The sequence below is a fragment of the Papio anubis genome, chromosome 9 (assembly GCF_008728515.1).
Source record: "Papio anubis isolate 15944 chromosome 9, Panubis1.0, whole genome shotgun sequence".
Classification (NCBI taxonomy): Eukaryota; Metazoa; Chordata; class Mammalia; order Primates; family Cercopithecidae; genus Papio; species Papio anubis.
Genome location: NC_044984.1, coordinates 29,972,993 through 30,044,595, shown reverse-complemented (window position 1 = coordinate 30,044,595; position 71,603 = coordinate 29,972,993). Strand labels below are relative to the sequence as shown.

Below are 71,603 nucleotides of genomic sequence, written 5' to 3'. Positions count from 1 at the left end.
TTGTAAAAGTGGCTCAAGAGAGCTAGCTAGTTCCTTCTACTATGTGAGGGCACAGCAAGAAGTCTGAAGTCCACAATCCAGAAGAGAGCATTCACCAGAACCCAACAAAGCTGGCTCTCTGATCTTGGACTTCCCAGCCTCCAAAACTGTGAGCCATACATTTCGGTTTATAAGCCACCCAGAATTATATGGTATTATGTTATAGGAGCCCGAACAGACTAAGACACGATTGCATGTGGTTTTCCTGAGGACCTTGCTTTCTCAGTCATACTCTCTTTATCTCTGATTTCTTCCTCTCAACCCTTTCCATTTTTTCTTTTTCTTATTCTTATTTATTTTATTTTTTTTTTTTTGAGACAAGGTCTCACTTTGTCACCCAGGCTGGAGTGCAGTGGCGTGATCTCGGCTCACCACAACCTCTGCCTCCCGAGTTCAAGCGATTCTCCTGCCTCAGCCTCCCGAGTAGCTGGGATTACAGGTGTGTGCCACTACCGCCTGACTAATTTTTGTATTTTTAGTAGAGATGGGGTTTCATTATGTTGGCCAGGCTGGTCTTGAACTCCTGACCTCAAATGATCTACCTGTATCGGCCTCCCAATCTTTTCATTTTTTCAAAAAATATTTACTGAGTTCCTACCATGCAGAATAGAATACAACCCTATGTCCAAGCCTATGAACATGCTCAAGTTATTCACACAGTAAAACATAACAAACACACAAACAAAAAACTTTCCTTGATCTTTCATTCCTCTTTAGCTTCTCTTCTTTCTCATTCCCTCCCCCAGATCAGATCTGATCATCTTCCTCCCTAAACCTGTTCATTTCCTAGCTTCTCAAACTTAGTTCATGTGACCACCATCAATATTAGAAACATGGGAAATGGGAGGATCACTTGAAGCCAGGAGTTAGGGACAGGCCTGCGCAACATAGTGAGACTCCATCTCTACATAAAAAACATCAGCCTGAGGCCCGGTTGCGGTGGCTCATGCCTGTAATCCCAGCACTTTGGGAGGCCAAGGTGGGCGGATCACCTGAGGTCAGGAGTTCGAGACCAGCCTGACTAACATGGTGAAACCCTGTCTCTACTAAAAATATAAAAATTAGCCGGGCGTGGTGGTGCCTGCCTGTAATCCCAGCTACTCCGGAGGCTGAGGCAGGAGAATCGCTTGAACCTGGGAGGTGGAGGTTGCAGTGAACTGCAATCATGCCATTGCACTCCAGCCTGGGGGATAAGAGTGAGACTTTGTGTCAAAAAACAAAACAAAACAAAACAAACATTAGCCCGGAGCGACAGAGCAAGGCGCTGTCTAAAGACAAACAAACAAGCAAAAAACTTAGCCAACAAACAAACAAAAACCAAATTAGAACCATGGACATTGGATCTCTTGCCCTCCTTCATCTATGTTTAGTCGATAACCAAGTCCTTCTTTTCCTTCCTTAAAAATCTGAGGCCGGGCTCGGTGGCTCAAGCCTGTAATCCTAGTGCCTGGGGAGGCCGAGGCGGTGGATCACAGACCTGAGACTATCCTGGCTAACATGGTGAAACCCCGCCTCTACTAAAAACTAGCCGGTGGCTGGCGCCTGTAGTCTCAGCTACTCGGGAGGCCGAGGCGTGGCAGCTCAGGAACCCTCGGGAGGCGGAGCTTGCAGGAGGAGATCACGCCACTGCACTCCAGCCTGGGAGACAGCGAGACTGGCCCCAAAAAAAAAAAAAAATCTGCCTGAAGCCTCCTAGGGTCTGTCCTTATCCTTATGTAGCCACGGCCCCTCGGAGTAGTATTTTGACAAACTATAGGAACACCAAGTAACCTGCTTGCTCTACCATTTTTTGCCTGTCCTCAATACTGTATCTAGAATTACTTACACACATGAAACAACTCACGTCATTCTTCTGCTTAAATGCTTTTAACAGCTCCCTCTGCCTACAGCTTAAGTCCAAGTTCTTTAACATGGCTTACAGGCCCTGCATGACCTGACCAGACTCATCCCCCACAAATCCAATCATGCACTTGACACTGTAATAAATCTGCATGTGTCTTCAACATGGCATGCTTTTTAACATTTTTCCACTTATGGCCTTTTGCTTTTGTTGTTCCTGCAGCCTAGAAAACCCTGCCCATGTTTGTTCACCTGACAACTTCATTTTCATCCTTCCAGATCCACTCAAGCAGCACTTTCTCCAAACCTTCTCTGAATGCTAGCTGGCCCATGTATTCCAGCTCTGTGCTTCCTTAGTACCTTTTTTTTTTTCCTTTTTCTTTTCCTTTCTTTCTTTCTTTCTTTTTTTTTTTTTTTTTTGAGACAGAGTTTCACTCTTTTTGTTGCCCAGAATATACAATGGTCTTATCTTGCCTCACCCGCAGCCTCCACCTGGTTCAAGTGCCATTCTCGAGCCTCATCCTCCTGAGTAGCTGGGATTACAGGCATGTGCCACCACGCCCAACTAATTTTGTATTTTTAGTAGAGACAGAGTTTCACCATGTTGGCCAGGCTGGTCTCGAACTCCTGAACTCAGATGATCCACCCGCCTTGGCCTCCCAAAGTGCTAGGATTACAGGCATGAGCCACCGTGTCTTAGTATCTTAGTACCTTATGCATACTTTTTTTTTTTAATTGAGATGGACTCTTGCTCTGTTGCCCAGGCTAGAGTGCAATGGCACGATCTCGGCTCAGTGCAACTCTGCCTCCCAGGTTCAAGCAATTCTCCTGCCTCAGCCTCCCGAGTAGGTGGGATTACAGGCGGTCGCCACCACACCTGGTTAATTTTTGTATTTTTAGTAGAGATGGATTTCACCATGTTGGTCAGGCTGGTCTCGAACTCGTGACCTCATAATCTGCCTGCCTCAGCCTCCCAAAGTGCTGGGATTACAGGCATGAGCCACTGTGCTCAGCTGGTGTTTACTTTTTATGTAACTGTTATGTCTCCCTCTTGGGGCTGGAAGCCCATTAAGGATAGGAAGTATATTTTGCTCTATTATTTTTTAGACAGGTCTGGCTCTGTCACCCAGGCTGGAATGCAGTGGCACAATCACAGCTCACTACAACCTCTTCGTTGTGGGCTCAAGCGGAGGGTCCTCCCCACTCAGCCTCCTGAGTAGCTGGGACTAAAAGCCCGTGCCATCATGCCCTGATAATTTTTTAAAGTTTTTGTAGAGACACAGTCTCTCTGTGTTGCCCAGGCTGCTCTCGAACATGGCCTCCTGCCGTGGCCTCCAAAGTGCTGGGATTACAGGTGTGAGCCAACACACCCAGTCTAGGCAGCATATTTCATAACATTGTATGTCCTTATCATATAGCAGAGTATGTGCACAAATATATTAATTAATGATATTATGAAATAATATTATTAGGAAAAACAACTCAAGCATATACTTTACTAATTGTGGCTCAGCTCTGTAATCCTTATGTAATAAGAGCAGTCCATTTTGGATCAAATTTATGCAAAAATCTCCAGTGAGATTTCTTTTCTTTCATTTTTGTTTCTTTTTATTTATTTACATTTTTGTTTGTTTCAACCCTGTTAACTGATCTATTTATTTATTTATTTATTTATTCAGAGATGGAGTCTCGCTTGGTCACCCAGGCTGGAGTGCAATGGCACAGTCTCGGCTCACTGCAACTTCCACCTTCTGCGGAGGTTCAAGCGATTCCCCTGCCTCAGCCTCCTGAGTAGCTGGGATTACAGGTGCCCGCAACCACACCCTGCTAATTTTCGTATTTTTAGTAGAGACAAGGTTTCGACATGTTGGCCAGGCTGGTCTCAAACTCCTGACCTCAGGTGATCCACCTGCCTCGGCCTCCCAAAGTGCTGGGATTACCCGGCCTGATCCAATGAGATTTCTTATGATAATATGTAATATAAAAGATTGAGAAAAGTGAAGTATCAGCTAATCTTACACACACACAGATTTTTGTTCTTATCATAAGCGTATTTGGCTACTAGGCAGATATATCACCAAAAATGATTCCTTGAATAGGCAATTCCTCAGATTAGGAATATCAGCCTTTGTGGTGCATATGTAGTCCGCCCTGTTTGACCACATTCCAGCCGTGGTCCCCTTAAGTCTCCTTCCCCTTCACATATCAACTCATTCTTTCTCAAAGCACTGCCAGTAGGATCTAGTCCTGTTTCACTATCTTCAAGTTAGAGAGAATTTGAGTGAGCCAAGGCAAACTCTTTACCCTTTCGTATATCCTTACAATTTTTTTTTTTTTTTTTTTTTTGGAGCCCGGGTTTGGCTCTGTAAGCCCAGGCTGGAGTGCAGTGGCCAGATCTCAGCTCACACACGGCTCTGCCTCCCGGTTCCGCGCCATTCTCCTGCCTCAGCCTCCCAAGTAGCTGGGACTACAGGCATCCCATCCTGCCTTGCCGGCTAGTTTTTGTACTTTTTTAGTAGGGAGGCGGGGTTTCACCATGTGTAGCAGGATGGTCTCGATCTCCTGACCTCGTGATCCGCCCGTCTCGGCCTCCTAAAGTGCTGGGATTACAGGCTTGAGCCACAGCCCGACCATATCATACAATTTTTAAGCAGATGTAATCTGGATAAAATGAGGGTAACTTTGAAGGCCGTCTCAATGTTTATTAGAAACAACAACAAAAAAAGGATAAAGAAGAAAAAAAAAAGTAAGAAAATTAGGGTAACCTTCAAAAAAAGAGAAAGGCCAGGCTGGGTGTAGTGGCTCATGCCTGTAACTCCACTCCAGTCACTTTGGGAGACTAAAGTGGGCCGATTGCTTGAGCCCAGGAGTTTGAGACCAGTTTGGGCAATATAGGAAGACCCTGTCTGTACCAAAAAAATTACAAATTAGCTGAACATGGTGGTGCATGATGCTTATAGTCCCAGTTACTTGGGAGGCTAAGGTTGGAGGATCTCATGAGCCTGAGAGGTGGAGGTTGCAGTGAGCTGTGATTGTGCCACTGCACTCCAGCCTGAATGACAAGGCAGGACCCTGTCTCAAAAAACAGGAACAAAACAAAACCAAAAAACAGGAAAAGAAAGCACACAGCCATCTTGAAAGGGCAGCTACTAGCCTAAGGGATGACCTGATAAGCCTGGTCTCCTCATTTCTTTTTTTTTTTTTGAGCAGGAGTCTCCTCTGTTGCCCAGGCTGGAGTGCAGGTGGCTGTCAAACTCACTGCAACTCCCTGGAGTTCAAGCCATTCTCCTGCCTCAGCCTCCCGAGTGGCTGGAGTTCTGGCTCCCGCCACTACGCCCGGCTAATTTTTGTATTTAGTAGAGGCGGGGTTTCACTATGATGGCCAGGATCTCGATCTCGACCTCCTCCACCCGCCTCGGCCTTCCCAAAGAGTGCTGGGATTACTGGCGTGAGCCTCCGCCCAGCCGGTCTCTCCTCATTTCTTACGGCTGTTTCTGAGCACACCTTTGTGGCACCTTTTTTTTTTTTTGAGACGGAGTCTTGCTCTGTTACCCAGGCTGGAACGCAGTGGTGGATCTTGGCTCACTGCAACCTCTGCCTTCTGGGTTCAAGTGATTCTGTTGCTTCAGTCTCCCAAGTAGCTGGGACTACAGGCGCTCGCCACCACGCCTGGCTAATTTTTGTATTTTTAGTGGAGGTAGGGTTTCACCATATTGGCCAGGCTGGTCTTAAACTCCTGACCTCAGGTGATCCACCCGCCTCACCCTCCCAAAGTGCTGGGATTGCAGGCATGAGCCACAGTGCCCGGCTGGCACCTTTAATCCATATAGTTTACCCACTAGCCACCCCCCAGTTGCTTAAACTACCTGATCCTCATAGTGTCTCCATTACCCAAACACTTAGACTTTTCTTCCAGTAAAGGCAGCTCTGATTCCATATTTGGATTTACAAAAATAATTAATGATTATGGGTAATTCAACAAATACTTACAAGGTATCTGCTTTTTCTCTTTTCTTTTCTTTATTTTTTATTTTTTATTATTATTTTTTGAGACGGAGTCTTACTCTGTCGCCCAGACTGGAGTGCAGTGGCATGATCTTGGCTCACTGCAAGCTCCGCCTCCCGGGTTCAAGCGATTCTCCTGCCTCAGCCTCCCGAGTATCTGGGACTACAAGTGCACGCCACCACGCCCAGCTAATTTTGTTGTTGTTGTTGTTGTTGTTGTTGTAGAGATGGGGGTTTCACTGTGTTAGCCAGGATGGTCTTGATCTCCCGACCTTGTGATCCGCCCACATCAGCCTCCTGAAGTGCTGGAATTACAGGCGTGAGCCACCATGCCTGCTCTTTTTTATTTTTTTGAGACAGGGTATTGCTCTGGCACCCACGTTGGAGTGCAGTAATGCCATCACAGCTCATTGCAGTCTGGATCCCCTGGGCTCAAGCAATCCTTCTGCCTCAGCCCCCCAAGTAGCTGGGACTATAGGTGTGCACCACCATACCCGGCTAATTTTTGTACTTTTTGTAGAGATGAGGTTTCACCGTGTTGCCCAGGCTGGTCTGGAACTCCTGAGCTCAATGGATCCACCTGCCTCGGCCTCCCAAAGTGTTGGGATTACAGACGTGAACCACCGTGCCCCACCCGGCATTTGCTATTTGAAGGCACTATGGAAATTCAAAGATGAATCAAGCTTAGATGAAGCTAGCTGTCCTAAGCCCTTGGTGTGCATCAGCATCAACTACGCAGGTTTAAAAATATGCAGATAACCAGGTACCAAGCGTAGAAATTCTGATTCCTTCAGTCTGTGGCATAAATGTGTTTTAAACGTTCACAGGTGATTTTTATGCCATCTGTGGATTGAAATGATTAGAGTCAGCTCTTATTCTCATATAGAGATGTGAGGCTATACACAGATAAACGAAACATAAAGCAGAAACTAATATGTGCTTTAAGAGGCACTCACCAAATGTTAGAAGACTTGAAAGGAAGAAAGTATTGTTTCCTGTTTGAGAGATTAAGGCGAAGTCCATGGAGTAAAGCGGGATGAATTCAGAATGAACTGGGTCAGGAGGTGAGGTTTCTTAGCTCCATCACTAATTTATGACACATGTGACACTGAATAAGCTTCATAACTGTAAAGGCCCATTTTTTTCCTATGTAAATAGGAAAGACCAGCATCTATGTCAGGATTCTTGTGAAGATTATTGTGAAGGAGGAAAAACTATGTGGGCGTGCAGAGTAATACTGGATCCAGAGCTGGCAATCAATCCATGACCATTACTGACGTGAGCTGGCATTCGAGTCAGGCCTCGAAGGATGGGTGGGATTTAAACATTCAAAGATGAGGGGGAAGAGAGTTCTCGGTAGAGGAAAGAAGAGCTTTTATGGACTTCTTGGTTGCATATTTATTTATATAAGTAGGTACTATTTACATGAGAGGTAGTGTACAAAATACTGTGGAAGCTTTAAAGCCAAAACAGATGTGAATCCTGGGTTCAAGAAGCTAATGTTACCTCAGTAATTCATTTGTTAAACTAATACAAACACCCTTAAAAAAATACTGTTGCTTGTATTCCTAATGTGCTCTGTGTGTGTGTGTTTGAATTAATAGAGACAAGGTCTCACCATGTTCGCCAGGGTGGTCTTTGAACTTATGGCCTCAAGCAATCCTCCTGCCTCAGCCTCCTCAAGTGCAGAGATTACAGGCATGAGCCATCATGCCCAGCCTACATATTTTAATAGGGTTTTTTTCTACCTTAAAGTATTTTATATTACTGGCCAGGTGTGGTGGCTTACACCTGTAATCCCAGCACTTTGGGAGGCCGAGGTGGGCGGATCACCTGACGTCAGGAGTTTGAGACCAGCCTGGCCAACATGGCAAAACTCCGTCTCTACTGAAAAATTATCTGGGTGTGGTGGCAGGTGCCTGTAATTCTAGCTACTTGGGAGGCTGAGTCAGGTGAATCACTTGAACCCGGGAGGTGGAGGTTGCAGTGAGCCGAGCTCACGCCACTGCACTCTAGCCTGGGCAACAAGAGTGAAACTCCGTCTCAGAAAAGAAAAAAAAAATGTATATTACCAAAATGACCAAAGCTCATAAAATCCTGAAGAGGGGGCCAGCGGTGGTGGCTCATGCCTGTAATCCCAGCATTCTGGGAGACTGAGGTCAGGGATTTGAAACCAGCCTGGCCAACATGGAAACCCCATCTCTACTAAAAATATAAAAATTAGCTGGGTGTGATGGCGGGTGCCTGTAATCCTAGTTACTCGGGAGGCTGAGGCAGGAGAACCGCTTGAACCCGGGAGGTGGAGGTTGCAGGGAGCCGAGATGGCTGCCACTGCACTTCAGCCTGCGAGACAAGAACAAAACTCTGTCTCAAAACAAATAAACAAAAACCCGAAGTGGGTAAAATTATATGAAATAAAAGTAACTCCTTGCCTTCCCACTTTCTTTCTTACTTTTATCCTTAGAAGCAACTGTGATTAACACTGATATGTCTCCTCTCGGCAATCACTTTTTATGTGCAAACACATGACATATATGCATGTGTACATATATTACCTGTATGTATATGTTATATTACATATATTCCTTTTTGCCCCTTAAATGAAATCACACTTTACCTACTGTTCTGCAAATTGCTTTTTTGTTTTGTTTTGATTTTTTTGAGACAGGCTCTCATTTTGTCCCCCAGGCTGGAGTGCAATGGTGCAATCACGGCTCACTGCAACCTCCGCCTCCCAGGCTCAAGAGATCCTCCCACTACAGCCTCCCAAGCTATGGGCCTGCGACATCACTCCCAGCTAATTTTTTTTTTTTAATTATAGGGAAATGGGGTTTAGGCCGAGCATGATGGCTCAAGCCTGTAATCCCAGCACTTTGGAGGCTGAGGCAGGAGGCGGATCACCCAGTCAGGAGATGAGACCATCCTGAAAGCTAACACAGTGAAACCCGTCTCTACATCACAAAAACTTAACTGGTAGTGGGGCGAGCGCCCTGTAGTCAGCTACTCGGGAGGCTGAGGCAGAGAATGGCGTAAACCGGGGCCGGGCTTGCAGTGAGCTGAGATCGGCCACTGCACTCCAGCCCTGGGTGACAGAAGCTGAACTCCGTCTCAAAAAAAAAAAAAAAAAAAAAAAGAAATGGGGTTTCACCATGTTGCAGGCTGGTCTCGAACTCCTGGGCTCGAACAATTCACTCACCTCGGCCTTCCAAAGTGCTGGGATAACAGGCATGAGCCACCATGCCCAGCTTGCAAATTGCTTTTTTTTTTTTTTTTTTTAGACAGAGTTTTGCTTTTGTTGCCCAGGCTGGAGTGCAATGGTATGATCTCAGCTCACTGCAACCTCCGCCTCACGGGTTCAAGTGATTCTCCTGCCTCAGCCTCCTGAGTACCTGGGTACAGGCATGTGCCACTACGCCTGGCTAATTTTGTGTTTTTAGTAGAGACGGGGTTTCTCCATGTCGGTCAGGCTGGTCTTGAACTCCTGACCTCAGGTGACCTGCCCACCTCGGCCTCCCAAAGTGCTGGGATTACAGGCGTGAGCCACTGCGCCTGGCCTGCAAATTGCTTTTTATCCACTTACTATATTGGGACTATCTTTCTATGTCAGCATATATAAAGCAGACTTATTCTTTGTAACAGCAGTATAGAATTCCATTTTATAGGTGTTCCATCATTTAAAAAGTGGTCAATTCAATTTTCATTAAAATAATGCATTAAGAGGCCAGGCACAGTCGCTCACGCCTATAATCCCAGCACTTTGGGAGGCCGAGGTGGGTGGATCACGAGGTCAGGAGATTGAGACCATCCTGGCTAACATGGTGAAACCCGTCTCTACTAAACAAAATACAAAATTAGCCGGGCATGGTGGCGGGCACCTGTAGTCTCAGCTACTCGGGAGGCTGAGGCAGGAGAATGGCATGAACCTGGGAGGCAGAGCTTGCAGTGAGCTGAAATCGAGCCACTGCACTCTAGCCTAGAGAGAGCAAGACTCCGTCTCAAAAATAAATAAATAAAATAATAATAATAATAATAATGCATTAAGTTACAAAGTTTAGCAACAATTTTATTAATATAAAACTGTTATGAATAAAGTTCAGCATCTTTTTTTTTTTTGAGACACAGTCTTACTGTCTTCAGGCTGGAGTGCAGCGGTGCTATCTCGGCTCACTGCAACCTCTGCCTCCTGGGTTCAAGCCATTCTCCTGCCTCAGCCTCCCGAGTAGCTGGGACTACAGGTGCGTGCCACCACACTCAGCTAATTTTTGTATTTTTAGTAGAGACGCGGTTTTACCATGTTGGTCAGGATGGTCTTGATCTCTTGACCTCGTGATCCACCCATCTCAGCCTCCCAAAGTGCTGGGATTACAGGCATGAGCCACTGCGCCTGGCCAAAACTATTATGAATAAAGTCCAGCATCTTCTTACATGTTTATTTCCATTTATATTCGTTTGGGTAAACTAATTTCACTGATACTTTATCACTTATACTTTACTGATATTAAGAAATTATTGGGTCTGGTGTGGTGGCTCACGCCTGTAATCCCACCACTTTGGGAGGCCGAGGCAGGAGGATTGCTTGAGTCCCAGGATTTCAGGACCAGCCTCGTCAGCATGGGAAAACTTGTTTCTACAAAATATACAAAAATTAGCCTGGCACGGTGGGACACACCTATAGTCCCAGCTACTCCAGAGGTTGAGGTGGGAGGGTCACTTGAGGGGGGGAGGCAGAGGCTGCAGCAAGCTGAGATCATGCCACTGTACTCCAGCCTGGGCGACAGAGCAAGACTCTGTCTCAAACAACAACAGCAACAAAGAAATTATCCCTTTACCGTGCAGTGGTTTTTTTTTTGTTTTTTTTTTTATTGTTTGACTTTTTGGTCTTTAACTATATGGTATTTTCTCCTATTTTACAAATTTTATATATATATATATATATATATTTTTTGAGATCTGAGTCTCGCCTCTGTCAGCCCAGGTTGGAGTGTGTAGTGGCCGGATCTCGGCTCTCACTGCAAGCCTCACACCCGGCCCACGTTTATTCTCCTTGCCTCAGCTCTCTCGAAAGTAGCTGGACTACAGGTGCCCGCCACCACGCCTCGGCTAGTTTTTTAGGACCTTTAGTAGAGACGGGTTTCATCATGTTAGCCAGGGATGGTCTCGACTGCCTGAGTGCCAGTGATCCGCCTGCCTCGGCCTCCCAAAGTGCTGGATTACAGGCTTGAGCCATCACCGCCACAAATTTTATATTTTATGTAGTTAAATTTCTGTTGAATCTTTTAAGTTCTTTTTGAGTTCTCTATTCCATGCTAAAACATATTTGATATAAGAGCTTAATTTTTTGAGACAGGGTCTTGCCATATTGCCGAAGCTGCCTTGCACTTCTGTGGGCTCAAATCCATCTCTTTCCGCCAGTTCCTTATAGCTGGGACTACAGATATGTGCCACCACACCCAGATAATTTTTTTGATTTTTTTGTAGAGATGGCATTTTTTTCATGTTGCCCAGGCTGGTCTCCAACACCTGAACTCTAGTGATCTGTTTGCTCGCCTCCCAAAAGTGCTAGATTACAGGTGTGAGCCACCGGAGTTCGGCTGGGAAAGTTTTAAATTAACTGTCAGCAATATATTAAGTTCTCCTGGTCAGGCATGGTGGCTCATTAACTGTAATTATTGTAAGACTTTGGGAGGCTGAGGTGGAGGGTTGCTTGAGGCCAGGAGTTGAAAAAACAGCCTGGGCAACATAGCAAGATCCCATCTCTACAAAAAAAAAATGTAATAAAATTAGGGTGGGTGTGTGGTGGTGCATGCCTTTAGTCCCAGCTACTCTGGAGGCTAAGTCAGAAGGACCTCACGAACCCAGGAACTGGAGGCTGCAGTGAGCTGTGATTGTGCCACTGCAGTCTAGCCTGGGCAACAGGGGTGAGATGTTGTCACTAAAAAAAATTAAATAAGTAAATAACTATTCCAGATTCCTCAATATTTTATCACCAAAGCTTTAGAAATGGCAATGCAGCATTGTTTCTCTTTGACTATTAGGTGTCCATTAATTACTCACTTGTTCATCACCTGTTGATGATGTAGCATGTTTGCTTTTAGTAATGCCTTGAATAGTTAGAACACTCGCTTCCAGCGGAACTCTGTCTGCGGGATCAACTTCTTTTCTCCTTCCCCTTCCCTCTTCCCCTTCCCTCCTCCTTCTCCCTCCTTGTTCTCGCCCTCTTCTCCTCCTCCCCCTCCCTCCCTCCCCTCCCTCCCTCCCTCCTCTTGGCAGTCTTGTCACCCAGGGCTGGCGGGAAGACATAGCCACTGCAACCTCAAACCCCTGGCTCAAGCATCCTCCTTCCTCATTCCCAGTTGATTAGGGCCCGAGACACCGGCACCCGGCCAGGCAGTGGTGGCATCAACTTTTGAGACAGACCTTGTTCTTGTCGCCTCAGCTGGGTGCAGTGGCCGGATCTCAGCTCACTGCAAGCTCTGCCTCCCAGGTTTATGCCATTCCTCCTGCCTCGTCTTCTCTGTAGCTGGGACTACAGGTGCCTCAGCCCACTCAGCCTAGCAGTTAGTTTTGTATTTTTAGTAGAGACGGGTTTCACCATGTTGTAGCTGTTGTGATGGTCTCGATCTCCTTGACCTTGTGGATCCACCCGCCTTGGCCTCCCAAAGTGCTGGGATTACAGGCTTGAGCCACCACGCCCGGCCAGGGATCAACTTCTTATTGACATTTAGAAAACTAAATTTTGGTAGAAGAAACATACATTGATTAAACCATTTGTAACCTAATTATAGGGGTTCATCTCTGAGTTATGCTTTTGGCATGTAATTATGTCCAACTCCGATGTAACTTCCAAATTCATAGGGCTTAAATCTCTGTCTCCAACAGCTGACATCATCTTTTCCCTCAAACAGGACTCATATGCCATCTTTTATTCTGACTTTTATTTAGTCAAAGACACATTTTTTTCTCTTAGTCATATCTTTTTCTAACATGCATTGTTCTTGAGGTTGCCACCGGTTCAACACTCTTTCCCTCTCTCCCACTTCCCCATCGAATCCTACTAGTATCTCAATGTCACTTCCTCAAAGAAACCTTCTCTTACCTCCAGATTAGATCTGATCCCCTTGCCATACATGGTTAAGTCCCTGGTACTTACCTTTTTTTCTTTTATTTCTCACACTTTATTCTGTGGCCACAGTGATGTAAATACCTCATGACCTTGAGACATTATTGATGGTACCAGTAGTTTATTCCGTGCAATCAAAGATTCGTAAAATTCAACAGGAGTTTAGAGAGGTTAGCTAGCTTTATATTGTTAAGTAATACAATTCACTGAATGAATTTTTCAACGGATGATCTTGTTTTTATCTGTTTGTTTAGTGATGAGGAGTTGCCTTTGGAAGTATCCTGAACCATCCTTGGACTATTTGTATGTTCGGGATATTTTATCATGTTTAGCACCATTCTTTTGATTTTCAAGACTAATTTTGTTCCAAAGGATAAAACAACAACTCCATCCCTCTACTAAGGACAATCCTTCAGATAGTCAAATATCGCCCTCTTACTCAATCGTAACACAGCCTTCCTTCTATTATTGCTTTTATGCTGTGGTTTCCATCCTTCTTCATTGTCCTGATTTACTCTCCTGTGAACTCATTCTAGTTTTTCAATGTTCTTCTTAACGAAAAACTATTTTTTTTTGTTGTTGTTGTTGTTGAGACGGAGTCTCGCTCTGTCGCCCAGGCTAGAGTGCAGTGGCCGGATCTCAGCTCACAGCAAGCTCCGCCTCCCGGGTTTACGCCATTCTCCTGCCTCAGCCTCCCGAGTAGCTGGGATTACAGGCGCCTGCCACCTCACCCGGCTAGTTTTTTGTATTTTTTAGTAGAGACGGGGTTTCACCGGGTTAGCCAGGATGGTCTCGATCTCCCGACCTTGTGATCCACCCGTCTCGGCCTCCCAAAGTGCTGGGATTACAGGCTTGAGCCACCGCGCCCGGCGAAAAACTATTTTTGTTACTAGTAATTTTATTTTTTAAAAGCATGCTGGCCGGGTGTGGTGGCTCACGCCTGTAACCCAGCACTTTGGGAGGCCGAGGTGGGCGAATCACTGGAGGTCAGGAGTTGGAGACCAGCCTGGCCAACATGGTGAAACTCCGTCTCTACTAAAAATACAAAAATTAGCTGGGTGTGGTGGTGCACGCCTGTAGTCCCAGTTACTAGGGAGGCTGAGGCAGGAGAATGGTTTGAACCTGGGAGGCAGAGGTTGCAGTGAGCTGAGATCATGCCATTGCACTCCAGCCTGGGCAACAAGAGCAAAACTCTGTCTCAAAAAAAGTAATAATAATAAAATAAATAAAAAAGATAAAATCATGCTGTTCAAATGTCATAAGATACTATTATAAAACTTAAGATCTCTATAAGTTCAGGATACTCTAAGAATAAGTTTTTGATAATTCTTTAAGCTTTTATGCCCAGAAATTTGAAAAGTTAATTTTGATTAAATAATAAATAACTTCTTCTGGCAGCTGTTGACACTTGTTGGAGGATTGGGGTAACTTAGATGGCATAATCCAGGTTATACCTTCTAGTGTAAACTTATCTGCCTTGCTCTGACCACTTACTATTTGAACTTCAAAGAAATTTAAACAAATTAATAAAACACTGTACTTGTTTTGTTGTGAGAAAAAGAGGAACCAAACCCTATGCTTAATAATAATAATCAGCTCTTTCCTGGGCTTGGCAAACATGTTTTCATGTGGTTGGTACCAGCCTCTGATGAGGGTATCTGCCTTTATTTTAAAAACAATCATTAGTTTGTCATTACAAACATGACTAAATTGCTAGCAATGTCCTTCATAATCAAGCAAGATTTGTTCTCTTCTACAATCCTTTATATATAATTTATCCTCCATTCCAAGAATATTAAATTTTAAAGTTGCTGACAATAAATCTCAAAAGAAGGCAACACATTCTACAGAAGAAAAAGGAGCAAATAAAATAGAATTATATAGAAATGAATTAGAGAGGCTTGAGGCCCTCGAGTTCTGAAATGATTTCACTATCTGGCACATAGTGATGATCATTAAATGTCTGCTAAAGGAATGAAAATTCAAGTATTAGGGATAATTCTACAGTGAGACATACATTATAAGCAAAGTAGTTAGCTTTCAACTTTAAGATGTTTGAAAACTCCTTATGAATTCAACATAGCATTGTAGTCATTAAAAAATACTCAGGGCGGTGTGTGGTGGCTCATGCCTGTAATCAGCACTTTGGGAGGCCAAGGTGGGTGAATTACTCGAGGTTGGGAGTTCGAGACCAGTCTGACCAACACGGAAAAACCCCATCTCTACTAAAAATACAATATTAGCCGGGCATGGTGGCTCATGCCTGTAATCCCAGCTATTCGGAAGGCTGAGAATCACTTGAAACCGGGAAGTGGAGGTTGTGGTGAGCCGAGATCGCTCCATTTCACTCTAGCCTGGGCAACAAGAGCGAAACTCAAACAAACAAGCAAACAAACAAAGCCAAACCAAACCAAACCAAAAAAACCTGCAGATATTTTCCTAGCATGATGTAGTTCAGTCTCTTGTAATACAAATTGATATATTATAAATTACTTCTTTCTTTCCTTTTTCACATTGAAAACCTCACTTGGGCAATTTAGGTAGTAGTATTTAAAAGTAGCCCATATATGGGCTATTGGGCCTGGGTATGGCCATCCATAATGACATGTTCAAGCAACAAAATGGACAAAAGAACCTTTGGAATGCACTTGGTTGTTCAAAAATAGCAGGTGGTTGCTTTAAAAAAAAGACTATGGAATTCAGATTTTTCTTTAAGAATTTTGTTTATTGCAATAGGATTATCAAAGAAAAATTAAAAAGTAATGAAAAAATTAAAAAAAGAATTTTGTAGCTACCCTTCCTATAAAACTTATCCAGATTACTTCTTGACCTATACTTTGAGAGCAGAGGAAATCTAGCTACATTAACTCAGTAGCTCTGCAACTTCTAGGTACTTTCTTACCTGAACAGTATATCCTAAGTACTGTAATTCCTGCATTGCTTGCACATTTGAGTTTATTATTCCATCTCGGTATTGCAATAATATACTTTACATAAACTTTCAAGAGAAAAAGCATTCAAGGTATATGTGTGTGTACATACTTATATATATGTATATATATACTCCTGTAAACCATAATTGGAGTTTAAAAAATATTGTTATGGTATTTGCAATTTTCTTTCTTTCTTTCTTTTTTTTGAGATGGAGTCTTGCTCTGTCACCCAGGTTGGAGTGCAGTGGTGTGATTTCAGCTTACTGCAACCTCCAACTCCTGGGTTCAAGTGGTTCTCCTGCCTCAGACTCCCAAGTAGCTAGGACTACAGGTGCGTGCCACCATGCCCAGCTAATTTTTTGTATTTTTAGTAGAGATGGGTTTTCACCATTCTGGCCAGACTGGTCTTGAACTCCTGACCTTCTGATCCACCCGCCTCGTCCTCCCAAAGTGCTGGGATTACAGGCATGAGCCACCACGCCGGCCGGTATTTGCAGTTTTCATACCTTCAGAGGCATATAATAATTTGAAATTATTTTTGGAGGATCTGTCATAAGTCAAATAAATATTTGAGACAACCCAGGACAACTGTTGAAATTCTCTTTAGAAAGAAGGCAGAAATTTATGATTAGGGTCCAATTTGCCACCAGTGGAACACAGAAACAGCTATTAAGCTTATTCATGTTTATTGTCATGAGGACAGGGATGGCATCATATCAGCTAATGTAGCCACTACCTGCTTTAGAAGCTCATTTTAGATTAGATGCAAAAATTTATAAACTAAAGTTTGATTGGTAAATGGAAACCTACTTAATAGCTTGTGAAATGTCCATTAATTTCTTTAAATTATATTTACATATTTATTATTGTTATTATTATTATTATTATTTTGAGACAGAGTTTAGCTCTTGTTGCCCAGGCTAGAGTGCAATGGCTTGATTTTGGCTCACCACAACCTCCGTCTCCTGGGTTCAAGGGATTCTCCTGCCTCAGCCTCCTGAGTAGCTAGTATTACAGGCATGGCGCGCAAATTTTGGCAGGCTCAAGGGACTTTGGAGTCTCAGGGCGCTCCCTACCTCAGGTAATTCACCTTGGCCTCCCCAAAGTGCCAGGATTGCAGGCGCGGAGCCCACTTGCCTGGCTGTATTGTGTGTGTGGCCCAAATTTTTTTTTGAGGCAGGATCTTCGCCGATGCATCCAAGGCTGGAGTGCAGTGGTGCAATCTTGGCTCACTCCAAGCTCCGCCTCCCAGTTCATGCATTCTCCTGCTTCAATACCTCACAGTGGCTGGAGTTACAGGTCTGTAAGATATTGAAAAAATTAAATAATTATTTAATATTTATACTAATATAAATAATTATACATATATTTAAAATTTTAAATATAATAAACAGCCAGGTGCAGAGCCTCCACCTGTAATCCCAGCACTGGGGAGGCCAAGGTAGGCAAGATCACCACAGAGGAGTCAGGAGTTCAAGAGACAAGGCTGGCCAACATAGGTAGAAACCACAGCTCTACACTAAAAGCCACAGAAATTAAGCGGGGAGTGGTGGCACTCCACCTTGCTCCCTGTTACTCCCAGGAGAGCTGAGTGTAGTGGCACATGCCTCTAATCCTGCTTCCTCAGGAGGCTAGAGGCAGGAGAATCCACCTGAACAGAGGAAACAGAAATTTACAGTAAAGAGCTGAGATCAGCATTGCTGCGCTCAGACTGGGCATGGAGCGGACTTTCTGCTATATAAAGTGTGTGTGTGTGTATGCATATATGTACTGTATATGTATATATATGTGTATATGTATATAAGATATATAGAGTCATTGGGCGTTTTGACGGACCTGTAATTCAGCTACTGGGAGGAAGCCTGAAGCAGGAGGTGGCGTGAACCGGGGAGGCCAGGCTTGAGAGTGAAGCCGAATGCTTTTTCACCTGCACTCAGCAGAAGCGACTGAGCAAGATTCCATCTCAAAAAATAAATAAATAAATAAATAAAAATTAATAATAATATTAATAGCCCAGCCGGGACAGAAGTGGCTCATGCCTATGAAATCCCAGCACTTTTGGGAGGCCAAGGTAGGTGAATTACCTGAGATAGGAGTTCGAGGACCAGCCTGACCAGCATGAAATCCCACGTCTCTACCAAAATACAAAATTAGCTGGGCGTAGTGGCACATGCCTGTAATACTAGCTACTCCAGGAGGCTGAGGCTGGAGAATCCCTTGAGCCAGGAGGCCAAGGAGGTTGTAGTGAGGCAAAATCAAGCCATTTGCACACTCTAGCCTGGGCAACAAGAGCTAAACTCTGTCTCAAAATAATAATAATAATAATAATAAAAATATGTAAATATAATTTAAAGAAATTAATGGACATTTTCAAGGTTATTACAGGTTCTCCTTGTAATCATTTTGGATTTTATAATTTTGCATTTTGACCTAAAATGGATTTAGGAGATTATAAATTAGTCCACATTAGTTGATAATTGCCGTCCTGTCGCTATGACAATGAGCATGGATAAGCAATGGCTGTTTCCTGTCTTCCACTGGTAGCCAGGTGGACCTCCACTGCTTGTGGCTTCCCAAGTGCTGGGATTGCAGGTGGCAGACCTGCCACACTTTCGACTAGTGCATGTTTTTGCAGAGGCAGGGTTTCGCCATGTTGGCCAGGCTGGTCTCCATCTCCTGACCTCATATGATCTGCCTGCCTTGGCCTCCCAAAGTGCTGGGATTACAGGTGTGAGGCTCTGCGCCCGGCCGTTTATTATATTAAAAAAAATTTTTCCTAGCCAACCAATGCATGCAAGATGTCAGTATATATCCTCTGCTGTGCACTGTTTCAGGCACTGGAATACAAAAATGGGTAAAAAAGAGATAAAATCCCTGTCTTTAAGGAGCTCATATTTTAATGAGCAGTGTCCTTTTTCTTTCTGGTTTTTTTGTTTTTTTGTTTTTGTTTTTGAGACAGAGTCTTGCTCTGTCGCCCAGGCTGGGGTGCAGTGGCGCAATCTCTGCTCACTGCAACCTCCGCCTCCAGGTTCAAGCGATTCTCCTGCCTCAGTCTCCCGAATAGCTGGGATTACAGGTGCCTGCCACCACGCCAGGCTATCTTTTCAGGTGTTTATAATATAGTTTTCATATACAGTTACAGGAATAGTATGTTACAGAACCTGAAGGAAAAAAAAGAAGTATTAGTTTAGAAGTGGGTTTATACTGTATGTACTAGGAATTGCCTGTTGAATTAACATTTCAGAAGTAACTATTTAAATCTGTATTGTTGACACTGCAGTGACAGCAGCGAAACTTGTCAGCAGATGATTAAGTTTTATGGTTGATTTTCACACTTTTGTAGCTTGGGACCAATATCAAGTTTCTGGAAAGAACATCCTTCCTCTCTCCCCACCCTCTGTCATTAACCCCGGGTTTCTGCCTGTTGTGTTAAGTGTGTCCTTGGGATAAAGGCGAATCATAATCGTTAGGTTTTCATTTTCCTCTTATTAATCTGAGAAGAGTTACTTCAGTTTTTTTCTTCCGGAGTCTAGAAAGCGCTTTGATTGTTGAATTATTACATATTCTGCATGGAAAAGTCTGTACGTCACTTGTTATTTTTTCAATTCCCAAGACCACCAGTTAGTGGAATTATTTCTGGGTGAGTGGAACACCCTTTACAAGCTGCTAGAGGAGGTATGCCTGTCCCTAGGTTATTGGCTTTCCATTGCCTAGTCTTTTATAGAAAGTGGCACTGTTCCCACGGAAATAAACAATCATTCCATTTGGAGAGACTCGAAATCTTAAGGCCGAAGTGAGAAAAAAATCGGATTGTTATGGGTTAGGTTACTATTTGAGAAGGGCAAGCGGGAGTTAGCGAATGGATAGGGTGTTAAAATGGGACTTTATTAAATGACTCATTACAACTGCACAAAAAACTAAACCTTTGCTGGCCCCGGAGGATTTTTTTTTTTTAAAGTTTCAAAAATCTAACTTCAAACAAAATTTAGGAAACGTGGGATTAGTATAAGTTCAGTCTGGGTGCTTACAAGACCACCTCCTCTGTCACCGAAAGTGGACACAGGTGTGAGAATTTTGCAACAGCAGCTTTCAGAACAATTTTTCGGCGCTCAATGGTGCCCCAAGAACTTCGGGGGTGGAAAACACGCCAAGCAGCGAAGACTTCCCCTCGGTTGCTAACCTTTCCCTTTCCCACCTCGCCACTCCCTCTCCGTCGCGGCCGCCAGCCGGGGGGCGTTTGTTTATGTGACGTCCGGCGTAGTAAGCAGTCCCCGCCCCCGTTTCCCTCTGGCCGCCGCGTTTCCCGCGCCGCGGAGCTTCTCCCCTTAAAAGGACAATAGAGGCCTCGGGAGCGCGCGCGGTCGCCGGGACTTCTCCCCCTCCCAGCCCGCGACGTGCGCGCGCCCGTATGCAAATAAGTTCGATTCAAGAGAATTTTGTGCCGGGAGCCGCGCGTGCGCAGAGGGAAAGCGGAATCTACACCTTCTCGGCCAGCGGTAGCAACTGCAGAACTGCAGGAGACAATCTTTCTAGACAAGGCAGTTGAGGAGGAGGGAGCGCTTGAGGGGGACTGGCCTGGCGTGCACTCCGCACCTCGGGGACGTTATTGCGCGTGGAACGGCTGCTTTTGGAAGGTGAGTGACTCTCACCATGCCTCTAGTGCAAAACTGTCTCATGAGGCTTTGATTTCAGAGTGTTTTTTTTCTCTCTCTTTTCACCTCCACCCACCTCCCCCCGTCCTTCCACATACACACAGGAAGTTTTGTCTTGGAGGTGGCATTGTTGGGAGCGCTGTTTTCGTGATCTTCAGACCCCAGGTTCTTTGGTACGCGCTTGTTTAGTGTGTATTTATTAATTGGGGAGGGTATTCGAGGCAAACCGAAAGTCTCGGGGCGGGGGAAGTGAGTGGAGCCTAGGCATAATTGAGGAGTCGCCGGAGTTGAGGGATCCACGTTGAAGGTGACAATGACTTTTCTCCGCCGCAGTATTCTCTCGCGGAAAGGAGCCCGGCGGCCGAAAGGCCCGAGAGGAAAGCTACTGGCTGGCCACCGCGCAGCGGCCGGGGTCGGTGCGTCCGCGTGGGCGCGAGGCGCGGGCAGGGTCGGGCGCCGTTGTGAAACCTCGTGGTTTAGTTGACTGCAGCCCCCGGGTTAGGGTGGACAATAAACGCCATTCGCTCGGAAACTAAGTTGCCGTCCGCTTCCAAGCTGGCGGCCGAGGGTCTTTAAATCGGCCTTTGGGGGTCAGTGCTGGGCTCTGCCGGAGCGCACGCGGCGTGGCGTTGTTTGCTCAACTCCGGAGGGATGCGGATGCGACAATGAGAGCAACACGCGGTCGCTTAAAAACAGCCCGTCTTCCACTCTCCTGCCCTCTTGGGACCGCGCCCAAGAGCGTCTGGTGTCCGGGGTGCCTTCGGAGCCCGAAGTTTTGCTCCCCGTGCGTTCACCTGTAGCGTAGGTGTGGGCGCCACGGCGAGGGCTTCCCGTTTGTGGGCGGCCGTCCGCGCTGTAAGATGGCCAGGGAAGCCAACTTGGCTGGGGACGGAGGCGGCGGCGTTGTCTACGCCGCAGGAGTCAGTGAACTCCGCGGGGCACTGCTTTTTGTGCTCTGCGTGACAGACCACGTGCTTCGGGCTGCGACCCTGGTCCTTGTCCGAATGTCCAGCCCCGCGTGAGCCGTGGGATGCGGCCGCCGTCAGGCAGGTCCGGCCGGCAGGACAATGTGGTTTGCTGATGATGGCGTCTTGCCAGTTTAAAAAGCAGAGTGAAAGTCGCCAACTCTCCGCCCGTGCGGGGCGGGTACTCCGGGCGTTTCTCATCAAGGACACTGCAAAACTTTGATTAAATGGGCCCGCTCCCGAGGGGAGGGCCGGGGGACCAGGCTCCGGACTCTTCGGGGCGCGGGGTCCGGACCCCTACCCGGGGTGATCGACCAGTGTCCGGCCCCTGCGAAACGCTCCGACATCTCTGATGCTGCACGTAGGCAGCGCCCGGCTGGACAGAAAACAAAGGGCTGCATGTGCCCGTGCGGGCCCCCGGCGCTCGGGGCGGCCGCCTGGGCGGAGGGACGTGCGGGTCGGAGGCCCTCGAAGTTCGGGCGAGTTTCGGGAGGGGCTTTTGTCCCTCAGCCCCCTCGTGGGGAAACTTTGGCGGCGCTACTTGTGCGAGGTGCCATGCTGGTGCGTAGGGAGGCGGCGTGCTTCCCCGCTCCGGGCGTGCGGGCGGGCGAGGGAGGCGGCAGTGCCCGGCGCTCCAGCCCTGGCACCGGGGGCTGCGACGGCCGAGGGGTCCGGAGAGCGTGGCCCGGACTCCTCGGCCGGTTCCTCGTGGCCGGGGAGCCTGTGTCTGGGAGGTCTGTGGGTTCGCCTTTGAAGTCGAACTGTTGCCATGTTTGAATTACGTCAGGGCAAAGCCATGAGGAGGAACAAGCCCCGGCAGCGCGGCGTGCGGGAGGCGCGGCCTGCGGGAGGCGCCGGGTCGGGCGGGCGCGGGGCCCGTTGTTCCGGCGCAGGTGAGGGAGGTGGCGGCGAGCGACGCGGTTCACCTCCCGCTGCCCTCGCCCTCGCTCTCGCCCTGGCCAGCGGCCCCCGCAGGAACTTTCCTCCCGACGCGAGATGTCTTATTTACCAACAAATCCACCAGGGAGCATTCTTATTTGCTGGCTCGGCGTCTCTCTTGGCGGTCACCGGAGTGCCCGAGGGGGAGGCGCGATTTACGGAAGGTGGGGACCCGAGGGCCCTGGGAGGAGCGGGGAGGCATTTTACTGCTTTCGGGGAAACGGGCGAGGGCGGCTAGCACCTTCTCCCCAGCCGAACTGTGGCCCGCAAGTCCAGGGGACCCAGCCCCGACGACGCCCGATAAACCACCGTGGGGAAGTTCCGGGGCTCCCAGTTTCCCTACTAAGGGAAGTGAGGACTGTGGGCGAATTGTGCGTGCAGCCAGTTTCTTTGTGTGTTTCTAGGGGGTGGGGGGGAGCGGGGAGGGGCAAGGTTTGTTTTGGTGTGGGGGGAGTTGGTTTATGGAGGTGGTAGGGCGGTGCAGTTTGTTCTGGTAACTATGACCCTAGTCAGTTTCTTTGTTTTTATTTTCTTCCTGTAACCTTCCATTACTTCAGGCACTCGGAAGATTAGGAATTACTGTTGAGTTAAACAGGGACCCTATCCGAGACAGTTTTACCCCAGCAATCCTTTCTCCCCCTCCTTATGTTGTCCTAAGGAGGGTTAAGAAAAGCTTTTCTTTTTCTTTTAATAATTGAAAAATGAATTTGACCTTGTTATTCAGCGTACACTGAAAGCACCTGTTTTTGAACTGGAATTTGCCAGACTTGAAAAGCCTTTTAATATTTTATGTCGCAAAATTGAACACATTTAGTTGCCCAATCTAAATTAAAGTCTGGGAGTTTCTGGTGGAGTTCCGGAGAAAACCCTCATGGCATTTAAAGTATTTATGTAATGATTTTGGGAAGGGGGATCTTTTTTAGCCGAAAGGTATGCGTGACTCAGTGTTTGGTGGTTATTCACTGCCTTATCTTAGGATGACCTTGAAGAAGCAAATGTTTAGGGAGTTGGGCCTTTTGGAAACATTGTAAGGAGGCTGGGGAGCTGGCTGCGGAGGAAGCTGCTCAGGAAGATGTCACAGGGTAACGGCTAGCTTCTTCCCAGTTCCCGTGAACTGGGGTTGACCTTCTGGTTACCCCTCCTAGATTTTTCTTTCAAGCTAACTTTTTTTTTTTTTTTTTGTATGTGGCCCCAGGCATAGCTCAGAAATTATGCTGGTTTGACACATGGATGCTTCTTTGGTATTTGGGTTTTGCCTGTAGTCTAGACATCCGATATGCACCATCGTATCTGTTGCTTCTTTCCTGATTTCTGCTGCATTTGAATCATGTTTAAGGCTTAGAATCTAAGTGATCATTACTAGGAAATAATACCCTTAAATGCCCTGCCCCCACACACCAAAAAATCGATACTAGTTGGAATTCATTTTTTTCTTTTTATTATTTTGTTACTAATAAACCTATTTTTCCCAAGTTTTGGTTGACCAAATTACAATACCAAAAGTCAACCAATATTAGTACATTTCTGTAGTAAATAGAAAGAGCATGTCAAGAAAACGAAAAACTTTGGATTTAATAACTTTGACTTTCCTTTGGCAGCTATTTCCCTGGGTCGTTATTTAAAATGCATAGGAGGTGCTTTGCAAATACGCTGAGATTATTTGAGTTGTTTTTCTTAATTAGTATTTCATAGCTAAGTTATGGCTAGAATTTCCATTTCCTAGCAGATTTCATATACTACATACAGAGCTTAATGGTTTTTGTTTTACTAATTAGATGATGTAAAACAGAGATTTGGATTATCAATGTGAATGAATTCAGGGTGGGAAAGATCCACAGACAAGGTCTCTACTGCCTTCTCTTTGTATTGCTTTTGTGAGAGGTTGGAAATACGAAGTTCAATTGGTAGAATATTCTAGATCACTGGTGGACAGCAGGCCCCAAGTCTGTCTGTCCTTGCACAGTATTCTTAATGCTGTATATCTGGAACCTGAATGATCAATTTTTTTCCCCCCCACAGTGGTTATCAAGTCCTGGGAAATCTTGACTCATAGGGCTCAAACTCAGACATATTTATGTAAGAGAAGCAATTTAAGAACCATTTGACATGTAAAATAAAAGTTTTTCACTGGGAAAAGTGTAAACTTATTTTAAATCTAAACCAACTACACAGGGCTCTTATGAGGATAAATTAATCAATTTACCATGCCAGGCACATAGTAGGTTGCTTTAAAAGTATGTCGTTTTCGTTTTTTCTTAAGAGATGGTAGGAATATAATTGGCTGAGCAGAAAAGGAACACAAGGATTGAGGCACAAAGTTTTGCTGTTCAGAGGTTTCTGAGTTAGTAATGCTTGGGTTTCTAAGCTGTCATCATCTTATAGTCACTTTGTGATCTAGTTTTTTTATCTGTAAAATGGTAGTAATATGTATTGTAAATAAGTTGTAAATAATTAAGCAAGTGACATGATTGATAAATACTAGCTGCTGTTGTCCTCACGACACTGGGAAATAGACATTCTATATAAAGTAAAACGGAGGCCTGGGTCAGTTGTTGTTTCTGGGGAAACATTAAGTAAATTTTTAGTGGAAAGAATGAGTGTCTTTGGTCTCTTCCCTTACCTTATGAAAGCAGTTCTGGGAAGACCCTGCCCTTGACTCTTGGTTGTCTTTTCAATTCTGATTCAACCATTTCACATCAGAAAGTCCTGTGGAAACCTGGAAAATGTCATTTTTCTTTCTTCCTGATTTCTCTTGTCCACACTTAGTTTTGATTTTGGGGTGTTACAAATTGAGACTTTTTTTGTTGTCTTTTGTTTCTCCAGTTTTTTAATTGAATCTGCAACTAGGATTTTTCTGTATTATGGAAATAATCTGGAAATGCATCTGGTCCAAAAAGGGAGTTTGTTTTCAAGGTAGGGAGGTTTTCTCTTTGCCCCAGAAATACTAATGTCACAGGCACATTGCTGTTACATATTCAAGTATGAAAGTTACAGTTGAACTAAAATAATTTATTTCTAGTTTTGTATTTAGTTGTTTTCCACCTATTACAAGTTTGGTTTGGCTTAATGTTGTTTTAATTTGGTTAATGTTAAGTGTGCTGAGTTGAAGTAGCTCTCATTTCTCATTTCTCCCCACACTAGTCTAATTTCCTTCCCCCGGTCCTGCTTGAAATAAGCAAGAAACATTTTTTCCTATAGCTTTTAAAACCTCAAGCTTTTTTTCCTACAAAAGTCTATAGACCAAATGTTAAAGAAAAATGACTCCTTTTTAAAAACATTAAAAATATTTCTATAATCAATAGCGCAAACAATGACTCCTTTCAAAACATTAGTTTGTAAAATTCACGTCTTTATTGTAGACACCATTTCCCATTCCATGCCCTTAAAATATACTGTCTATATGGCTGCCCAACTCTTTGAGTAGTTAGCAAATTCTACCTGTTTCCGTGTACTATGTACAACCTGGTTGTAATACAAGAGTTAGTTTCTGCTCTGCAGCGGTTTATTATTGAGTAGAGGAGATAATGCAGTAAACAAGAAGTGAAATCTTACGTGGTAGGTGTCCTAATAAAGGTATGGCAGGGTTTTGTAAAAGAAGTAATTCTTAAGAGAATTTCCCAGGTCAAGGGGATGGAGGGTAAGCTGTCTCAGACAGAAATAATAGCCTGAGTAGAGGGTGGCTAGTTATTAAAGTTGGTTTGACACTCTTAGAATATCAGAATTCCAAGTTAGGAGCAGCTGGTAGGCAGGAGCAGATCCTGAAAAGCTTTGAATTCCTTGCCAAGGAGTTTAGATACTATCATGAGGCCAGCGTTGCTACCTTGGAAGGGAAGATTAATAGTTGAATTTTAGGAAGATATCACATGTTTAAAGGATGTAGGGAAGTCAGTTACAAGGTTCTGACAGGAGTTCATGCACCATGATGAGGAATAAACAGGCAGTGGGGATGGAAGTGAAAGAAGAAACAGAATCTCTAAGGACTTCACAATAAATTTGATGGAGGGCCATGCAGAGGGTGAAGGAAGAGCTCAGTTGGCTTCCAAGTTGTTTTTGTGTGACTGTGGATGATAACCAAGATAGGTAAACAGAGGAGGAGCAGATTTGGAGGGAAGATTGTATAATCAATTCTCAGGGTATTTAAAGGTTGGAATGGATTGGTGATCAGTTGGCCATATTTATCCTAGAGCTAAGGGGAGAGATTGGACCAGGAAATGAATAATATTGGGTTATTACCAATAAGATTGTTAGTAACTTCCTGTGAGTGAATTGCCCAAAGACAGAAAGCAAAATGATACCTGAAATGTAAGGGAGAAAAAAGAGAGAAAGAAGAAAGATTTGTGAGTAAACAGAATTGTCAGAGCTGAGTGCATACCTTGTGCCAGTCTTTGTGTTGATGCTTTACAGATACTATTCAGGAGATTTGGGATTTGTTATTATTATTATTTTGAGATGGAGCTTTGCTCTTGTTGCCCAAGCAAGCTGGAGTTCAATGGCACGATCTCGGCTCACTGCAACCTCTGCCTCTGGGTTCAGGCAATTCTCCTGCCTCAGCTTCCTGAGTAGCTGGGATTACAGGTGTGTGCCAACAGGCCGGGCTAATTTTTTGTATTTTTAGTAGAAACGGTGTTTCACCATGTTAGCCAGGCTGGTCTCGAACTCCTGACCAGGTGATCCACCTGCCTTGGCCTCGCTTAGTGCTGGGATTACAGGTGTGAGCCACTGTGCCCGGCCTGTCATTATTTTATAGATGAGGAAACCGAATTAGTGAGGTTAAGGAACTTTCCTGAGGTTTGGGTCAAATCAGGTGTGTATACTACCATGTATCCATTTTCTTAACATTTTTATCAAGTTTGAAAATGGGAGAACAGCTTCATAGAAGAGTATATGGGCCCATTTCATGACCTTAAAGTCTCCCTGAAAAGGCTAAGTTCCTCTTTTCCCACAGACCTGGGCTTAAAATCTTTAGTAATCAGAGTTTTATCTTCAATTAAATTTGTTGTACGTATCTTGGGATAGATAGTGTTTATTTTTCTTTAATGTGCAGCTCTTATAAATTCAAGGAAATAAACAGAATTTCCTAATATTACAGAAGGGCAAATAAAATTAGTAGTGACTTCCTATTTAGTTGTAAAGACAGAAGCAGAAATAGACTCCAAATTGACTCATTGCAGACTCAAGTATAGTTTTTTATATATATATATATATTTTTTGTACTTTTAGGAGAGATGGGGTTTCACTGTGTTAGCCAGGATGGTCTCAATCTCCTGACCTCATGATCCGCCCACCTCGGCCTCCCAAAGTGCTGGGATTACAGGCGTGAGTCACCGCGCCCGGCCTGAGTATAGTTATATTTTCTAACTCATAATCATCCCTTTAAAGCGAATAAATATTCTTTCTGACACTTTGAATTTTTTTTCATCCACTGGAATTCCTCTTAATCTAGAATTGGGAGACCTAGTTTTTTTTTAACTCTACCAAAATTGGGGAGGGGCCTGATGGTTTTTTACACTATCTAAAGCCCAGATACTGGAATTTGTAATTTTATTTTTAACCTATGCCACTTCAGTTGAAGACTTATTTCTGAGTTTGACCTCTTTCCTGTATAGGATGAGTTTTAGGCTCTTCTGCCAAGTGTGGATTCCATAGACAGCCACAGTTATAAATGCTTTACCATCTAATTTCTCAGAGACAGGGCACGTGTTTGCAGAGGCTGTTGGCAAACAAGTGGGGTCTGCTACCCTTTCTCAGTTTTCTTACAGACAGATTTACATTTGTCCCTTAAAGTAAGCTAAATTCAGGAATTTTGCTGAGATGTAGGCTGGTATCTAGAAGCGGTTAAGAGGAAATAATGTCTTACTGCTCCATGGCTTTCCTTAACTGCTGATGAAACATGTCTCATTGTTGGGGAATACTGCAGCCAAGTGGCCTAGCAGCGGGAGAATACAAAGCATTTAGTCCTGTTGACCCTTTGTGAAAAGTGTTGCTCCAGTTACACTGTTAGTGTTTACTGGATCTTGTACTTAAATGTGATTCATGATAGCATATGATTGACTAAAATGGTGTCAGTGGTGGCATTACCAGTTACAGGAACTCAAGTATCCCCCCATAGTTTGTGATCACGAGTATTTTTTCTTGTTTATTTCTTTTCCTTTCCCATCATCCTGCCATTTCTAGTTTGACTCTAAAGACATGCATCTCCTTCACTTCAAAGTTGTCTTTGGTTGCTTAGTTCTTTTTGTCTTTGTTCTCTGCTGCTTCCTTCCCACTTTACAAATCTTTTGCTTGTCTCCTCTCTGCAGTTTCCTTCCCATTCTGCTCTGTGTGTATTTTGATCTTACCAGTCTAATTCGTAGTCTCTCCCATGGAGTGTATTTTCTAATTTGTATCTCTCCATCTGTATGTCTTTGAGGAAGTTTATTTAAGCTCTGTGCTTTTTTAGATTACTCTTAAGGTGCGTCTTGATAACCAAGGTTATTGGGGAGTGATGCTCTTGGTTAAAAAAAAAAAAAGCAGGAGGTAGTAAAGTGAAAGTAAGCTTCTTTTATGCTTGCACTCCTCAGAGGCAACCACTACTTACTATTTTTAAAAACCAATTTTAAAAGAAGTTTGTGTACTCACAGTCTCATTTTAAAAACATCCTGTGAGATTATACTGTATTACTATTGTTCAACTTGCTTTAAAGGTTGAAACAGCATTCTGTGGTGTTTCAAGCATAATTTAACCAGTCTGAAAATTCATTGACATTTAAGTCACCTCAACTACCTTGTGTGTTTTTTTTTAAAGACTTAGGCCAGTTGATTTTTAGAAAGAAAAAATGATAATTAGAAGCTAGGATTTTGGTTTATTGGAAACTTAAGGATAGTTTCATTTGGGAGGTTGTTCCCCTAATTTGTGCATATCAGAATTTCAGTTCCCAAGATGACTTGGACAAGTTGTGAAGTTAACTGTTGATTTACCACATTTGACTATTGCTCTCAATTTTCTTCCATCTAGTCCACCCAGTGGTATGATTGAGTTTCGAAAGGTACTTTTGAATATAAAAATAACCCTTTACTTCTAAATATATAAAAAAGCCAGAAGAAGGAATCTAGAGAGTGGAAGTGGAAGTTACATTAGAGTAACTAATGGTGTCCTTCAGAGCATGCATACCAACTAAGGAGAGTTTAACAGATGTTAAATTCATCATGATGAGAAGAACCCTCTTCATATCCTTAAATGTGAGTTAACACCCTTATAAGATTTAAAAAGACAAGAAAATAGTTGAATTAAATTCATGGCCTTTTCACTGTCTCCTGATTCCATATTAAAAAAGTTACTAAAGCTCTAAAATTTGCATTTCAGTATTTTTCATTTTGTTTCCTGGTTGGAGCTTAAAATAAACAAGTATTTGGTATTGTTGAGATTTATAAGAGTTAATCTTTAATCATATTTATCAGAAAACTTTTCGTAAATAGCATCTTTAATGTAAGCTATTGCTGTGAAACTTTTTCTTTCTTATGTATATTATTATATTCAGTAAACTTATGTGTTTAATTAGACATTATTCCTGATCTTTGGCTTCCCAATTTCATTAGATGAGATTAGAATTGTCCCTTTTGTATCTTTGATATATCGTGGTTATCTCATCCTTTTCTTGACTCATCAGCACCAAGGTTAGATTCATTAAGTTGATCATTAAATTTATATGAAACCCACAGCTTTAAAGTAGAAGAAAACCCCACAAATCAACCAGAACAGATGTTTAGAATTGATTGTCGTGTTTTAAAACTTTATTTTTTTGTTTATATACATTTTGTCCATGTAATTAGTTATCTTTCTTAATTGCTTTTGCTCACTTAGCTATTACCTTTAATCTTTTTAACTTTGGGATATTCAATTAATTTGGTCAGAACTATAATTATAGCATGGTTTTTTTTTTTTTTTTTTTTGACGTGGATTTTCACTCTTGTCCCCGAGGCTGGAGTGCAGTGGTGCAATCTCAGCTCGCTGCAAACTCCGCCTCCTGGGTTCAAGCAATTCTCCTGCCTCAGCCTCCTGAGTAGCCGGGATTACAGGCGCCTGCCACTACTACGCCTGGCAGATTTTTTTATTTTTCGTAGAGATGGGGTTTCATCATGTTGGTCAGGCTGGTTTCAAACTCCTGACCTCAGGTGATCCACCCAGCTTGGCCTCCCAAAGTGCTGGGATTACAGGCTTGAGCCACCATGCCCGGCCATGGTTGATTGTTTTTAACTGTTACAGTATTAAAACAATTTTTGGGTTTTTGGCTAATAGTAGTCAAAGAAAGAATGCCAGTGAAAGTGCTTTATAAAACGTAAAGTGCTATACAAATGACAATTTAAAATTTAAGCAACACATTTATTACACTTGTGAAAACAAATAAAAGAAAAAAACTGATCAACACAGTCCTCCTCTAAATTTCTTTCTGACCCAGAAATGTGTGTACATGCAAAGGCAGCTATGTCAGAGATAAGCATTACAAACTCCCGTAAGTAGGCATGTTTTAACTGTAACCTTTCAAATCCTGAGAAACTTCTCAAAATGTTTGTCCTATTTGAAGAAACTTCAGACAGCATACTGTAGACAGACAGATAGATGATGATAGATAGTGTCAGAAGAAAAGAAAACTGGCCCAAGATGGCTACAGTTTGGACATATGCATGATTAAACCACCGCCTACAAACTAAAGCTGACCCCTTGGGTTTGTAACTGGAGTTTGTTAAATATTTTACTGACAGATACTGGTTGTAAACTTGTTTGTCAGATATAGAACAAAGGCAGGATGGAATCAATCATCCTTCCACCAGACCCTAAGGTGCCTACACAATTATTAACTTTTCTCTCCTACCCACTCAACCACATATTTACTTTACTTTAGGCATAACATCACTGAATATGAACCAAATTCTCAACTATTGCTTCACCATACTGCACATATTTTCCTTTTAAAATAATGTATAAAGACCGTGCCTCATGCAGTCTACTTCAGAGCACAGATAATAACCTACTGGAACTCATGCTTCCTGGGTGCGCATCCTCAAGCTTTGTGTTTGCAAGCAGCACATTCAGATTCAGCACACCTCCTGACTTAGTCAATCTAATGAGAAGGTATTAAAAATTATGGAGAACAAAGCCTCTAAATCGACTAAATCCCCTGCAACTGCAGAACATCTGATTCCACCTTTAGAAACCCCAGCTGGGTTAATATACAGTACTTAGGGTGCCTCATTGTGTAATCACTTAAACAAATGGACTACGACAACTTCAGAATGACTCTACATCACAGTGGCCTAAATGCAGATCCTTTGATATGCTAAAATTGGCATACATGCAGACCAGGATGGAAAGTGCTAGTGCAAAAATTAAGCAACCAGAATGGGGAAGCTACTTCCAGTGGTATCTTGAAAGTAGTAAAAGTGGGTAGGATGATCTTTTTTCCTTACAGAATGCTAATAAACAACTTAGAGGTGGTAACAGATAGCTCTCAGATATACTCTCTTATTAAAAAACAATCTTCAGAAGTACCTTCTTTACTCTTTGGTGCCTCCTTCACCTCCTACACCTTCGCTCTACATCTTTCTAACTCCCCAGGCTGGATCTAATTTTTCTTCTTCTCCCATCTCTTTCTCCTTGTCTGTCACTTGTTAAACAGACTGTGACAGGGAACATGGCTCCAAAGGCCCCTGCTCTTGTTGTCCTTCCACCTACTCTGGCAGCAACCTCTTGTGCAGAAGTGAGGGACAGGAACTCTACAGGAATGCTTCCTGTGGTTGCATCATTCTGGGAACAGCCTATGACAGGTGGGGGATTCCTAATTCTCTTTCTCTTTTTTTAAGGGATTAAAACATTTAATTGGCTGGGCGTGGTGGCTCACGCCTGTAATCGCAGCACTTTGGGACGCTGAGGAGGGTGGATCATCTGAGATCTGGAGTTCGAGACCAGCTTAGCCTGGTCATTATGGTGAAACCCCATCTCTACTAAAAATACAGAAAATTAGCCGGGTGAGATGATGGCCCATGTAATCCTAGCTACTTGGGAGGCTGAGGCAGGAGAATCGCTTGAACCCAGGAGGTGGAGGTTGCAGTGAGCCGAGATCGTGCCGTTGCACTCCATCCTGGGCAACAAGAGCGAAACTCTGTCTCAAAAGAAAACAAAACCAAACAAAAAACCATTTAATTATACATATACACACAGATATTACACATATTCAATGCAATAGCATTCAGAATCCCAGCAGGATGTTTGTGAAAATTAACAACTTCTTCTAAAATTGTTTTGATAATGAATAGGGCCAAGAATAGCGAAGATAATCTTAAAGAATAAAGTTGAAAGACTTATCAGGTATGACTTACAAAGCTGTAGTAATTAAGATAGTATATTATTAGTGGATAATATACAATTATATAAAAAGAATAGAACATTCAGATACAGCCCCATATTGGATTTTTGACAGCAGTACCACTGGAGTGCAATAAAGAAAAGAGTGATCTTGGCTAGGTTTGATGGTTCACATCTGTAATCCCAGCACTTTGGGAGGCCGAGGCGGGTGGATCACGTGAGATCAGGAGTTCGAGACCAGCCTGGCCAATATGGTGAAACCCCGTCTCCACTAAAAATACAAAAAATTAGCTGAGCATGGTGGCGGTGCCTGTGATACCAGCTTCTTGGGAGGCTGAGGCAGGAGAATCGCCTGAACCTGGGAGGTGGAGGTTGCAGTAAGCCGAGATCGTGCCATTGTACTCCAGCCTGGGCAGTAAGATCAAAACTCCATCTCAAAAAAAAAAAAAAGAAAAGAAAAAAGAGTGATCTTTTTCATTAAATGGTGGTGCTGGGTGATCTACATATCCGTGGGGAAGAGGGTCAGGGAAGAATCTTCGACCCTTACCTTTAATACCATGTAAAAATACCACAAATTCTAGAACAATTAAAATCTAAATTTGAAAGGAAAACAAACTTCTGGAAGATAATAAAAGAGATTATTTTCCGGACCTGGAGGAAAGCAAAGGTTTCTTAATCAGGATGCAAAAAGAGCTAGCTACAAAAGAAAATGCTGATAATTTGTACTACATTAAAATTAGGAACTGAAGTTCCTCAAGACTCAGTTAAATGAGTAACAGTGCACAGAGTAAAGACATCTGTGAAACATATAACCACCAAAGGTCTTGTATCCAGAAAATAGGCACATGACTGAAGAGGATACCTAAATGGCCAATAAATATGAAAGAAAGGTCTAGGACCCATTTGGAATCAGGGAAATACTCATCAGAACCACACAGTGAGATGTCACTGAAATAAAAATGGCTGATACCAAGTGTTGGCAACGATCTGAAATATATGGAGCCGTCATACAGTGATGGTATGAGTGTTAACTGGTACCATCATTTTGGGAAACAGTTTAGCAAGATCTACTGAAGGCAGATTTACACATTTTCTATGACTCAGCAGTTCTGTTCCTAGAAATACTGACACACACACACACACACAGAGACACACACACACAGAGACACACACACACCCAAAAAATACATAAAACAAACATTATTTGTGGTAGCCAAAACTGAAAATGTCTCAAAATGTCTATCGACCCTAGAATGGATATGCCGTCACACAATGGAATTCTATACAGTGAAGAAAAATAAAAAATACAGCATGGATTAATCTCAGAAATGTTGAACAAAAGAAGCCAGACTGAAAGGGTACATTCTGTATAGTTCCAATTAAGTTTAAAAACAGGCAAAACCAGTTGATGGTGATAAATGTCAGTTGTTACCACTGGGACCAGGGAAGAGTGACTGGGATGAGACCTGTAGACTGCTGGTACAATCCTCTTTCTGATCAAAAGTTACTTCTCCTTTGCCAGTGTTGTCAAACAGCTGAAAGGCTACCATAAACAAAGTATCAGGGGCACCCAGGACCAATTAAAAGGCCACACACTATTGAAAAGATATTAGTCATTACAGTGGAAATATCTGGTGCATGCCACCTTCATCAAGTTATCAAACGTAGCATCACCAACACTGGGACAACATTCCTCCCATCTTCGGTCTGACCCACCACTCCACTTAAAAGTTCCACCATCTTTGGATTAGGCTGGCTTTCTCCAAAAATGTTCAAGTATGGAGTGATAAAGTCATTGGGAGACATGAAAAATTCACCATTTTTCTCAGTGCTTGCATACTTCAAAAATGTTGTAAGCTCAGTTGGATCTGCTCTCTTGGTTAAAGCCACCTTGGCAGCTGCCATGCATGGCCCTGGGTCCAGGGGGCTGTGGGAGCTACTCACTGGCTTGCTCATGCTTGGTCCCAGTGGTTCACTTCCAGTACCAGCAGTGTGTATGCCCAGCCTGCCTGGAGTCCTGATTCTTTATCAATCCTAGTCGAAGGCCAAATTATGGGCCATAGTTAAGGAACTTCCTGACCCTTATGAAGATCGGATTTGCTTTACCAAAGAATTTGAACTCACAATTAAAATCTATGACCCAGGTCATTCCGACATTTATCGGCTTGTCTACATGCTGGTTTCAGCTGCTTAAGCTAAGGAATAGGTAGAAAAAGCACAGTGTGGTTGGATCCCCTAACAGATCTTGTTCCTGAAAATCCAGTATGACCTCTGCCGCAGCCAGCTCCCCAACTTTGAGAAGATGGCTCAAAGATGCGTGGGTATGAGCAGCTTCTCTGTTAAATACCATTCCCTTGTTTTTTTCAAAAGATCATAGATTATGGCCGGGCACTTTGGGAGGCCGAGGTGGGTAGATCATGAGGTCAGGGGTTCGAGACCAGCCTGGTCAACTGGTGAAACCCCATCTCTACTAAAAGTACAAAAATTAGCCAGTCGTGATGGCACATTCCTGTAATCCTAGCTACTCAGGAGACTGAGGCAGGAGAATTGCTTGAACCTCAGAGGCAGAGGTTGCAGTGAGCTGAGATTGTACCACTGCACTCCAGCCTGGGCGACAGAGTGAGACTGTGTCTCAGGAAAAAAAAAAAAAAAAGATCATAGATTGGATTAAAATCCAGCAATGCTGCCAGAATCCGGATGGGCCTGTTGTAGATTTTTTTTTTTAACCCACTTTGATAAAATATGAAAACAATATTGCAGATGTCAGTGGACAACTTGGAAAACAATAAAAACGACACATTATTAAATTAAGATATCCCACACAATTTGGATGATGCACTACCCACTATTGTCAAATGTCACATGACTGACTAGGTGATGGCCAGAACTAATGACAGGTCAACTTAGCTGACCAGTTGTCCTGTACAGTCATAAAAAAGGAAAATCAAAAGGCTGTATACTTAACAATGGCAACAGTTAACCTCTTAAAACTCCCAGGCCAAGAAGAAGAAAATTAAGTCTATTGGTCCTAAGAGCTCTTCTCCCCTTGTCTGTCACTACTACAAGAAACTAGGGCATTTTAAAAGGAATTGCAAGATACTGAAATGGAAACAACAGGATGATAAACTGGAAAACTAGGAATCCTCTGAGGAAATAGGGGGTTTTCATTTCTCCCATTATGGTGCTTTAACTCACTCTTTGGGGAAAAAAATAACACAATAATCGGCACCGGAGCTGCTGTATCAGTTATAAATTCCACCTTACTTGAAAACCTCATTTCTCAGAGGAATGAAAAAGTTAACATGGTGGGTATACCTAATAAACCTATCTCTGGGTTTAAATTCACACCTTTGCTTTACTGGTTCATTGGGTTTGGCTTCCTCCCAAGGGCTATGAATATGATACCCTCAGCCAATCCCGTGTTTTCCAGATATGCCCAGAAGTGCCTGTTTAACCTTCTGGATTGAAATTTCCACAACATCCATAATGCTCATCTCTTTTTCCTCAAAGTGGGAAATGTTTCTGGAACTCGAACCATGGGATTAGGGAAAGCAAACCAAATAATGCTCTCATAATATATCACAAGTTGGCCGGGTGCGGTGGCTCACACCTGTAATCCCAGCACTTTGGGAGGCTGAGTTGGGCGGATCACCTGAGGTCGGGAGTTTGAGACCAGCCTGACCAACATGGAGAAACCCCGTCTCTACTAAAAAAAATACAAAAGTAGCCGAGCGTGGTGGTGCATGCCTGTAATCCCAGCTACTTGGGAGGCTTAGGCAGGTGAATTGCTTGAACCTGGGAGGCGGAGGTTGCGGTGAACCGAGATCACACCTTTGCACTCCAGCCTGGGCAACAGAGTGAGACTATGTCTCAAAAAAAAATCACAAATTGATGTTAGTGGTGTAAAGACACCCTCATGTGATTGGGAAAATGGGAAAACAAAAAAATATAATAAAGGGAAGGAAACCATAAGGCTCCTTTTAAACTTCAACTTTTCTACTAATGCCTGAAGCTGAGCGTTTACTTGAAACTATGTCTTACCAGCTGTGGTCCCAGTCTAACACAGACATAGGAAAGATACTCTCAGCTGCTCCAATAAAGGTTGAGATTAACACTATGAATCCGTTGCTTAACGTAAAATAATAGCCACTATGGCAAGAAGCCTTAGGTGGAGTTGCCCCAATCATGAGATTATCTTGAGAGAAGTTTTATTATTCCCTGCACCAGTCCCTGCAACACCCCCATTTTCCTTGTCAGAGAACCAAATGGGAAGGGGATGGAGATTTGTACAGAACTTAAGGGCTGTAGACGGTATTATAATACCTAGATAACCAGTGCTTCTTAACCTTCATACTTCTGTCTGCCATACCAAACATCAATGACGATAGTGTTCTTTTTTTTTTTTTTGAGACGGAATCTCACTCTGTCCCCTAGGCTGGAGTACAGTGGCACAATCTCAGCTCACTGCAGCCTCCACCTCCCGGAATCAAGCGATTCTCCTGCCTCAGCCTGCCAAGTAGCTAGGATTAAAGGCGTGCACCACCACACCCGGCTTATTTTTGTATTTTTAGTAGAGACGGGGTTTCATGATGTTGGCCAGGCTGGTCTCGAACTCCTGACCTCAAGTGATCCACCCGCTTCAGCCTCCCAAAGTGCTGGGATTATAGGTGTGAGCCACTGTGCCTGTCCCTGACAATATTTTTCAGTTGTGGGTCTCTGTAGTGCCTTTTTAAAGCATCCCTATACATCCAGGTAGTCAGTATTTGTTTGCCTTTACCTGGAGAGAATGACGGGATACTTGGACTGTGATGTCACAGCGATATACAGTGCCTCTTACTTTTCCCAAATACTGAAATACGAATTTAGCAGACTCGGACTTCTCTCAGGGGATCCTCATCCCTCATCCAGTGTGTGCATGACCTCCTCCTTTGCTCTGACACACTTTCTTCCTCTGAAGAAGAAAACTTGTACTTACTTCAACAATTGGCCATCACAGGGCACAAGGTGTCTAAGAGTAAACTTTAATTTTGTCTTTCTCAAGTCAGACATGTGGGACATGTCATATCAGCCAAAGGATTGAGCATCAATCCTGATAGAATCAAAGGAATCTTAGCTTTTTTGATGCTTACTACTAAAAAATAGCTTAGAGGGTTCTTGGAGTTGGCTTGCTATTGTAGAAGCTGGATACTAAATTTTTATCGTGCGACTCAACCCTTTTATATCTGTTTAAAGAATGACCGGCCTGGTCCCATCATGTGGACTCGTGAGGGACAACCAGCTGTGCAACAAATTAAAGAAAGATTAGTAGGCCAGGTGCGGTGGTTGATGCCTGTAATCCCAGCACTTTGGGAGGCCGAGGCAGGCAAATAGTTGTGGCCAGGCGTTCAAGACCAGCCCGGGCAACATGGTGAAACTGTGTCTTTACTGAAAATACAAAAATTAGCTAGATATGGTGGCAAAACGTCCATAGTCCCAGTTACGTGGGAGGCTGAGGCAGGAGAATCGCTTGAAGGAGGCAGAGGTTGCAGTGAGCTGACTGCTTTCCAGCCTGAGTGACAGAGCAGGAGTCTGTTTTTTTTTTTTTTTTTAAAAAAGATTAATAAATGCCCCAGCAATAAGACACCCAAACTATGAACTTTCTTTCTCTTCATGAAGATGGGGAAACACATTTGGTATGTTGACTCAAACATGGTGACCAGCAAAGACCTATAGGCTATTATAGTCATCAGTTAGATCCAGTGACTCGAGGGCTGCCCCCTTGTGTAAGGGCAATATCAGCTACAGCCCTTCTCTATAAAATTGTTGGAGAGACAGTCTTGGGGTCCCCTCCCTTACTGCCTTCATTCCACATTCAGTTGAGCTACTTCTGAATTCTCATCATAACTTAACACATATCTTTCAATAGAGTGACTTCCTATTAGGTCTTAATTTTGCTATCCTCTAATGTTACTGTCTCTTGTTGCAATAGTTCTAACCTGGCCCCTCTCTCTCTCTCTTTTTTTTAGACAGGGTCTTGCTTTGTCACCCAGGCTGGAGTGCAGTGGCATGATCACAGCTCACTGCTGCCTCGACCTCCTGGGCTCAGTTAATCTGCCTGTCTCAGTCTCCCCAGTAGCTAGGACTACAGGTGTGCACCATTGCACCTGGCTGATTTTTGTATTTTTTGTAGAGACAAGGTTTACCATGTTGCCCAGGCTGGTCTCGAACTCATGGGCTCAAGCAATCTGCCTACCTTCAGTGGTACTTGTGGATCTCTGTAGTGCCTTTTTAAGCATCCCTATACATCCAGGTAGTTACTATTTGTTTGCCTTTACCTGGAGAGAATGACGGGATACTTTAAATGTGATGTCACAGGGATATACAGTGCCCCACTTACTTTTCCCAAATATGAATTTAGCAGACCACAAAGTGCTAGGATTATAGGCATGAGCCACTGCACAAGGCCTGGCCAGTCTTCTGACAAGATCTCTCATGACTTCATCCTGATGACATACCCAACTTTTTACCCCAAGGACAGACCTACAAGAATCACCACTAGATAATGCCTAGACAGAATGGTTTACAGATGTATCTTACTTGAGGGGAGAAGGTAGTAAGTTTAAAGCAGGATGTGCCATGGTCATTGAAGCTGGTCTTCTTCAGGCTAAGTCAGCCCAACTGGCTGAACTGATTGCTGTGACTCAAACTTGTCAACTAGCAAAGAATAAAGTGGCAAAAATTATGCCCCTATGCATCCAGTGGTGCTCATAACTTGGGAATGCTATGGAAAGAGAGAGGGTATTTAACCTTCTCAGGGCAACCCATAAAAAATGGACTAGTCTTGGAGCTCGCTTTTGGCAATTATAAAGGTTCCAGGCCGCTCTGAATTAGACACAACATAGAATCAAGGTAGTCAATTTGCTGATGCAGTAGCTAAGAGAGCTGTGTTTGAGACACCAGTCCGATCCTTGGAATGACTGTGAGACTTAAACAGTTAAGTCTACTACGCTAAAGGAAATCCAAGACTTAGCTTCCACCGAAGAAAGATCTACCTGGAAATGAAAGTGGGGGTACTTTTTCCCCCAAACTGAACTATGGTATGGACCTAATGATAAACCCATCATCCTAGTGGGGTGTCAGATTCCCTTCATGGAACACATTTACAGCTTGACCCATTGGAATTCAGATAAAATGATATCCTATTATAAACAATATTATTGGAAACTGTCATCATGGCACAGAAGATTGATTCACAGTGTACCCTCTACCCAAAACACAATCCTGGAAAACCCTTTTATGGGGCTCAGGGTCATTTTTTTTTTCTACCTAGACCTTTTGAGATGTGGCAGCTTGATTTTATCCAGCTGCCACCATCTTAAGCATATAAACATGCATTGGTAATGACATGCATGTCTTTGCATTGGGTAATGCAATTGCCCATCCTGCTGATGGTCAATGGTAGTGGGTAAAATCTTATTAGAAAGGATTACCCCATTGTGGGGAGTCCCCTTTTGACCTTCACAGCAGTAGGGGAACTTATTTTACTGCCCAGGTCATTGAGTATTTGTAAAATTTGGGGCTGGGTGCAGTGGCTCACGTCTGTAATCCCAGCACTTTGTGAAACTGAGGTGAGCGGATCACCTGAGGCCAGGAGTTTAAGACCAGCCTGGCTAACATGATGAAATCCTGTCTCCCCTAACAATACAAAAATTAGCCGGTCATCGTGGTGCATGCCTGTAGTCCCAGCCACTCAGGAGGCTGAGGCAGGAGAATCACTTGAACCCGGCAGGCGGAGGTTGCAGTAAGCCAAGATCGCACCACTGCACTCCACCCTAGGTGACAGAGCAAGACTTGATCTCAAAAAAAAAAAAAAAAAAAAAAATTGGCCTATATTTCAGTATTTTGATTGTGCCTACTACCCTTAGTCCTCTGGATTGGTAGAATGGAGCAATGGAATAATAACACAATTGGCTAAGTCCCTGGATTGGTGCAATGGACCAATGGAATAATAGAAAAAATTGGCTAAATTTATGGAGGCTTTTCGCCTCTGCTGGCCGAAGGCACTTCCCTTGGTATTGTTCAACCTTTGATCCATCCCTTTATCAGCTCTCTTCTCATGAAATTGTAACTGGAAGACCCAGGCACGTGGGAATCAAGATGACTGATCCAAATTTACTGAATGGGGACATCTTGCACTATTTTAAGGGACTCATTCACCAACTCATGAAAAGGCAGACCTTAGTGCAAGACACGTCCCACAGTGTACTCCTGGGAAATGAAGATTCTGGTCATGACCTCCAACCTGGAAGTTTTGTCTGTTGGAAAAGACATCTCATAAAGGACTCCCTCCAGCCTTGGTGGAGGGGCCCTTGCCAGGTACCGTTGAGTAATCCATGCACAGCAGAGTTAAAGGGTGTAGACTCACGGATCCATATCTCTCACCTTAAAAAGGCACAACTTCCTGAATGGACCATGACTCCCACCAAAGATCCCTGTCTCTGATTCACCAAACAGCTTCAACCCTGAAACCAGGACGAGAAGTTGACAACATCTGAGTGGACAGCTAATTGACCCAAGACTTCAGAGCAGGCCTGTATGATCTCCTGTCTAAACATTCTTAGAGTATTATATTTACTTTGGGGACTATTGGCCTTGTCTGCTTTGACTCAGATTATAGGATATATAACCTGGTTAATGTTTCCATACACATGATGGCCACCAATATATATATACACTTGACTTTTCAGGGTCTCTGCTGGTGATGGAAAAATAGTTCATGAGCTAAACTTTTCCAAAGTGTGGCAGATAGAGGCAGTCTCTCAGATTGCTGGATTTGTCACCAGCTTCCTAGGGCCATTCAATATCATTACATACTACTTGTTGCACCTGTGATTGATTTTTCTGACACTCCAAATGTTACCATATACTTGCGCCAGTTCTCTCCAAGTGTCCCTTTCCAAATTCAAATTCAGCTTCTAAAGCCAGGCCATATTTTCATTCTGTGCTTAATTATATCCCCTAAGTCTCACCCCTTCCCACCGCCCCCAGGCCTGTCTATCAGGAAGCCAATCAGGGACAAATTCTCTAACTTATCTGGAACACAAACTTAATTCCTCATCTTTTCCAGGCCGCTGTCCCTGCACATTCCTGGCTTCCCACTGTTACTGTCATAACTGGCAACTGAATGTCCAAAGGAGAAAAAGCAAAAGCAAATTGTCCCAGCACGTCTTGTTTGTTATGTATCATGCTTATGCAGGCTTTTGTAAGACCTGCAGTAAAACCAATCCATGGCTTACTCATGTTTTAAACAACTTACCCATGAATGAATAGTTAATAGATACATTTTGGTAGGTGGCATTGGGCCACACCCACCAACCCAAGGATGGGCACATAGTGTAAATAACTGGCAAAATAGCTGGCAAATTGAAAGGAGCTTTTTTTTTTTTTTTTTTTTTTTTTTTTGAGGGAGGGTCTCGCTCTGTCACCTAGGCTGGAGTGTGGTGGTGTGATCATGGCTTACTACAGCCTTGACCTCCCTGGGCTCAGATGATCCTCCTACCTTAGCCTGTCGAGTAGCTGGGACAAGGAGTCTGTGCAGTAGCTCACACTGCCTGCTGCACTTACATCAACACCTCAGGTGAAGTAGAGACTTGCATAGAAAGAATTTTCAAGCAAGCTAAATGGTTACAAGGGGCACAAACTACCGATCTTCTCAATGATCTGTTTAATTGGCTTCCTATTTCTTCCAGTCTGCAATTCAAACCCTTTTTCATGGGTAAAGTACCAATGTCATAACAGGGTTGAGGGCGATGCATCTCACACATGTGTGAATGTCCAATCATCACACTTATAAATGACAGAAGGATCTCAAACCTTGATATAATCGTAGTGTCTATCCTATTTCTCTTACTATCAGTTAAATTACTCATGGTATTTATAATCAACTTACGTAAGTCTATTGCTAAAACCAGAATTATAGGCCAGTTGCAGTGGCCGACACACTAGCACTTGGGAGGCCAAGGTGGAAAGACTGCTTGAGGCTAGGAGTTTGGGACCAGCCTGGGCAATGTAGTGAAACCCTGTCTTAATTAAAAAAAAAAAAAAATTGGCTGGGCGCGGTGGCTCACGCCTGTAATCCCAGCACTTTGGGAGGCCGAGGCGGGCGGATCACGAGGTCAGGAGATCGAGACCATCCTGGCTAACATGGGCCGGGTCTCTGCAAAGGAGTGCGAAGATTGGCTGGAGGCCTGTGGTCCCGGCTGCTGGGAGGCTGGGGGCGGGAGATGCGGCGTGAACCAGGGCTGGAGCTGCAGTGAGCGAGATCGCGCCACTACACTCCAGCCCTAGAAGCTGACTAAAAGCTGAGACTCTATCTCAAAAGTAACACCCTCCCCGCCATTTTGGTAGCACAATGTAGATAGAATTATCCTGTAAGCGGAGCAGCAGATTCCACTACATACCCCTGGAGTGTCTGCCTCAGGCCTACATCAACCTCATCTCACCTCTTTCCCTCCAACGTGGGACATGACTTCCTGGGAAGACAGAAGGACATAAAGTATGATCATTTGTGTTCTCTAAAGAGAAATTTTGATCAAAAGGAGGAAAATGGAAATATAAGGAAAAGTGGATTGACACAGCCTCTTCTAAATATTTGTTCTGGCTGAAGAATGTATATGTGCAAAGGCAGCTATGTCAGTTAGATCATTGTTAGAACCTCCCATAAATGGGCATGTTTTAACTGTAACCCCTCAAATCTTGAAAAACATCTTGAAATGTTTTTTTTTTCTATTTCAAGGACCTTAAGAAAACATATTGTAGATAGACAGATAGATGATGATGATAGTGTCAGAAGAAAAGAGAAAAGTGAGACAAGATGGCTGCAGTTTGGACATATGGGTAATAAAACCATGGCCTATTTACTGAGGCTGACCCTTTGTGCATTTGTAACTGGAGTTTGTTAAATATTTTACTAACAGGTACTGGTTGTAAACTTGTGTGTCAGATATAGAACAAAGGCAGGATGGAATCAATCATCCTTCCGCCAGACCTTGAGATGCCTACGCAATTATTAACCTTTCTCTCCTACCCACTCAGCCACATACTTACTTTACCTTATGTGTAACATCACTGAATACCAATCAAATCGACAAGAATGTAATTGTTGCTTCACTGTACTGCAGGTATCCCCCTGTTTAAAAAAATGTATGAATACCATGCCTCATGTAATCTTGCTTTGAAACACAGGTTATAAGCTATTGGAACTTGTGCTCTCTGGGTGCACATCCTCAAGCTCGGCCTAATAAACCTTGTTTGATTGAGATTCCCATCTTGGGTCTCTCATTTGGGTTGACACACCTACTATGAGACTGGAATCTTAGATGCTGAGCTTACAAAGATGATAAAGATGAGTGAATTCCTCAGTTATTTTTATTTTTAAATGTCTCAAAAACAGGCTTACTGAGATCATTCATGTACCATAAAATTCACTCATTTATATACCATAAGATTCACTCTTGTAATGTGTACAATTCAGTGGCTTTTAGTATACTCAGTTTTGCAACCATACCACTATTTAATTTTAGAAGACAAATAACAGTTCATAATCAGTATTTTAAGTTTTTCTTGATTTTTGGCTTTAATCTCACAGCTTAATTTTCCTCTTCTTTCTCCAGACACACGTTTAAGGGTGAGATTGTATGGGTCTGTTCTCAGCTGTAACTATTAATCAGTTAGAAAGCAGATAGTATTACCTTTCTTCCTTTAAAACATAGTGCCGAGTGATATGATGCCTATGAGAATAGAGGCAGAATTCACAGATAGTTTCAGAGCTGATGGTATCATTTGAACAAATAAGATAGATTGTACTGGAGGAATCATTTAATATTGCACAAATGTGGTACTAGGAAAGCAGTATTCTAAAGAACCACCAGGTTGCTTGAAAAAACAAATGTCCAGTTTAAAATCAACTTATGCCATGCCCACCCACTACTTTGTTAAATATATAGAGTAACTTGGTTTCAGAGACCATTTTGTGTCCTTGGTTTTCCTCTAGAGATTAAGTAGTGTTTTTGTAAAAATTTCCTGGGTTTGTAGATTTTTGAAAATACTATCAGTTAATCTCAGGGATCCCCAAATCTCAAAATGGTTAAACACCAAACACTGCTTAACTTGGTTGCTGTAAACAAAGCCCAAAATGAAACCCCTGTGTATTTACTGCAGATTCCCAGGTGCCTCTTAAGTGTGAGGATAAGCTCAGAAAAGGCTTAATAGATGTATTAAGTTGTCATCCATTAAAAGGTTCACATGCTCCTTGTGTGTTGCATAAGGACAGGTGTCTGCCACCTCATTGCATTTCTCACTGAGCATTGCCTAGGAGAGGGTAAGCCCTAGGATTTAGATCCCTCTCAGATCAAAAGTAAGGACAAAAGTAAGGTCAGTCAGGACAAAAGTAAGGTCACGGAGCTATATAAAAATGGATTATGAATCCTAAGACATCAGCCTATTCTCCCCCATGTCTAAGAAGAATATTCCTCAGCTGATGACTGGAATGTCTTGCTAGGGGGTGGTGGGTAAGTTTTGTGGAGGTCCCCACCAGCAGAAGAAAATCATTGAAGAGGAACACTTAATTCACAATGGCTGCTGATTAAAAAGAAAGCCTCAGTATTCACCTATAATCCTAACATCCTTAACAGCTTGCCAGTGTGGTAACTGGCACAAACTATGGCGTCTTGGTCAAATCCAACCTCAGTGAAGGTAGTTCATATCCTAGAGATGAGCTGAATGCTGATAGCTTTGAGGACTTGTTTATTTGGGGGAAGGGAAAGAGATTGTGAGGGTAGAGATAGGAATCTATCTGTCATAATAGGATTTGGTCTGTGTATTAATGGAATGAACTGGCCTTTTTTGCTCTGCTTCATTTGTCCTTGCTGAGAAGGGAGGCTGAAGTTTCCAAGAGTTATGGATGAAGTTGTAGAGTATTAGAGAAACTGTTCTCTGACCTTGATGGTAATGCAAGCTGTTGGGTGAGTTTGGAGAAGAGCACAGGGTGGTGTGAGGACGAGGTTCGTATTACATTGTGCCTTAAAACAGGAATATACATATTAAAACAATAACTGCTACTCTGCTTTCTTGTTTCTGCAATCTTCTGTCATTTGACATTGTTTTTTCCAAAGCAACGTGCAACCATTTTCTTCAGGATTTTCTTTTCAGTTATCATATGGGTTTGTTGTTGGATTGAGAAAAAAAAAATCTGCCTCATTTGAGCAGGCCTCTCTAGACCTTTTCCTACGACTGTGTAGAGAGTACTTTCTCATTTTTCTTCCTCTCAAAGCATCAGATTCCCAAGCATTTAACTAAAATTATTATCAACTAAAAATGTTTCTTTTGAACAATTCTTAGAGGTCACTGTTTAGACTTAATTATTGAAATGCATCAAGGCCTTCTGCCTTGCCCCCATGTCACTCTTTGGCCTGCCTCTCTCACCAACAAAAACATTGCAGAGAACAGTTATATTAACAATAGCCTGTTTGAAAGGGAAGCTTCAATTTTTAAGCTAATTATTTGCTAATAAAAGTTTTAAAAATACTTTCTTTTAAAAGTTGTAAAACTTTTGTCTATATTTCAAAACCCCTCAATACCAAAAAAAGACATATAAAAAGCCTGGATATTTGGTTACTTCTGAATCATTTTCATTAATACTTGCTATATTATACTAACCAGAATTGGAATGGAATGGGATCAGATGAGACAATCCAAAGACAAATACAGCCATATGTCACACAAGGACTTTTTGGTCAACCATAGACTGCATATATGATGTTGGTCCCAAAAGATTATAATACCATATTTTTTTGTACGTTTTTTGTATTTAGATGCACAGATTCTTACCATTGTATTACAGTTGCCTACAGCATTCAGTACAGTCACATGCTGTATAAGTTTATTGCCTAGGAACAGTAGGCTATCCCATATAGCCTAGGGGTATTGTGGGCTATTGTCATCTTGGTTTGTGTGAGGATGCTGATGTTTGCACCAGGATGCCCAATGATGCATTTCTCAGAATGTATCCCCATTGTTAATCAACACATGACTGTACTGAAGCTTTAGGTTTAGTCATCTAAGTTTATGTCTAAAACAACTTTAAAAAGATACTGTTCTGTGGTTATAACTCCTAAAACTATGGACACGAAAGTGGTATTAATAATTTTCTTGGCCAGGCACGGTGGCTCACGCCTGTAATCCCAGCACTTTGGGAGGCCGAGGCAGGCGGATTACGAGGTCAGGAGATTGAGACCATCCTGGTTAACACGGTGAAACCCTGTCTCTACTAAAAATACAAAAAGTTAGCCGGGTGTGGTGGCGGGCGCCTGTAGTCAGTCCCAGCTGCTGGGGAGGCTGAGGCAGGAGAATCACTTGAACTCGGGAGGCAGAGCTTGCAGTGAGCCGAGATCGCACCACCGCACTCCAGTCTGGGCGACAGAGCGAGACTCTCTCAAAAAAAAAAAAAAAAAATTTGTTTTCTTTTGTTGTTGCTTTATGTGATAATTTATGTTAGACCCTCATACATACAAACATCCTCTGGACTTGTCCATTGGAGTTTAGTTTCTATATTCATTGCCTTTTCATCACGTCTCTTAGTCCAGATGTTCTGGTGAGCTGGCCCTTGACTTGGATATTCCAAATTACTTTTCCTAAGGTACAGATTTACTGCCAGCTACATATTTGCATCCAGCTCCAGAGCTGTTTTCTTCATTCCTTCCTTGATGTTGAGATTTTTTTTTTTTTTTTAACAGAAGGACTGCAATTTATTTCACTCTGCACCTCTGGGACATTTGCCTCCCACTTTTACTACTCTCAGCACAAAGCCTCATAGAAGAGGTCCACAAACCTCTAACAACTAAGGGGCAGATCAGCGGTCAGACAACATGAGCTCGTTCTTTTTTTGTCTTAATGATACATGGAATTATTATTATTATTATTCTAACCTTGGATTTTTGTGAATTTTACATCTTCCTTTCAGCAGTTTCAATTCAGGGCCAAGCTTGACCCTGTTGCTTAGAACTTCCCATTTATCACAGAAGAAATCCCCTCTGAATTTCCATTAGGCAAAGTAGTATGGGCTATGCATAGTGAGCTAGTTGTGTACTTAGTATCAAATAGTGTTCATGGTAAATGCTCAAAACTTCCCCAGAGGGGAATCACGTTAATGCAAAGATGCAAAATAAAAAGGTTTGTCTTAAGTTTAAGGATACATCCTTGATTGTGTACAGCTTCATTATTTTACAGGATTGTTTGTGGCATTTCTTACTTAAAAACCTGATTTTAAAAAATGCTCCTGTTCCCCATTTTTAGAGTGCGTGTTTGCTAGGCGAGGTAGGAGGTAGTAGAGTCCTCCTTAAGTAACTAAACTTTTCTTTGTGTTTTATACATTTGCCATGATAGTGCCAAGAATGGAGGTAGATCCAGGAGGTCTTCCCCTGAGCTGCCTGCCTGTCTTGGTCATATGATACCAAGTTGCTTGGGGGTGGGGTGGAGCAGAGAGAACTCTTTAATGGTTCCTTGTTACAGCCCTCAACAAAGATGTGTCAATTCCCTTGGCTTTACAGACTATTGCCCAGAAGAAAAGATGTTTGGTTTTCACAAACCAAAGATGTACCGAAGTATAGAGGGCTGCTGTATTTGCAGAGCTAAGTCCTCCAGTTCTCGATTCACTGACAGTAAACGCTATGAAAAGGACTTCCAGAGCTGTTTTGGGTAAGATCACCTGATGTTTTTACTATTCTTAGAGTGAAAAAATACCACAGCATACAGAAATATTTGTAAGCAAGGTGATTGGAACAATGTGCTAATAATAAAAATCACTTATTCTAATTTAGGCTGTTTAAGTCTCCTGCTTTTTAAATGAATCAAACAACGCTGACAGCCTACTTTTTTCCAGATTATGAGGAGCTACCACATTAATTGTGAAGCCCCTTACAGTTGTAGCTAGACAAACCCTTTTGTTGTTGACTTCCTTTTGTGGTTAATTTTTAAAAAGGCTTTTAAAAAAATTACTGTTGACTGGGTGCAGCGGCTCACACCAGTAATCTGAGTGCACTTTGGGAGGCCGATGCAGGCGGATCACGAGGTCAAGAGATCGAGACCATCCTGGCCAACATGGTGAAACCCTGCCTCTACTAAAAATACAAAAATAAGCTGGGCGTGGTGGCGCACACTTATAGTCCTAGTTACTTAGGATGCTGAGGCAGGAGAATCGCTTGAACCCAGGAGGCGGAGGTTGTAGTGAGCCGAGATCATGCCGCTGCACTCCCGCCTGGCGACAGAGCGAGACTCCATCTCAAAAAAAAAAAAAAAAAAAAAAAATTTCCCTTGACAGGGTGCAGTGGCTCATGCCAGTAATCCCAGCACTTTGGGAGGCTGAGGCAGGTCGGTCACTTGAACCAGGAGCTTGAGACCACCTGGGTAACATGGCGAAACCCATCTCTATAAAAAATACAAACAAAAAAACTTGCTGGACGTGGAGGTGCTTACCTGTAGTCCTAGCTACGTCGGAGGCTGAAGTGAGAGGATCACCTGAGCCTGGGAGGTTGAGGAAATGAAGATACTAAAATAAAAATAAAATTTAAAAAGGAATGGTTGGCACAGACCTTTTTGACAACCTTCAGAATAATTACAAAGTCCAGGATTAACAATAAACGATGAACAAATGTTTCGATAAGAAAAGGTGGTGAAAGTAATTTCTAACAGGGGAAGTCATTATTTCTTTCTTTTCTTTTTTAAAGAGACAATGTCTTCCTGTGTTGCCTAGGTTGGAGTGCAGTAACTGTTCACAGGTGTGATCATTGTGCATTACAGCCTTGAACTTTTGGGCTCAAGTGATCCTCCTGTCTGAGCCTCTCAAGTAGCTGGGACTACAGGTGTGCACCAGCAATATAATAGTTTGTTTGTTTGTTTGAGTCAGAGTCTCACTCTGTCACCCAGGCAGAAGTACAGTATCACTATCATGGCTCACTGCAGCCTTGACCTCACTGGCCTCAGGTGATTCTCCCACCTCATTCTCCTGAGTAGCTGGGACTACAGGCATGCACTATCATACCCTGCTAATTTTTCTTATTTTTTTGTAGAGACAGGATTTTGCGATGTTGCCCAGGCTGGTCTCAAACTCCTGGCTGCCTCGGCCTCCTCAAGTGCTGGGATTACAGACATAAGCCATCTCATCTGGCCAGTTTCATTTTTTAAAACTACAATCCTTCTCTGGTTTTGTTTGCTGTGAAACTAGAATATTATGACACATTATTTTACTTGCCAAAGGGTAGCATTTTGATACTTATGAAATAACTACACAGGCCGGGTGTGGTGGCTCACACCTGTAATCCCAGCACTTTGGGAGGCCAAGGCAGACAGATCATTTGAGCCCAGGGGTTGGAGACAAAGCCTGGGCAACATGGTGAAACCCTGTCTCTACAAAAAATAGAAAAATTAGCCAGACGTGGTGGCATGTGCCTGTGGTCCCAGCTACTAGGGAGGCTGAAGTGGAAGGATCACTTGAACCTGGGAAGTTGAGGCTGTAGTGAGCCATAATCCCACCACTGCATTCCAGCCTGGGTGACAGAGTGAGATCCTATTCACCTCCACGCCCTCACCAAAAAAGAAATATATCTACACATTTCAAGAAAGATTGATTAAACAGCATTATTTAAAACCATGATAATCAGAATCTCTTTTAGGTCTTGAGTTTTACTCCTTAATTTTAAAAGCATTTTTTAATTAAATTTCTTTTTTTTTATTTTAAAGTAGAGATGGGGGTCTCCTTTTGTTGCCCAGGCTGGTCTCGAACTCCTGCACTCAGGTGATCTTCCCACCTTGGTCTTCCGACGTGCTGGGATTACAGGTGTGAGCCACCGCACCAGCCTATTTAATTATTTAATTTTTTTTTTTTTTTTTTTGAGATGGAGTCTCACTCTTGTTGCCCAGGCTGGAGTGCAGTAGTGCGATCTTGGCTCACTGCAACCTCTGCTTCCTGGGTTCAAGCGATTCTCCTGCCTAAACCTCCTGAGTAGCTGGGACTACAGGTGTGTGCCAGCAGGCTAATTTTTGTATTTTTAGGAGAGACACAGGATTTCATCATGTTGGCCAGGCTGGTCTCGAACTCCTGACCTCAAGTGATGCACCCGCCTCAGACTCTCAAAGTGCTGGGATTGCTGGCGTGAGCCACCACACCCAGCCTGGCCTATTTAATTTTAAAAGCATTTCTTATTTCAAAATAACCAAATTGCAGTACGTAGAATTGGTTTGTTGAATCTAGAAGATAATTTTATTTCTGAAATATTCTATAGAAACAATGGAATGGGATCATCCAGGATGATTAAATTGTATCTATAAACCATATATAGATACAGTTTTTTTCCCAAAGGAAATGTGCTTGCTTGAATTCTTTAAGGTAAGGGAGACTGATAAAGGTTTGATTGTTTTCTTATCAGATTGCATGAGACTCGTTCAGGAGACATCTGCAATGCCTGTGTCCTGCTTGTGAAAAGATGGAAGAAGTTGCCAGCAGGATCAAAAAAAAACTGGAATCATGTTAGTCCATTTTCTTTTTTTCAATTATACCTCTATTATATTTAAAGTAATATTAATTTCCCCCTAATTTAGGAAGTAATATATCCCTAGGGTAGAAAAGTCTGAAAAGAATAAAGAAAAACACTAGCTGCTGCTCAGATATAATTGCCTAACATTTTGGCATCTTTAGAACAGAATAGCCTGGTATGGCATTTCCTTAAGACTGTATCCAATATCTCCCTTTTGGAGATTCACAGTAAGCATTCACCTATTTTTAGACTTAACTCAGTAATTCCTAGAGTTAATTAGATGTGAATCCTTTTTCTTAAATCTCTTTGGATAACATCATCCTTTGAACTCAGGTTGGTACTAATGAGCACATAGATTTTAGGATCAGACTTGAATTTGAATTTTGCCTTTACCACTACTAGTTGTGGACTTTGGGCAGGTTACATTTATTTGTGAAGTGCAAAGATAATAGCTCTGTTACAGAGCAGCTGTGAGAACTGGATGAGATGATATGTAGAAGGTATAACACATAGTTATCATTCACACTAGCCTTACATTGTCCTTTGATAACAGTGTTATGCTATTATAATAGGTCATGATTTTGAAGATGGTAACAACGTTCTTTTTTACATGGGGTAGAAATCTGCAACTAATAAATGTGAATGAATACCTAAGAAACAGGGCCATATGGGGCGAGATCAATGGCTGGGCTAGACTGTGGGAGAACATGCTATTGCTGTCATATAACTCACCTCAGAGATTAAGGTGTGTAGTGAAAAAAGCATAAAGACCTGAAGACCTTGATTCCAGTCTTTTCCCCTCTCCACCCCTCTTAACCCATTTACTCGCTTGGTAAAATAAGGCAACATGCATAATTTCTCTTTGCCTTGTTTTCCTTCCGTCTAAAATTGGAGTAACAAAAATAGCCCCGTTTATTGCTTTGTATTGAAGATAAAAAGTATGTGAAAGCTTTTCATAAACTGTAAAACATTATCCTGTAGAAATGGAGTTGTTTTTAGGTTTGATTCTTAACCTAGTTGGGTCATCCAGTAACGATTATCCCATATACAAATCTATTTAAATTTTTTTCCAACAGACTCCCACTATTACCCACTTCACAGGAAAGAGTATCTTAAAAAACCCCACTAGATAAATATTATTTATTCCCTTATGTCATGTGATGATTAAAGGTGCACATGGAGGAGTTTCACCCTCTTTTCAGTGTAAAACTGTGGTTCTCAAATAGGCACGGATCTGAACCAAAGGGATACACTAGTATCATTTTAAAAATATTATTAAATATTCAGTATTTTCTTCCAGGTGGTAGATGCAAGGGCTGGACCCAGTCTAAAGACTACATTGAAACCAAAGAAAGTGAAAACTCTATCTGGGAACAGGATAAAAAGCAACCAGATCAGTAAACTGCAGAAGGAATTTAAACGTCATAGTAAGTTTGATATTACAACATTAGTACTTAATAATTGTTTTGTTATTTTTGGCTGGGGGTGGTGTATGGCATGTGTGGATCATTTTTTCCTTTATTGCTTTTCATAAATAGCACTGGAAGGCAATATTGACTTGGTAGAGATGTTACCTTATTTCTGTGAAATCTTAGCACTCTTTCTGATGTTGATGTCTTGAGAGTATTTCTACTAGCTAACCACTTCAGATTGTACTGAGACCACTCTGATGTCTTTACTGACATCTTAATTTTCTAGGAGGTGCATTTCTAGCTCGTTTACTTGATTTTTATCCATAAGGAAATCGAGTCCTGCAGATGTGCAAGAAGGTACGTAAATAATTAGGGGACAATCTGAGACCAAAGCTCAGGTTTTCTGGAAAGTAACTTTAGAAATCATAACTCACATTTTGAAATACAGCCAACCTCAGGGCTTGCTTTCAGGTTTAAGGGGCAGTGTGTTGTGTTGATAGAATAAGAAAGGAATGTCTAATTAATGTCAGGTCACATGCTGTTATTGGAAGTTTTGGGGGATTGCTGTAGTGGCACGTCTGTATTTTGGAATTTAGATTTTAGATTTTGAAAAGGAAATACACTGCATATAATGTTATTGTCTAATAAATATCTCTATTACCCTTGGGGTTTGAAGGAGCATTATTGAACCAAACACATTAGTATTTTTACAGCAAAAAGTAGCAGTATTCACATTTAGTGGAATAAATAGATGGTACATAGGCTAGTCAGGTTTGTTTGCTTATAATCATAGTGTAGGTCATATCAGATTTTGTGGCCAGATAGGTTAGGAATATACTTTGTGTTTCCAGAGCTTTCTCAGAATTGCCGCTAGGGGTTGTGGACCTGTATTGTAGCTCTCAGTACTTATAAAAATCTATAGGGCCCTGTTAGAGAAAACATTATCAATCAAGACAAATGGTTATCATGCTTATTTTAGAATAATGGAAAAAGACATTTAAGTTTAGTGACAGTAAAGTGAGGAGTGCAGGAGAACTCACATTTTTTGAGCATTTTGGTGTACTAAGCACTTTACGTATGTAATGATCTCACTTATTTCCATTTTAGAGCTCAGAATAGGAAGCACGAAGGAGTGATTTAACCTTGATCTGGGCCACTTAATAAGTGGTAGAGATGTAGTAATATATTTAGGTAATATAAATGTGTATATGTATTTTAATTATACATTTCCCTTTCCTAACCAGCTCTCAACCCCGCAGCTCCCTAAAGATTTAACACTACCTTCCTTTCTCACTAGATGTTTTGTTTTATTTTATTTATTTATTTATTTATTTATTTATTTATTTATTTATTTGAAGCAGGGTCTTGCTCTATCACCCAGGCTGGAGTACAGTGGTGTGATCTTGGATCACTGCAGCCTCCGTCTCTCGGGTACAAGCAATTTTTGTGCATAAGCCTCCCGAGTAGCTGGGACTACAGACATGCGCCACCGTGCCTGGCTAATTTTTTGTATTTTTAGTAGAGCTGGGGTTTTGCCATGTAGCCCAGGCTGGTCTCAAACTTAGCTCAAGCAATCCACCCACCTCAGCTTCCCAAAAGTGCTAGGATTACATGCATGAACCATCATACCCGGTCCTCACTAGATGTTTTAATGAACATTTGGGAAACACTAATTTTCTTTTATCACTTGAAGGCGGAGGAACTGATTATTCATATGTATATTCTTAGCCCTTTCCCTTAATTATAGGGAAAGTGATATCTCACTTTTGCCTTACTTAAGGGAATATATTCAGTGCAATTTTAGATTTTTATTGTGAAACTGTGCTGTGTAGTAGTTGGAGACTGAAAATAAATTCCTTTTATAATAAGGTGTGTAGATTGTGGAGGCTCAAACTGAAACAGGGTGTTCACCAGGTACATTATAAATTGCTAGCACCTTTGTGCATTGAAGCAGTTGGGAGACATGTGCATTTTTATATATCACCCACTAAATGGTCTGCGCTTCTGGTTATGTGTTTGCTTCTGTGCATCCTGCACATACCTGGCCTGTATTCTCTTATCTTTCGTTCTTTTTTTTTTGAGATGGAGTCTTATTCTGTCACCCAGGCTGGAGTGCAGTGGCACTATCTCAGCTCACTGGCACTATCTCAGCTCACTGCAACTTCCGCCTCCTGGGTTCAAGTGATTGTCCTGCCTCAGCCTCTTGAGTAGCTGGGATTACAGGCGCCTGCCACCATGCCCAGCTAATTTTTGTATTTTTAGTAGGTACAGGGTTTTGCCATGTTGGCCATGCTGGTCTTGACCTCCTGACCTCAGGTGATCTGCCCTGCTTGGCCTCCCAAAGTCCTGGGATTACAGGCCTGAGCCACCGTGCCCAGCCCTGTATTCTCTTTTCGAGACATTTTGTGGTGTACTGGAAAGGCATTGGACCTAGAGTTATAGGTCTGGATTTGAATTTTGGCTCTTCTTACTAGCAGATGTGTGATTCTGGAGTCACTTGACGTTTAACCGTAATTTTCTAATCAGAGAACTGGGGATAATCAAATAAAAAATGGCTTTGTAAAACAAAATAAATTCCTCTATAAATGTTAGGTATTCTTTTTGTGTCATCCTTTCCAAAATCTGCAGTGATTTCTGCTTGCTGTAAAATATAGTTGAGAATTCCTAGAAAGTGTTTGAAGGTCCTATTTTTGTTTGAGCGAGTCCTGGAGTGTGTTTGGCTTCCACAACTTTGCTTGTTGACTTTGCCTGTTGTCCCTACCGACTTGATGCCATCTAATCACTCCTTGGTGCCTTCCAAATCCTACGTAATTTTTAAGACTTAAAATTGCAGTTTGGGCCAGGCGTGGAGGCTCACACCTGTAATCCCAGCACTTTGGGAGGTCAAAGCAGGAGGATCACCTGAGGTTGGGGGTTCAAGACCAGCCTGACCAACATGGAGAAACCCCGTGTCTACTAAAAATACAATATTAGCTGGGCGTGGTGGTGCATGCCTGTAATCCCAGCTACTGGGGAGGCTGAGGCAGGAGAATTGCTTGAACGCGGGAGGCAGAGGTTGTGGTGAGCCGAGATCACCTCATTGTACTATAGCCTAGGCAATAAGAGTGAAACTCCGTCTCCCAAAACAAAACAAAAAATGGTCAGATAATTGAAATTTCAAATAGTTTAAAGCTATTAAGTACTTCCTAGGGGAGTGAGTTTTCCTCAGCAGCATAGAGGTGTCTGTTGATGTTAGTTATTTAGGAAGTCTTAAACATCCCACTAGACTCATTCTTTTAAAGCCTGCTACTCTTGAGGATTTTGTTTGTTTGCTAAGTTAACATATTAAAAATACTAACGGTGCTTTCTTTGTTTTAGATACCTAATTTTATGCTGTTTTATGTAAATTTTTGTTAATATAAAATATTTGTGAGCTCTATTCAGAAAACATTTTCTTGACTGGGTGTGGTGGCTCACACCTGTAATCCCAGCACTTTGGGAGGCCAGGAGTTCAAGACCAGCCTGGCGAACATGGTGAAATCCTGTCTACTAAAAATACAAAAAAACTAGTTGGGTGTGGTGGTGCACACCTGTAGTTGTAGCTACTCAAAAGGCTGAGGCATGAAAATCTAAGAGGTGGAGGCTGCAGTGAACTGAGATCGTGCCACTGCACTCCTGCCTGGGCGACAGAGTGAGACTCTGTTTTAAATAAGCAAACAAAAACAAACACATTTTCTTGGCTAGGTGTGGTGACTCATGCCTGTAATCCCAGCACTTTGGGAGGCTGAGGTGGGAGGACTGCTTGAGGCTAGGAGTTCAAGACCAGTCTGGGCAAATAATGAGACCTTGTCTCTACTAAAAATTAAAAAAATAACCAGCCGAGTATGGTGGTGTGTGCCTGTAGCCCCAGCTACTCAGGAGACTGAGACAGGAGGATTGCTTGAGCTCAGGAGGTTGAGGCTGCAGCAAGCTGTGGTCATGCCACTGCACTCCAGCCTGGGTGACAGTGAGATCCGGTCTCAAGGAAAACCAAAAGATAAAAATTTTAAAAAATCCAAAGTTTTCTTTAGTCTGTTTCTTTCCATGCAGCATAAAACATAGGATTTGATGTCTTATAAATATTTAATAAGTACTTGATTGGTTATCTGAATTGAAGGATTGCTCTGTCCATGTGTCCTGGGACGGGCAAGGTGTATGGTCGGCCCTACCTGTGTTTATGAGGTTTATGATACTGCTCTTACTGTGACGTGGCAGTACAACAGCCTTATAGCACAATGACTGTTAACCAAGAAACTTATTTTCTGACTTGTACATTTATATGACATCTTCTTCATGTAAACAGGCAAAGTATTAAATCAGCGTTAGCTCTGCATCTAATCAACTGCTTTTATTCCTTATTAAATCAGGATCTTTTGTTTTCCCTTTATAGGTATAATGTCATTATTCTTTGGCTGCTTTCAAGATTTTTCTCTTGGGTTAGTTTATAGAGGTTTAATTATGATGCGTTTTGGCATGGATTTCTTTGGGTTTATTCTGTTTGGGCTTTGGTCAGCTTCTTGAATCTTAGGTTTATGTCTCACCAAATTTGACAAGTTTTCAGCCACTATATTTGAGTACTTTTTCGCCTCTATTCTGTTTTTCCTCTCCCTCCAGGACTGCAGTGACATGAATGTAGATGTGTGTTTGACTAAGCCCCACAGGCTTCTCATGCTCTGTTCATTTGTTTTCTGTGTTGTTCATACTGGGTAATTTCTGTTGTTCTTTCTTCCAGTTCACTGTTTGTTTTCTGCCTCCCCTCCATGTTGCTCAGCCCATCCACTGTGGTTTTTATTTTCTTTATTGTATTTTTTTCAGTTACAAATTTTCCATTTATTTTGTCCTTATAGTTTTCTATCTTATTTTTACTGAGGCTTCCTGTTTCTTTGCCAAGGCTGTGTTTTCATTTATTTCAAACATGTTCATAATTGCTCACTGAAGCATTTTTGTCATGGCTGCTTTAAAATCTTGGTCAGATAATTCTGATGTCTTTGTCATCTTAATGTTGGCCTTTTCATTTAGTTTGAGATCTTCCTGATTCTTGGACTGATGTAATTTTTCTATTGAAACCTGGACATTTTCAGATTATGTTGTGAGACTCTGGGTCTTATTTAACCCTTCTGTTTTAACTGGCTTTTTTGACACCCCTCAGAGCAGGGAAAGAGGGAGGGGCATAACCACCCTGTTACCGCCAGGTGTTAGAATTCTGGTTTCTCTCTCATCCTCCGTTGACCTCTGAGATTGGGGGGAGGGGGAGGCTCCTTGTTACTACTGGGTGTCAGGAGAGTTCAGGCTCCCACTTGGTGAGGGTGGCCTTGTAGTTAGTGGGCCATAACGAAAATCCTGACTTAGCTAGGCTTCCTGTGACACCACCCTGGTGTAGGTGTCGGGGGGCTTCCAAGTCTTGTGAGGGTGGAAATATAGGTTCTTCACCTCAGCCTCTGCTGGGCTTAGGAAAAGTGTCCACAGTTTTTTCTGTGGGTTTGGCTGGAACAGGAAGGTGGTTATTGTCTAGAAACGTTTTCTGTCTGGCTAGGCTGCCCTTTTCCTAGTTCTTTGCTAGAGAGATCAGGCTTTAACTGGGGTTTTGGATTTTTGTTTTGTTTTTGTTTTGATTGTCTGTACCCATTGGCATTTCTGGGTGGCTACTGTGTCACTTCCAAAGCTGGGGATTATAAGGCAAAAGGAAAATCCAGAAAAACTAAGGAACCCACCACCATGGCTTGCCTTGGGTCTTGAGCTCCCTAGATGGTCGTCACCTTTTGGAGTCTTAGGTTTGTTTTATATATAATATCCTGGGATTTTAGTTGTATAAGCAGGAGGAATAGGAAAGGGTATGTCTATTCCATCTTCTTCACTTTTTAAAAAAACATGTTAGTGTGAATATCTTCAAATACCAGTAGTGCATAGAAAATGAATTTTTTTTACTTTTTCTTTTTTACCAACTGATTCAGTGTCTTATGCTGAGGTTTAGTTGCAATTACATGTAATGAAATTGAAAATTTTATTTTTTCTTTTAATCTTTATTGCAGATTCTGATGCTCACAGTACCACCTCAAGTGCCTCCCCAGCTCAATCTCCTTGTTACAGTAACCAGTCAGATGACGGCTCAGATACAGAGATGGCTTCTGGTTCTAACAGAACACCAGTTTTTTCCTTTTTAGATCTCACATACTGGAAAAGGTAAAAGAAACAGAAAATATCTCTCTAACCAGCAAACCATCTTAATTACAGGCAGTGTTTTCCTACTTCCTTAGCAATTAAATGGCATTTGGCAAACAGTTGGTAACACACGATTGCAGTGTATTAAGCAGGAATTGAGCAGAGAAGTGGGATTTTGTATGTTCTTCCTATTAAAATTTATTTAAAATAAAAATCACATCAAGGTACCTACATTTCCTGTTGCTAGATAAGTGGAGTAGAAAGACAATATGCAGTGGAGAGAATCAGTGAAACTAAAAGTTGGTCCTTCAAAAAGACGTGACCAAAAAAGTACTAGAGATAAAGTGGATCAGGAAAAGGAGATGATACACATAAGCAATTTTAGGAGAGAGAAAAGAGACTTAGGTATAGATAAAGCAGACATTTAAAAAACAGGATATTATAGACAACTTTATGCCAATAAATTTGAACATACAGGTGAAGCGGGTACAGTACTAGAAAAAAGGCATCTTGCTAAAGCTGTCTCAAGAAAAAGTGAAAAAACGAGATAATCTCATAATAAATTGATTCGGGCCAGGCGTGGTGGCTCACACCTGTAATCTTAGCATTTTGGGAGGCCAAGGTGAGGGGATTGCTTGAGCCTAGGAGGTTAGGGTTGCAGTAAACTATTACTGCACCACTGCATTCCAGCCTAGTGACAAAGCAAGACTCTATTTCAAAAAAAAAAAAAAGCCACAATATGCAAGTTGTACTAAACATCCAGGAACAGATGATTGGGGCCTATGCACTGGCTTTTCCAGACTGTGGATAAAATAGGGCATAGGCCCCAAGCATTTTTAAGGCTGATATAAATTTGATACCAAAACAATACATCATCTACCACTAGGGTTATTCTAGGTATGTAAGATTGGTTTTTGAACATGAGAAGATCAACTAATATAATTTACCACATTAGCAGTTTCTTTCTTTCTTTCCTTCTTTCTTTCCTTCCTTCCTTCCTTCCTTCCTTCCTTCCTTCCTTCCTTCCTTCCTTCCTTCCTTCCTTCCTTCCTTCCTTCTTTTCCCTTCCTTCCTTCCTTCCTTCCTTCCTTCCTTCCGTCCGTCCGTCCGTCCTTCCTTCCTTCCTTCCCTCCTTCCTTCCGTCCTTCCTTCCTTTTTGAGATGGAGTTTCGCTCTTGTTGCCCAGGCTGGAGTGCAATGGCACGATTTCGGCTCACTGCAACCTCTACCTCCCGGGTTCAAGCGATTCTCCTGCCTCAGCCTCCCGAGTAGCTGGGATTACAGGCGCACACCACCATGCCTGGCTAAATTTTTGTATTTTTAGTAGAAAAGGGGTTTCATTGTTGGTCAGGCTGGTCTCGAACTCCATACCTTAGGTGATCCACCCGTCTCAGCCTCCCAAAGTGTTGGGATTACAGGCGTGAGCCACCGTGCCCAGCCCACATTGATAGGTTCTAAAGAAAGGTATTGTCTTCTTAGTGGTGCAAAGAAGGAGTTTGACAAATTTGAACTTTCCTTTAAGGTTTAAAACAAAACTTCTAGCAAAATAGGAATAGAAGGAAACTTTTTTACTTAGACAACAGGAATCTTACAAAAAGTACCAAAGTACATAATACATAACTGTGATAAAAAGAAAGCATTTTCTCTATGATCAGGAACAAATCAAGGGTGTTGACTATCACCATTTCTATTCAGCATTATACAGAAGGTTCTAACCAATACAATATTGGTAGTAGCAGTGATAGTGGTAGTACCAGTAGTAGTAAACGCTTTAGAACAGTGCCTAGCGCATAGTATGAGTACTTTATAGATGGCTTAAATATATGCATTTATTTAATCTTTTTTTTTTGAGAGTTTCACTCTGTAGCCCAGACTGGAGTACGGTGGTGTTATTTTGGCTCACTGCAATATCTGCCTCCTGAGTTCAAGCGATTCTGCCATTTCAGCCGCCCAAATAGCTGGGTCTACAGGCATGCACCACCATGCCTGGCTAACTTTTGTATTTTAGTAGAGATGGGTTTCGCCATATTGGCCAGGCTGGTCTTGAACTTCTGGCCTCAAGTGATCTGCCTGCCTTGGCCTCCCAAAGTGCTGGGATTACAGGTGTGAGATACTGCACCTGGCCTTACTTAGTCTTTACAACAGTTCTGTGAAGCATTATGTGAAAACAGAGGTACAAAGAGGGAGTACTTTGTTTAAGGTTACACAATAAGTAGAGCAGGATTTAAATCTAGGCAGTTTGGCGTTAGAATGATACATTTTACCCTAGTGTTAGGAAATACAAAATAATGTAGTAGTAAAATATCAAAAACCCTTTGGAGGAGTTATGTAAAAATCATACAATATTGTTGAAGAACATTCATATATATATATGTATGTGTGTGTGTATATATATGTGTGTGTGTATATATATATATACAGAGAGAGAGAGAGAGAGAGAGTCTCACTCTGTCACCCTAGGCTGGAGTGCAGTGGTGCGATCTTGGCTCACCGCAACCTCCACCTCCTGGGTTCAAGGAGTTTTCCTGTCTCAGCCTCCGGAGTAGCTGGGATTACAGGCGTGCACCACCACACCCTGCTGATTTTTGTATTTTTAGTAGAGATGAGGTTTCACCATGTTGGCCAGGCTGATAGTGAACTCCTGACCTCAGGTGATCTGTCCGTCTTGGCCTCCCAAAGTGCTGGGATTATAGGCATGAACCACTGTGCCTGGCCATTGAATAACATTTAAACACACCTAAATAAATTGAGAGGTATAGCACATTCATAGATATTATTAAACTGACTGTTAGGGAGATTATCACTTTGTAGATTCAGGGTAATTGCAGTCAAAACCCCAACATATTTATGGAACTTGACAAGCTAATTTATAATTTATATAGAAAAGCAAAAGGCCCAAAATAGGCATCTTCAGAAGAAAAAGATGTCGATAAACTTTCCCTAACAGAAATCAAGAAGTTATAAAGCCATAGTAATTAATGTGTTTTGGGACTAGGAATAGAAAAATAAACCAGTGGAATAGTATAGAGAGCCTGGAAACAAGCCCATATATGTATATAGCACTTGTTATGTGATACATGATGTGGGGGTGATTGATGGGCGAAAATGGTCTGTTCAATAAGTGTTGCTAGGATATTAAAAACAACATGGTTATTCATGTGAAAAAACTGGGCTTGGTTCCCTACCTCACACCGTAGACAAACACCAATTACAGATGCATTAAAGTAGAAAATAGAATATGACTTTTGAGTGGAAAAGGATTTTTTATGACAAAGTACTAAGCATTTAAAAAAACTTCCAGGTTTGATTACATTATAATTATGAACTTAAATTCATCAAATAACACCATAAAGAAAGTGAAATGATATCCAGCACATATATCTGACAAAGGGTTAGTATCTGGAATATGCAGACAACTACAATGGAAGAAAAAGATAAATCAACAGAAAAATGGACACACTTAGAAAGGAATCACGAAATAACTCATTAAATGATAATGTGTTCAAACTTTTTGAAAATCAAGGAAATACAAATTAAAATTTCAGTGAGATACGGTTTTACACTCATTAGGTTGGTGAAAAAACTAAAATAAAAAATCTATTACCAAATGTTGGAGAGAGGGTATGGAATGATGAGAACACTGTCAGTTATAGGTGTAAATAGTTATAACCATGTAGATAAATGGCCGTTTTTGAGTAAAGTTGAAGATGTTCCCATTCCTAAATGGTAGCAGTATAAACTAGTAAAAACTTTAGAATGTATCCACTTATTTATATATTAAAATAAGGGTAGCTAAATAAAACTGTTATATATTCACAGGGTAGAATATTATACATAAGTCAAAATGAAATAAAGCTCTATAACAGTATGTATGGATCTCAATTAATGTTGACTAAAACATTGCAGAATACATTGTGATTCTGTGTGTGTGTGTGTGTGTAGCGGATAACTGTGCAGTATGATTAGAGATACCAACATATGGTGAAACCATAAGTATAAAGAAAAGGGAGTGATAAACCTACAATTAAGTGGGGAGAGGATGAGATGAGGTGGGATGGGACTGGGGAGGGGCCTGCAGGGGGCTTCATAGGAAATGATCTTCTTTCCCTTAGAATATGTGGTCTGTGGGCATTCTTATTGTGATGCCTTTGCTAACACACACACTTTTTTTTTTTTGAGACAGAGTTTTGCTCTGTCTTCCAGGCTGGAGTGCAGTTGTGTGATTTCAGCTCACTGCAACCTCTGCCTCCTGGGTTCAAGTGATTCTCCTGCCTCAGTCTCCCAAGTAGCTGGGACTCTAGGCACGTGCCACCACGCCTGGCTAATTTTTGCATTTTTGGTAGAGATGGAGTTTTGCAATGTCTGCCAGGCTGGTCTCAAACTCCTGACTTCAAGTTATCTGCCCACCTCAGCCTCCCAAACTTCTGGGATTACAGGTGTATTTTTATCTAGTCAGTATTTAATTAAAAATTACCACTCAAGCACTTAGGAATTGATAAAGAAAAAAAAATTAAATATATAAAAAAATTGCTAGCTGCATCAACCTGTTTATGGTGGCTAATTTTTTTTTCAAGAGTTGGTGATTTTGTAGTTAACAACATCAGGGGCAGCCTTTGAAACTGACTGCTGTCTCTCAAAATGCCATCTTCCTCAACATTTGAGAAGATTCCAGTGTGGCCTTTAAGGGACCTGGGTAATTCCCCTTCTCTAGCTAACTGGGGTTACTCTAGGAGCCCTTTCACTTGGAATGTGCAAGATTGTAGAAGCACAACTGTTTGGTTATATTTGAGCAGTTATAATAAATTTCTTTTGTATTCCTATTTTTCTTCCTTATTAATGTATCTTGTTCTCCATTTTTTTCTTTTAGACAGAAGATATGTTGTGGGATCATCTATAAAGGCCGTTTTGGGGAAGTCCTCATTGACACACATCTCTTCAAGCCTTGCTGCAGCAATAAGAAAGCAGCTGCCGAGAAGCCAGAGGAGCAGGGGCCAGAGCCTCTGCCCATCTCCACTCAGGAGTGGTGACTGAGGTTTTTATGTAGAAGGGGAACAAAAAAAAAAAACATCTAAATTTTGAAAAGACCACAAAGCAAGAAACTGACCCTCTTTTTTTTTTTTTTTTTTTTTTTTGGAGATGGAGTTTTGCTCTTGTTGCCTAGGCTGGAGTGCAGTGCCGTGATCTTAGCTCACTGCAACTTCCGCCTCCCGGGTTCAAGTGATTCTCCTGCCTCAGCCTCCCAAGTAACTGGGTTTATAGGTGCCCACCACCAGACCCAGCTAATTTTTTAGTTTTTGTAGAGACGGGGTTTCACCATGTTGGCCAGGCTGGTCTCAAATTACCCTCCTATTTTTAACTTGGATATCTGCTATTCTGCCAAAACACAATTTCTAGAGTAGTTTTGAATGGGTTGATTTCCCCCAGTCCCACAAACTCTGAAGCCAGTGTCTAGCTTACTAAAAAAAGAGTTGTACATAATATTTAAGATGCTGAGTATTTCATAGGAAAGCTGAATGCTGCTGTAAAGTGCTCTTTAAGTCTTTTTTTTTTTTTTTAATCCCCTTCTAATGAATGAAACTAGGGGAATTTCAGGGGACAGAGATGGGATTTGTTGTATGATAAACTGTATGTAGTTTTTAGTCTTTCTGTATTGAGAAGCAGTGGTTGGGGCATTTTTTAAGATGGCTGGCTACTCTTGTTTTCCCTCACGATAATAAATTTGTCATAACTCAGTAACATGGACTTGCCCCTAGAGGTAGTTGTTGATAATTCTGAAGTATTAAGGTCTTGCCAAGCTTCTGATGATTCAAACCTGTACTACTGATTATTAAGCAGGACAGACTGAGCTTTATGTTGCAAATACCTTGGAGGAGAAAGTAATTTCTAAATGTACAGAGAGGTAACTTGACTATATATGTTGCATCCTGTGCCTCCCTTCATATTAATATTTGATAAAGATTTTAATTTATGTAAAACTTCTAAAGCAGAATCAAAAGCTCCTCTTTGGGAAATGGCAAGTCTTTAGGACAGGCGAGACCCTGTATGAATAGTACCAAAGCATTACCGCATGGTAGAGAGCACACTCTATTAAAAATGTTAAGCTATCTGAAAAATAAAATGTGCAAGTCTTCAGGATGGCACAAAACAAAGGTTAATGCTTTTTGGGGCACATTTCTTAGAGGGCTTGCTGAGTGTGTAAATATAATTGACTTTTGTTTGTGTTACATGACTTTGATGACCATTGAAAATCTGCACAATTCAGTTTCAGCTCTGGATTACTTCCGTTGACCTTTGTGAAGGTTTTTATCTGTGTAGAATGGGTGTTTGACTTGTTTTAGCCTATTAAGTTTTTATTATTTTCTTTCACTCTGTATTAAAAGTAAAATTTACTAAAAGAAAAGAGGTTTGTGTTCATGTTAAATGGTTTTGGTTTGGCTTCTTTTAGTCAGGCTTTCTGAACATTGAGATATCCTGAACTTAGCACTCTTCAATCCTAAGATCCCCATGAAAAGCCTCTCACTGGAACCCAAACCACAGTGTGCTCTTACTGCCTCTTTTCTGAATAGTCAGCAAAAGCATCGCCAGTTCAGTCTTTTCAGAATGAGGGAGAAGCATTTGCCTGCCTTGTCATAACAAGACTCAGTGCTTATTTTTTAAACTGCATTTTAAAAATTGGGTAGTATAATAATAACAAGGAGTAAGCCACCTTTTATAGGCACCCTGTAGTTTTATAGTTCTTAATCTAAACATTTTATAATTCCTTCTTTTGGAAAAAACCTACATGCTACAAGCCACCATATGCACAGACTATACAGTGAGTTGAGTCAGCTCTCCCACAGTCTTTGAGGCGAATTACAAAAGTCCAGCCATTATCATCCTCCTGAGTTATTTTGAAATGATTTTTTTTTTTTGTACATTTTGGTTGCAGTATTGGTGGTAGAATATACTATAATATGGATCATCTCTACTTCTGTATTTATTTATTTATTACTAGACCTCAACCACAGTCTTCTTTTTCCCCTTCCACCTCTCTTTGCCTGTAGGATGTACTGTATGTAGTCATGCACTTTGTATTAATATATTAGAAATCTACAGATCTGTTTTGTACTTTTTATACTGTTGGATACTTATAATCAAAACTTTTACTAGGGTATTGAATAAATCTAGTCTTATTAGAAAATAAAAGGAGCTGTTTTGTGGCTTTGTTTGACAGGTCTTCAGTAAGAATAATGTTTTTGGCCTTCACATATACTCAGTTTAAGTGCTTAGTATTAATAACAAGCCATGAAGGGAATAAATTCCTCTGTACTGAGACATAGACTTTCGAATAAAAGACATTTTAACTGATGTGCACAATTATTAATCTAGTGGATAAGATGGATTTAAAAGGAAGAACAAAATGTTCCCAGTACTTTTTACTGTCTGTGGGTTTATTACTGTCTATGGGCATATGGGAAACATAGTTGAGACTTTAGGGAAACTATAAAAGTTGGAAGGGTGGTGGCATCAGGGGCTGGACCCTGGTTCTCAAGTTCCTAGCTCTGCTCTTTGTTAGTCATATGAGTTAAATAATTAATGGGAATATTTACGTCACAGGATTATGAGGAATCCTAAGAGGTGTAATCCATATCAAACTTTTAGAAACCAGTTGTTTTATTACCTGGGAAAGGTAATAAAGGTCCAGACTCTTTATACTACTGTTAGTATTAAATTCGCTTTGGGATAGTCTGGATGATTTGGCTGCCACCTAATACAGTTGCTATGAAATTAACAATGTAACTAAGGAAGTTGACAGTACCTGTATTATCTATTCCTATGTCCTAAATTACTACAAATTTAGTGGCTTAAAACAAATGCGTCTCAGTTTCTGTCTGAGCATGGTGTAGATAGGTCCTTTAGAAAGCTCCTGGTCTCATCTGCATTCTCACCTGGTGATTTGGGAAGAACTCATTCAGCCTCACTCGGCTGGCAGAATTCAGTTCTTGCCACTGCAGGACTGAGTGCCCAGACCTCACTGGTTGTCAGCTGGAGGCTCCCCCTCAGTTCCTTGCCAGCTGGGTGCTCCCTGCATGGCCTTGCTGCTGACTGGACCACTGACATGATTACTATCACTACCACCAAGTGTCGAGAGCCAAGCTGCCAGCAAGAGGGGTCTTCACAGGTCCTGCCCATATCCAAGCGGGAGAGGCTCATGTAAAGGACTGGACACCAAAAGGTGGGGGTGGGGCTAATGGGAAGGCACCTAGAGTTTGTCACAGCATTTTTTTTTAAACTGAATCTCTTTAAATTGGTCCTCTCGCCCTACAATGCGAATGCTTTGTGTAGCAAGTAAAAAGAAAAATGGCTTTCACAATATGAAAAACCCTGGCTGGGCACCGTGGCTTATGCCTGTAATCCCAGCACTTTGGGAGGCCCAGGCGGGTGGATCACTTGAGGTCAGGAGTTCAAGTCCAGCCTGGCCAACATGGGGAAACCCTATCTCTACTACAAACAAAATTAACCAGTCATGGTGGCATGTGCCTGTGGTCCCAGCCACTCTAGAGGTCGAGTCAGGAGAATTGCTTGAACCTGGGAGGTAGAGGTTGCAGTGAGCCGAGGTCAGGCCACTGCACTCCAGTCTGGGTGACAGAGTGAGACTCCATCTCCAAAGAAAAAAAAGAAAGGAAAAGACCTACTGTGGGGCCAGGCACTTTTAAACATTGTTTAAGTAACCCTGCAAAGTAAAAAAAGTCTATTTACAGGTAAGTGGAGGTGCCAGGTGGTCATGTAACTTGAATGAAAGAATCTGCTTTTCTTATTTGAAAGCCTTTGTTCTCCAAACTGTCCCCTGTCTACTATAGTAATGCTGTCCTAACCCTCATTGGAAACTATTCCTGGGTCTCTTGCCTCCCTTCTTTCTGAAGGCTGAAATGAGGGGCAAGTTTAACTTCTGCAGATAGTTTGATCTATAAGTTAATCAAATTTTGTTTTTTAATTTTGGTAATGTTCAAAGTACATATTATCTGTCTTTTTGTGGAGAAAACTGCTGGAGACTTAGTGAAACAGTATCTTAAAACAATTCATCAAGGTAGCTGCTCTGCAGTGAACAAATAGAAGGTACCCTGGGAGCCTCTTTTATTCAACGTCCCTAGAACAGTTTCCTAGTGCCCCAGATTTAGCATTGCAGTGGTCAGGCAATCATTTTTGTGTGATGTTCAGTGAACTTGGAAGGGAGGAGAAAGCCAAACTGGATCAAAGATAGATAATTTCACAGGCTCATGTTCTCAAAGAAAGGGATCTGTGGGTTCTGTCTAACAATTTCTCAAGCTGTGGAGTTTGGTTACTCATTGTACTCATGAGAATGCCTTAGGTATCAAATACCTTACACCCTCGTTAGAAACTGCTTGTTTTTGTATGTTGACTAGGGAATCTTAGACAAACTCAGTTGCAAGCTTTAGTGTAAAAGAACTTAGTCATTCAGTTTAGAGAGAGACAAAAGATTTTTTTTTTTGCCAAAGTCTACTCTTTGTCTGAAAGGGGAAAATGACTTACTCTGTTTTACGGCATTTGTTCTCTAAACTTCTATGGCTTATATTGGCTGAACTGTGGCTCCAGGTATTGGCCTTTTTTGTTTTTGTTTTTGTTTTCGACAGTCTTGCTCTTGTCGCCCAGGCTGGAGTACAATGGCGCGATCTCATCTCCCTGCAACCTCCGCCTCCTGGGTTCAAGCCATCCTTCTGCCTCAGTCTCCCCAGTAGCTAGGATTACAGGCGCCCGCCACCACGCCCAGCTAATTTTATATTTTTAGTAGAGACGGGGTTTCACCATGTTGGCCAGGCTGGTCTTGAACTTCTAACCTCAGGTGACCCACTTGCTTTGGCCTCCCAAAGTGCTGGGATTACAGACGTGAGCCACCACGCCCAGCCGGTATCGGCTTTTTGCAAATAAAAGAGAAAGATCGTTTTTGCTTACGTTTATATGTAAATCTCAAAATAATTAAAACTAAAAAAATCTCAAATTATTTAGTAAGTTCCTGGTAGAGTTAAAATAGAAACCTGAACAATTATACTGTTGTTGTTGGTTTTTTTCCCTTTTTTTTTTTTTGAGACAAGAGACTCACTGTGTAGCCCAGGCTGGAGTGCAGTGGCATAATCTCAGCTCACTGCAACCTCTGCCTCCTGGGTTCAAGTGATTTCCCACCTCAACCTCCCGAGTAGCTGGGATTACAGGCATGTGCCACCATGCCTGGCTAATTTTTGTATTTTTTGGTAGAGACAGGGTTTCACCACATTTGCCAGGCTGGTCTCGAACTCCTGACCTCAAGTGATCTGCTCGCCTCAGCCTCCCAAAGTGCTGGGATTACTGGCATGACCCATGGCCACCATGCCTGGCCATAGTGTTTTTTTTTTAATCTCAAGTAAGTGTATACTTGGCCTCCAATTAACTTTACAAACCTCTTCAGTGTTGATCTGTCACTGATGGCTTCTTCATGGGACATTCCAAAGCCTTTATCTTATTTACCTAGCCTCTCCACAGTGCTTAATACGATTGACAGTTTCTTTCTTGAAATACTCTTGGTTGGAAACAGTTTCCAGCTTTTCCTTGGACCTCAGATGCTCACTGGCCCAGGCAGTGGTAGATACAATATGAAATATGCAGACATCTCCCATATCTGTCTCTAGAGATTTTTATCAGTCCTGCTGGCAGGAAATAGATGGCTTACTGAAATTGGATAATTTCAAAGTTTAATAAAGGGACCTTTACAAAGTTGTATGTAGGGTATAGGGAAACTTCAGGGTGAGTACAGTTCTTGGGACTAGTAACATTGGAGTCCTGTTACTACTACTCCTGGGTCTGAAGATTGAGTAGAGGGAGTTGGTTAACGGATACAGGAGACCAACAGGCTATCTAAAAAGAGTGGGGACCTGGAGGAAGCAGTACGAGTAAATATTCTCACTCTCCAGATTGGCCAACTCCATCATTAGTGCCTTCACATCTTCTGTTTGTTTTCTCTGACCCATTTCCCCACCATCCTGTAACTAGGCAACACCTACTTATTTATCCTTCACGTTTAAGCTGAGGCATCACTTGGGGAAGCATTCCAGAATAATTCCTCTTTCTTCCAACACACACACGTACAAAATAACATGCTACATGGGTTCCAAGAGAGCATGAAGCATGTCTGTTTAGTCACCACTACAGCTCCCAGAGGGGTTGATTAGGATATATTAATAGCAGGGTCACAATAAATATTTATATTGATCACTTGCTTACAACTTGGTATTTTCAGAAATCATGTTCATAGAAGAGTTGAATTTATCCCAACTGTCTTGATGAATTTTATTCAAGAATGTTAAAAAATACTTTGAAGAGGGCCGGGCGCGGTGGCTCAAGCCTGTAATCCCAGCACTTTGGGAGGCCGAGACGGGCGGATCACGAGGTCAGGAGATCGAGACCATCCTGGCTAACACGGTGAAACCCCGTCTCTACTAAAAAATACAAAAAACTAGCCGGGCGAGGTGGCGGGCGCCTGTAGTCCCAGCTACTCGGGAGGCTGAGGCAGGAGAATGGCGTAAACCCGGGAGGCGGAGCTTGCAGTGAGCTGAGGTCCGGCCACTGCACTCCAGCCTGGGTGATAGAGCGAGACTCCGTCTCAAAAAAAAAAAAAAAAAAATACTTTGAAGAAATTTTAAGTACACCGAAAAGTTCAAAGAATAATAGTATAACTTTCAACTAGAACCACAAATGCAAAATTTTACCATATGTGCTTTATCTAATTTCTTTTGCTGAATCATTTGAAAGTAAATTGTAGCATCATGATACTTCACCCCTGAATACACGTTCATCTAGGAATAAGAATATTCTCCTCCCTAGCCATAATGTCATTGCTGTATCTGAGCTGGTTAATAATAACTCAATATCCAATATGATAGATCCGTATGGAATAAATTGTCCCCATCGTCCCAAAGTGTCTTTTAAAACATTTTCTCCTCATCTAGGGTCTAGTCAAGGTTCAGGCATACTTTTGGTTATATCTTTCCTCTTTTAATCTAGAATAGTCCTCTGCTTTTTTCCCCCCATGGCAATGAACATTTTGAAGTGTCCAAGCCAATTGTCTTGTATAATGTCCCCTATCCTGGATTTTTCTGGCTATGTTTCATTATTATTATTATTATTAATATTTTATTTTGAGATAGAATATCCCTCTTTTCCCAGGCTGGAGTGCAGTGGCATGATCATAGCTTACTGTAACCTTGAACTCCTGGGCTCAAGCATTTCTCCTACTTTAGCCTCCTGAGTAGCTGGGAGTACAGGCCTGTGCCACCATGCCTGGCTAACTTCTTTTTTGGTAGGGATGGGGTCTCACTGTGTTGTCCAGACTTGGTTGTTTTCTTAGTGGATTTGGATTTTACTTTTGGCAAGGATATAGCATAGATTGTGTGGTGCCTCTGTTACTGCATCATGTCAAGAAGCACACAATGTCAAGTAGTCCCACTGTTGGTGATGCTAAGATTAATCACTGAGTTAAGATCACCAGATCTTTTTCCATTTTAAAGTATATATCTTTTCTTTTGTAAATGAACAAAATAATCTGTGGGGTAATACTGTGAGACTTCTAAAACAACCTTTCATTGAGCA

The 71,603-nt window shown here is 42.2% G+C and overlaps 2 protein-coding genes and 1 non-coding gene across 7 annotated transcripts; 1 reads left to right on the top strand and 2 right to left on the bottom strand.

The window, feature by feature from the left end:
* Window positions 1-20,226: 20,226 nt before the first annotated feature.
* Window positions 20,227-66,348, top strand: SINHCAF (SIN3-HDAC complex associated factor). 5 transcript variants are annotated; one of them, XM_021922159.2, is made up of 7 exons: window positions 20,350-20,570; window positions 41,261-41,402; window positions 48,415-48,562; window positions 51,289-51,388; window positions 52,697-52,823; window positions 58,856-59,006; window positions 63,853-66,348. In XM_021922159.2, exons 3-7 carry the CDS (start codon window positions 48,435-48,437, stop codon window positions 64,010-64,012), a joined length of 666 nt encoding a protein of 221 aa, XP_021777851.1. In that variant the 5' UTR covers window positions 20,350-20,570; window positions 41,261-41,402; window positions 48,415-48,434; the 3' UTR covers window positions 64,013-66,348. The 5 variants fall into 5 exon arrangements, with proteins under 5 accessions (XP_021777850.1, XP_021777851.1, XP_021777853.1 ...); XM_021922160.2 differs by lacking the exon at window positions 20,350-20,570 and adding an exon at window positions 22,417-22,656; XM_021922158.2 differs by lacking the exon at window positions 41,261-41,402 and having other exon boundaries at window positions 20,227-20,570.
* LOC101009459 lies at window positions 20,562-22,390 on the bottom strand. The gene has a single exon (XM_003906174.5). The coding sequence runs from the start codon at window positions 21,752-21,754 to the stop codon at window positions 21,275-21,277; it is 480 nt and encodes a 159-aa protein (XP_003906223.1). The 5' UTR covers window positions 21,755-22,390; the 3' UTR covers window positions 20,562-21,274.
* On the bottom strand, window positions 42,577-42,675 carry LOC116269084. Its single transcript, XR_004176400.1, has one exon. It is a non-coding gene; the product is annotated as a small nucleolar RNA U13 (small nucleolar RNA).
* Window positions 66,349-71,603: the final 5,255 nt, after the last annotated feature.

Bases quoted from the DNA above. Each gene is read 5' to 3' on its own strand.
- SINHCAF (XM_021922157.2), top strand. From the start codon at position 22,350: ATGAGGAGGAACAAGCCCCGGCAGCGCGGCGTGCGGGAGGCGCGGCCT. The intron at 22,657-48,414 runs GTGGGGACCCGA...TTGGCTTTACAG, and splicing joins GGAGGCGCGATTTACGGAAG to ACTATTGCCCAGAAGAAAAG. The intron at 59,007-63,852 runs GTAAAAGAAACA...TTTTTCTTTTAG, and splicing joins GATCTCACATACTGGAAAAG to ACAGAAGATATGTTGTGGGA.
- LOC101009459 (XM_003906174.5), bottom strand. From the start codon at position 21,754: ATGAGAAACGCCCGGAGTACCCGCCCCGCACGGGCGGAGAGTTGGCGA.